Source organism: Lolium perenne, chromosome 3 (assembly GCF_019359855.2).
Source record: "Lolium perenne isolate Kyuss_39 chromosome 3, Kyuss_2.0, whole genome shotgun sequence".
Taxonomy (NCBI): Eukaryota; Viridiplantae; Streptophyta; class Magnoliopsida; order Poales; family Poaceae; genus Lolium; species Lolium perenne.
In genome coordinates this window covers 115532522-115604610 of record NC_067246.2, presented here as the reverse complement: position 1 = coordinate 115604610, position 72089 = coordinate 115532522, and the positions used below count along the sequence as shown (strand labels likewise).

At 44.4% G+C, this 72089-nt stretch overlaps 2 long non-coding RNA genes across 2 annotated transcripts; one reads left to right on the top strand and one right to left on the bottom strand.

The window, feature by feature from the left end:
- Positions 1-24536: 24536 nt before the first annotated feature.
- On the top strand, positions 24537-30875 carry LOC127342218 (uncharacterized). Its single transcript, XR_007876352.2, has 3 exons — positions 24537-24748; positions 24861-24920; positions 30631-30875. It is a non-coding gene; the product is annotated as an uncharacterized lncRNA (long non-coding RNA).
- A 7634-nt stretch (positions 30876-38509) lies between these two features.
- Positions 38510-39445, bottom strand: LOC127339571 (uncharacterized). Its single transcript, XR_011754085.1, has 2 exons — positions 39186-39445; positions 38510-39102 (listed from the first exon to the last, which is right to left on the bottom strand). It is a non-coding gene; the product is annotated as an uncharacterized lncRNA (long non-coding RNA).
- Positions 39446-72089: the final 32644 nt, after the last annotated feature.

Sequence of the window (72089 nt, the reverse complement as noted above, 5' to 3'; positions counted from 1 at the left end):
CCTCTAAACCGCCTGGCATAGCATGAAGAAGCCCGGAGTTCGTAGCCTCTTCCAAGATTTTCTGAAGCGGGTCAATGGAAATATCAAACAGGAGAGGCGAGAGGGGGTCTCCTTGCCTGAGGCCGCGTCCATGAGAGATGTTCTTTCCTGGAATCCCATTGAGAAGCACCCTGGAGGAGGCCGTGGAGAATAAAGTCGACATCAGAGCACGCCATCTCTGAGGGAACCCAAGGCGTTGTAGGAGGTCAAGCATATAATCCCATCAAACGGAATCAAAAGCCTTGGCGATGTCCAACTTGATGAGAAGGGATGGCGTTTTGGTGCGGTGAAGCTTGCGGGCCATGTTTCTAACGTACATGAAGTTGTCATGGATAGTTCTACTCTTGATGAAAGCACTTTGGCTGCGGGATATGATCTCATTCATCTTCGGGCTGAGACGACGAGCCATAGCTTTGGCGATAATCTTTGGGATCACATGAATAAGACTAATTGGCAAAAAATCAGTGATGGAATCAGCGCCATCCTTCTTCGGTAGATGCACCAAATTTGCGGTATTGATAACGTGAAAGTTCTACGCCGAAAGCTCAGAGAAGGCATTTATGGTACTCATAAGGTCGTCCTTTATAATATCCCAGCAAGAGCGGAAGAAAGCCATAGAGAAACCATCAGGTCCCGGAGCCTTATCAATTGGCATGTCATCTATGGCTTCTTTTATCTCTATTTCTGAGAAAGGAAGGCCCAAGTCTTCTAGGTGGTGGACCATGGGATTCAAGGCATCCCAGTTAAAATCCAGCTGTCGTGGAGGGGGTCGGCCCAAGGTACTGGAGAAATGATCGAAGATCAACTTGTCCTTTTCCTCATGAGTTGTAGCCCAACCATCATTTAGCGTGAGCCTAAGGATGTGGTTCTTGCGCTTCCTTGCATTGACGCGAAGGTGAAAAAACTTAGTGTTAGCGTCGCCCTCGCGCAGGTATCTGATCCTGGAAGCTTGCCGTTTGCGAGAACATTCTAAATCAGCTAGACCTTTAACCCTTCTTTTGAGGTCAGCGCGTAGGCCTCGTTCTTCTGGGGAGAGGGTTCGGGTCTCCTGGGCAACATCCAATTGCAAGATAACATACAGAGCCATGAGAAGTGGGAGTTCACAATTGGAGAAGAGACCTTTGCTCCAAGATTTTAGCTGAGACGCAGTAGCTTTGAGCTTGTGATTAATGTTGTGAACCGGCTGTGTGTGAGAGGAAGGCGTCGACCATGCGAGTTGAACGGTCTCCTTGAAGCCCGGCATTTTGGTCCAGAAAGATTTGAAACGGAAAGAAGGCGACCTCCGTGGTCCACTTTGATTGGAGAGGAGGAGTGGGCAATGGTCCGAGAGGGACGACGACAAAGCATGAAGCACATGATTCTCGAAGGCCAAGTCCCAGTCGGCGTTACAGAAGGCTCGGTCTACACGCACCAAAGTTGAATAAATCATGATTTATCCATATACTTACTTAGAAGGGGAAAACATCTTTTGCATCTACCAACACACACACAGATATATATATATATATATATATATATATATATATATATATATATATATATTGGTAAACTAATCTGGGCACCATGGTGCCTGGGCACCACGAATTATACACCTATGATGAAATCTGGCACCCACGATGTAATTGTACGGTCATGATGTATGGCACCATACATCATGACCGTACAATTACATCGTGGGTGCCAGATTTCATCATAGGTGTATAAAGGAGAGAAAAAACACTTTCCAAATATCAACAGGAGAGAGAATGCACTTTCCAATTATCAGAAACAGAGACAAATCACTTCCCAGTTTGCTGTGCAGGTTTCCTTTTATGATTCGTGGTGCCCAGGCACCATGGTGCCCCAGTAGCACTATTCTGCAACCAGTTGCAGAATAATATTCTGAGCACCAATTCGTACTTCTCTGGACACGGGCTTGTACTGCCTCAGAACTTTTTTGCAGTGTGCGTTCATACTTCTCTGTGTTCTTCATGGAATCGATGTTTCTGTCCCGAAATTGATCAGTTTGTTGTTTTCTAGTGTTGTATACACCAATCCGCACGCACGCATTACAACTTTTGCAAGATTTAACAAGTTTTCGAATCGGATTGATCCGCCGGCATGTTCGTGGCGTACTTATTGCGCTAATCCAAATTGGCATCTATATCGTTATTTTTAACATGGAATCCGAGTTCCATTCACACCAGTATGCATATATTAATGAATCAGATGCTTAATCTGGTTGCAATTTTGCGAAGATCGTTGATTCGTTAGTTTCCCGTGGAGAGCTCTTCCGCCGTTCTCGGTTCGTCGATTTCTAGTCGATTTCACTTTTGTGTTTGTGTTTCAGTTAACTTGATTTGTTTTTAGCCTTAAAATTCGTACTAGACTACTCATTGAATTACTAAAAATCGATCCGGAATTCGCGATCGAATCCGTTGGCAGGTTTGCGTTCTGTACGGCGTCCGATCATGCGGGTGTGCATGAGTTCATCGCTTTTTTCATGAATTCTTGTTTTGATAGAGTTATAATAGGTGTTATATCGTTATTAGTTCCAGATATACTTATATATAGTTCGTTTGTTTGGATTTTTGTTTCCGACCTGTTCGTCAAATCGACCGATCATCTATGTGACAAGCTGAACTTTTTCAGTATACCGAGGTTGTACTTCTCTTCCCTGTAGCTTTTGTTCTTTCTTTTTCTCCATTGCGATCTTCATGCTTTTTTAGATAAGGTTGATCTTATCCTTCTACTTTTTCTGTAGTTCTATTTGTCAGCCGTGCGGATGGATATTTTTTGTCGGTGGTTTGTATAGTGATCTTCTTCGTATCCACTCCTGTACTTCTCGGCATGTCCAGCTGTACTTTCTGTTAGATCATGTTTATCATCTATGCACGTTTTTCTCTATTCTGTTCACGCCTATATAAGTGTTCTTTTCTCATTGAGCGCAGCCATAATCTTGATTAGATCTTTCTTCTTTCTATCATCTCCCAATGGTCAAAACTCCCTTCTCCCACGAATACAAACTTCCTTGCCATGGCACAACCGAGATGAATGTGTTGTACACCAACACACATCTAGAGTCGAGGCATGGCTGACTTCAATTGAATCTATCCTTGATGCTTCTGAAAGGAAGATTGTGGGGATAGATGTTGAGTATGATAGGCTTAGAGGATCCAGCTCGAATCCGAAGAAGGCCGCTGTTATCCAACTTTGTGTGGGCACTGAAGTTTTGGTGTACCACGTTTGCCATGCTGATGAAAGGAGTGAGAAGTTGTATAATTTCCTATATGGGTATCGGTACACATTCGCTGGATTCTGCACTGCTGAAGATCGTAATGTTCTTGGTCGTTCTCAATTTTATATCCATAATATCAAGGACATCCAGATGATTTGGAGAGACCCAGACAACAAGAAGAGGACTCAAGGTCTAAAGGATGTTGCTGCAGCCATTTTAGATCCATTTTACATGAAGATGAAAGATGGATTTGGTAGGATGGAGCATAGCATGTGGGCTAATGCGCCTCCTCTCCCACCTGAACATATTTAATATGCTGCTAGGGATGCATATGTGACCTACGAGGTGTATAGGCGTTTGGATGTTTTCGAGAGAGGATTTATTTCTCTCTACAAATGTTCCAAGAAGAAAGGTGGCAGGGATTGGTGAATACCTTAAAGGGATTTGTGAATACCTTAAATTTATCTAATTTTTATTCCATTACTTTTATATAGGTTCGTTTTATTTTTATCATGTAATCCGAGTTTATCCTTAATAAAATTCATTTTTATTTTTGTGTGAACAAACATGTACTTCTTTTTTTATTTTCGCTACAGTATATCATGTTTGTTGTCACTTTTCACGCAACTAAAGGTTTATTATTCTTATGGAACTCAAGATTTAGAGCTTGTACTTCTTGTCTTTATGCTGCAGTACTTCCGCTATTCAATAACTGTACTTCCGGTTGTACCTCTGGATTGTTACTGAAGATCAAGATTCATATGTTGTACTTCGTAGTTCATCCTCCTGCACTTCTTTCGCCTGTATTCTTGTACTTCCTCTGGATATATATTTGTTACTGTAGATCAAGATTTATAAGTTGTACTTCGTAGTTCTTTCTTATGTACTTCTTGTGCCTCTACTCTTATACTTCCTGGTGGGGTGGGGGGGTTCCCCCCATACATAAAATTTAATATATATTTGTTACTGTAGATCAAGATTTATAAGTTGTACTTCGTAGTTCTTACTTATATACTTCTTGTGCCTCTACTCTTATAATTTAATATATTTTTGTTACTGTAGATCAAGATTTATAAGTTGTACTTCATAGTTCTTACTTATGTTCTTCGTGCGCCTCTACTCTTGTACTTCCTGTGTAATTTTGTTATTGGAGTTCAAGATTCATAGTTTGTACTTTTTTTGTGAGCTCATACTTCTCTTCTTTGCATTCGGTACTTCCCGCTTCTTTACTATATCCTACATGGGATATCCTATATGATGTATTTCTTTTTATAATTCAATATTTATGAGTTTGTACTTTGCTTTTTTATCATCTTGTACTTCTTTTTTTTCAAGCCTGTACTTCTATTCTTGCAGATTCATTTATGATATATATTTTTTTTTTACTTGTATTCCTGTAAATTAAGCTTGTACTTACTTGTACTTGTACACTGTACTTCCTATCGTGTATGCTTGTACTTCTCTTTTTTGCTGCCTTTTGTTTGTTGAGGCTGTACTTCTTTGACTGACAGGCCAGTTAACGGCCCAGTAAGCAGGCCGGTACGTTTTCAGCATTTTTGCGGGGTTGGACTTTTTCTGGCCCCGAGTGGTAATTACAAAACTGTGGTAATTGTTTTTTGGCCCAGCCCATAATTTTCGGCCCATTTAAATCTGGCCCGGTGGCGTCCGTATGCGTCTCTTACACCATAACTTGCAAGTTGTGTAGCCGTTCCACACGGTCTGCACGGCGTAACTCCACCTTCCCCACTCTCTCGTCGCTTCCTCCTCTATCTCCGTTTACGGTCGCAGGGAGGAACTGATGCGCGGTTGCGGGCGACGGAGCCGCTGCCTTCTGCCGATAGGATGTACTTTTCCGCGCCCCTCCTTATCTCGCGCGGTACTTATCTTCTCTCTATCCTTCTCCGGCCCTCAAATCTTCTCCCGCGAATGCACTCGTGAGGTTGTGTTCCAGATTAGGGGTTACTGTTCATAGCTTAGATTTTTCCCCTTCTAGATCTTGTTTCTTCTTTCTTTTTGTATCGCGCAGCGAGGTTTCTTGTTTGTATGCTGCATTCTCCTCGCACTAATTCGTTTGGATTTTTGTTTTTTGATGTGTGGTTGTTTTTTAGGGTTCGTGTTCATGTGCTTCTGATCTGCGCGTTGACTGGGAGAGGTCGATTTTATTTCTTTTAGTCATGGATCCTGCCCCGAAATCCCCACTGCCTCAGGAAACCCAAGGTAATTTTATGTTTTCGTTCTTGTTTGTGTTACTTAATTCTGGTGAATTTCTTTGCATGCTTAGTTTTAGGGTTCTTCATGCTTGTTGTGCTTCCCTTAGAACTCGAACTTGTTTATACAATGTTAATTCATGCGTTTCTTGTGCACTTATTTTATTATTGTTGTTTTCAACTGCTTGAAGATACAATACTTGTGTTTTTATATTTGTTCATTGGTTGTTTATAGCAGGTTCATGTGATTTGCTCGAATTTGACTTCTAATCTAACAATAAAAATTCTCCTAATTGTTTTTGTTTTTGTATCTACATAGAAATGTACTTATTTGATCTTCATATATGTACTTACTCATTGTTACAAGTTGTACTTCCCTTGTTTAATTGCAGATACTGCAGTTTTGTTTTACTCCTGGATTTGTGTTATTTGACAATAGAAATTCTCCTAATTGTTTTCGTTTTGTTTCTACGTGTACATGTAGTCATCTGATGTTGGTACATGTACTTATTTATTTGTACCAGTTGTACTTCCCTTGTTTAGTTGCAAATACTGCAGTTTATTTTACTTTCCTTTCGTTTTGTGTTATTTGACATTGGAAATTCTCCTAATTTACTTCTTTCCAGATTCATGTTTATGTTCTTCTTTGTAATTTTATTTTAGTACTGCTCTCTCCCTACTTTGTTGTATTTGCTTGTTACGATTGTTTGTATTCTATTTTTCATTTTTCATTGTTCATTTTTCTATGTCTGAAACCATTACTTTTTTAGGTGAAAAAGTTACAGTTGTTAAGAGAGCGAGATTGGTTGCCGCCGATGGCAAACTAAGTCTCGTTGTCGGTATTCCTATTGTTTACCCTGATGTTCATGTGTCCATTAGAACTGAGTCTGCGGCTAAAAAAAGCTCTTCCACATCTGGTAATCCATTTTTTTATGATCTGTTTTGTGCTCAATGTCTTTTTTGTGAATTTTGTATTGCCATGGTTTTCTCTTTTGATAGGTGAATCATAAGACAACGAAAAAATATGCTCTTTAGAGTACGAAGACTGTGTATTTTATTTTGTACCAGTTGTACTTCCCTTGTTTTTAGTTGCAAATAATGCAGTTAATAGCTTTGTACTTATCTGATATGTATTGTTGGACTTCTTTTACCTTTTTCTGTAGATCTACTTCTTTTTATATGTTGTTGTATAAGTTCTCTCTATTTTTTATTTGAATTTTTGCTTGACTTAGTTATGTTTTGTTGTTGATGTTCAGATGGTTCTTCTAAAGAAGAAGTTGAAGGTACGAATATTAGGAATGTTGAACCAGTTCCTTTCAATATTGACGATGCTCCACTAGATCAATCAAATGATCATTCCGTGGATACGCTGGTGAATGGTAATTCATCTGTTGGGGATTGCAATCCCCTTTTGTTGTTATATGTTTTTCAATTATCTTTTGTATATAGACTTATCTGTTTGTATATAGACTTATATGTTTATATATAGACTTATATATTTGTATTCTTAATGCATATTTGCAAACTGAAACTACTGACAAGGATATCACTGATGTACTTGCTTCTGTAGAAGAGACTTATGGAGATGGAGATCGAATGTCTGCTGATGATGGTTCTGAGCAAGGTGAAGGTGATATAGGTTCTTTGGAGTTGTCGTTGACTCCTTCTCAGGAAGTTGACGGCACTAAGCCAGTGACCCAGATAGAGGATGTTCCAGCCCAACTTGCTGCTGAGGATGAAAGGGTTGCACAGAAAATTGTGCGTGCTAAGGAACGAAAGAGCAAGGCGATTCATGATGCAGGAGCATCTAATGTTGATACCATAGCTTATTATCGTAGGGAACAGAGGAGCAAGGCGGCTAATGATGCAGAAGCATCTGATGTTGTTCCCGAAGCAAGTCATATGGAACGAAGGAGCAAGGCGGCTCATGATGATAGCAAGGCTGCTAGTGATGATAGTGATGCGACTCTTGATGATGGTGAGGCGGCTCACGTTGATAGTGAGGCTGCTCCTACGTCTGATGTAGATGCTTATGAGGCGTCTCATGATGATAACGCAGATGTTGTTCCTGCGTCTGATGTTGTTTGGTCTATTGCTGTTTCCAGCAGTCCTGTTATCACGCATAAGGAAAGGGTTGTTGTCCGAAAGAAGAGGATGATTGATGCTGGTATATCTGGTAGCCCCCGCAGAAGTCCACGTGTCTCTGCAGTTTCTAGTGTGGATGGTAGCCCACGGAAAAGCCCACGTATTCGAAATATGCAGAAAGCTAGCCCTCTTGGTGGTCGTTCTAAGGGAAAGCAAGCTAAATCTAAGGTGGAAGCAGGCTCATCTCGCTTCATTTTAAGTTTTATCAACGGACCCGATATCTCTTTTTTTTATCTTATGATTACTTGATAATTTTGTATCTGTAGCTTTTTGCTTCTAAGAAGAAAAAGCCTGCTGTTGCGACTGTTGGTAAGAGTGTTGTCGATAAGCCGAAGGTGAATCCGAAGACGGTGAAAAAATCTGCCCCTAAGAGAAAGAAGACTGTGTGTTTTAAAGAAGATGCGGATTTTGTGGCTGAGGATCATCAGGCTTCTGATGATGACATTCCTAAGGTTATCGCTTGTTCTTTCATATTTATTAGATTCTTTTTTCTAGTATTTTTAGATGTATGTTGGTTTTTTTTTTGTTCTAGTACTTCTCATTTGTATTACTTGTACTTCAAGTGTTCCTTCTCTCGTACTTCATTTGTATTATTAGTACTTCCCTATTTTTATTGTACTGATGTAATTATCTGTTTGTGCTTCTCTCTCATGCATAGTAGTGCTTCCATTGTTTCTTTTCCTTTTATTTCCAGTTTTGTTTTCCAATTTCCTATTTTAATTATTCCTTAAGCTTTCGTCGAATGCATACTTTGAGCTTCTATGATTGCTTGTTCGTACTTCCTGCATAGTTTTTTAGTTTTAGTTGTTACTTATCATTTGTACTTCCTTACATGTTTCCTTTTGTTTAATATATATGAATTTTGTATTTGATGTGTTAATATGTAATGTTCTTTTTAATTTTTTGTACAAGGTTGTTAAGAGGAGGAGAGGATAGACAGAACCTTCGGCTGTGGATGATGGCGAAAAGGAGTGCTTTAATACTGTTGCCAGGTGCTCTTTGAAGGAATTAACTTTGTGCTTTGGGTTGCTTGAGGATAGGCACAAGCTGTTGGTTCGTGATGCTGGATTGGGACATATAGAGGATTTCAAGATAAGATCAAACATCAACCGACGTCTTATGTCCTTTCTGATGTACCATATTGATGCTGTCACGATGAATTTAGATCTTGGAGATGGTGCCAAGATTATTCAGATTAATGATGATGCAATTCACAAGTTGTTTGCGCTTCCTTTTGGCGAAAATTCACCTCCTAGGCCTTCAGATAGTATCCATGATGATGCTTTGATGAAGTTAAAGGCTGAGTTAGGTTATTCCAGGAATAAGCAAATTGAGGCGAAGGATCTTATGAAGTTGCTTGCAAATCTTGTCAAAGATCCAGCCAATGATGCTTTGGCTTTGAAGGTTTTTGGTCTAGTCCTTTATAACAAATTTATCTGCCCCGGCTCTTCTACTCGCGTTTCAAGGGAAGCCGCAATGGTCGAAGATTTTGATATTCTCAAGCTTAAGGATTTTAACTTGTGCCAGCTTGTAGTTGATGAGCTTAGGAAAGCTGTTTTGGACTGGCAGGGAGCAAAATCAGATTGGACTGCTATTCCTGGTTGTGCCATTGCTCCTCTTCTCATGTATCTTGACTGCATTGACCACAGGAAGCTAAATCCTAGGGATAAACGCACACCTCGTGCATTTTTCATGAATCCTTCAAATCTTTTGAAGCTTTCTGATCTTGACTGTATTCAGGAAGGTGACTGGAAGCCTTCTTCATGGATTTATGGCAAGTTACCGGTGAGTCCACTTGTTAGTTTAATGTGTTTTTCTATATTTTTGTGTGGATTATTGTTCATCTAACTTTGATTTAACATTTTGTATCTTCATTTGTGTTTGCAGTGGAAATCACATGGTGATATTGTGTTCTTTGATGATGTATCTAGAATGACTGGTGGGCGTTTGACTCCTTAAAAAGAGGAGTAGCTCTTCTCTTGCAGCTTTTCAGTCGTCTAGACGTTTGTTGGCAGGCAGTAGCAGTGGATCTGCTCTGGATGCGCAATGTGCCACTGAGTCTTTGACTGCTAATGTTTGTGGGGATATCGAAGCTATCCTTTCAAAGGCATACGATATGTTTCTTCAAATACCTACAACTGTTAAGCGACTGAGCTACACCGCTGGCTTCTTACCTCCTGAACTTTGCTTTAATGAAGTTGCAGCAAAGGATACCCTTGATTTGGAGGCTGCAAACATTATGCACTTTCAGACTAGCATTTTGCACATGCGTCAGAGTTTTTGCATGTTCAAGGCATCGCAGGATGCTCGTTGCAAACCATATGAGGAAAAAGCTGAGGCATTTTTGAAGGCCATGGATGATGCTAATTCAGCTGCTGCAGCTACTTCTTCCGCTGCAGCTGCTTCTTCCGCTGCAGCTGCAGCTGGTTTTCCCCCTGTGCCTGATTGTGCTCCTGTGCGTCCCCGTACTCCTCCTGTTGCCGAGGATTCCGTTTTATCCCATGGAGATGTGAGATTTCTGCATTTTATTTGTTTCTTCTTTTAGATGCAAAGTTGGACTTCTTTCTTATGTTGTCTTATGCTTTCGTTTCAATTTTTTTGTAATGACTTTATTTTTTTTTATTTTTTATGCAGGATACTAATAATGAAGATTTGCCTACTGCTGATACTCCTCCATGTGATGATTCAGAGACTGAGAATACTGTTACGGATGTACGTCAGGACGACAAGGAAAATTTTGTGGATGCCATGGATGATCTCTGGTCTAGCAAGGATGGTGCTGAAACTTTTGATGAGCAGGAAGCTCCTGATGGTGTTAAGTGTCCTCATACTGGTGAAGGTCTTAAAAGTGGTCCTTTCCATGCTCCTGCTACAGCTGATGTTACCACTGCTCCTGTTATTCCTGAAGTTACCAAGAGTGATGTTGTCACTGCTCCTCTGAATGCTGAAGCAGATATTGATAAAGTTGACGCGCCCCCTTCTGATGTTGCTCCTGACCGAGAGCATTCACCTTTGGTTTCGCAACTTGTGCCAACAAGTACTTTATTTGCTGCTGCCCCTTCTAGGCAGGAGGATAATGCTGTTGAACAAATTGAGGATCCAGCTCCGACATCTCAAGATTTAGGCAAGACCTCGTAAAGTTCATGCTTTGGTAGTTTGATTTGCTTGTTTGTTGCTTTTGTGTGGTGTGCTTTGCAAGTGTTGGGGATGTGGGAAATGTAAACTACCTTGAATAAAATATCGTTAGATTATGTATGTTCTTGTTCTCGGACCTAGGTTGTAAAATAAAAATTCAGTTTCTTTTTATATTAAGTTTGTGTTCTGGAAACATAGAAAAGAAGTGTGCAGATTTTCTTGTACTTCCTGTTTCACCTTCTATTTTTACCTTGACGTTATATGTACTTTTCTGTTTACCTTGCTTGTACTTCCTTACATGTACATCCTTTTGCACGAAGAAGAGTGCAGCTTTGCAGCTATATAGTCATGAATTTTCTGCTCTTCTACTTCCCCGGCAATTGTGTTTGTACTTCCCACAACTTAGGTAGTTGAGTACACTTACTTCTACTTTTTTCAGCATGTACTTCTTTGCACATGGACCTGCACTTCTTTGTTGTTCAGTCCTGTACTTCCCAAGTCTGTGCACTTGAACCTGTACTTTTTTATAATGTTTTTTGAATCATATCATTTTATGTTTTATTCTTTAAGGTTCTGATGTTTTTATTTTTATTTGTTTTTGCAGCGTCTCAGTACCGCAATTTCTCTGCAAAACTTCGAGAAAGTATTGACAAGTTTTTCTACAGTGTTACAAGAGTAAGAAGCAGTGATGAAATTGCGTAAGTTGCTATGCAACAGTTCTTATTGCAACTCTTCCTCATATTGACATTTTGTGTTCATTTTTTTGTTTTAATTAAATATTATTTTTATTATTATGTTTTAGGAAAAAGGTGATGATTTGGAATAAATTTTGCCAAGCTACTATTAAGTACGTTTCAGAATCCTTTAACCTGCGTGGGATGCTATCTAGTCCTATAGCAGAACTTGGTATTCATCTAATGAGGGAGAAATACAGGGGTTCCAACAAGCTTATTGTTCCTTTGTGGGTTTGTGTAAGTTGCAGACATTTCTGATGTATTTTTGTTACTTACTATCTTTTTTACCTAGTATTTTGAAGTTTGTTACTTACATTTCAGCGTAAGATATGGGATGGACTTTTTGACAAAAATGTGAGGTCTTGGTTTAATCTAAGTGGACTTGAGCGTATGGACAGGCATGATCTTGTGAGTAAAACTTTAAACTTGCTTGTATAAATTTTTCTACCCTCTATATATATATATAAATTTTACTGCCTGCTGCCTTTCTTATATATTATTTGTCCTTTTTACAGGTCGTTTTTCCAACTTTTGATCCTCCAAAAGCTAGAGACGAGGTTGGACATTACGCTGTGGTTACGCTGAATCTGAGGGATAGATCTTTCAAGTATATTGATTCTTTGTATACATGCAAAGATCCTACTGGATGGTTCATGTTCAACAAGATGACGATGAATATAAAGCAGCTTTGGGCAGATGCTTCCCAGGACATGCAAGACCTCTTAGTCCACTTACTATTGATGACTTGAAGACAGAGTACTTGTGATCATCCCAATTGGAACATTGTTTCAAAGAAGCCTAACTACCTGGAAGTCCCCAAGCAGGGTTTCAACCAGTGCGGCTACTACTGTATGAAGTTTGCATCTTCCTTTGACGGTGATCAAGTCGTTCTGGACATTGCAAATGATGATGTATGTTTATTTTTCATAGAAGAAGTAACTTTTTCTTATATTTTTGTAGCTTCTTTTTTCATAATTCTTTGCTTTCTGTTTTTTGTTGCAGCCTCGTGTTGATGATTGGAAGGCAGAGTACTTGTACTCAACTGTGTTCCATGTCAACAACATGATTCCTCTACATGATCTGCCAGTGGAAATTCAATGCCTTTCTCCTCATTCTGTGTTGTCTACCCAAGAAGAAGAGCTTATTATGATGCTTAGCCACATGTCATAGGAACCTCATTTTCATATTCTTATATAATTTGAATTTGATATTCATATTTGTAATTTAATATAGCTTGACCTATTGGAACATCAGTTTTTTTTCATTTTTGTATTGGAACATCAGTGTACTTCATACTAATTAATCATGATTAAGCTTGTACTTTTGATCTGAAGTTATCCTGTACTTCTTGCAATATATCTTTTTGTTCTTCTTTTTTCAATTAGCCTTTTGTTCTACTTTTTTTGAGAGAAGTGTTGTACTTCCGGTTGTACTTCTTCTATAGTTCAAGATTCGAAGATAGTACTTTTGTACTTCGTCCAGTTGTACTTCTTTTGTTTTTACTCCTGTACTTCCTGGCCATCTTCTATATTTTTTAATCCTCCTCTGTATCCCCTACAAATGAAAGCTATGATATAAACTTCTTACTGGAGTTCAAGAATGTAACAGTTGTACTCACTTGTATTACTGGAGATTCATCTATGATATATATTTTTTTTACTTGTATTCCTGTAAATTAAGCTTGTACTTACTTGTACTTGAAGCCTGTACTTCCTATCGTGTATGCTTGTACTTCTATTTTTTGCTGCCCTTTGTTTTCTTGAGGCTGTACTTCTTTGACTGACAGACCAGTTAACGGCCCAGTCGTGCTTTCTGGCCCAGTAAGTGATACGTCTCCGACGTATCGATAATTTCTTATGTTCCATGCCACATTATTGATGTTATCTACATGTTTTATGCACACTTTATGTCATATTCATGCATTTTCTGGAACTAACCTATTAACAAGATGCCGAAGTGCCGATTCTTTGTCATTGTTTTTGGTTTCAGAAATCCTAGTAAGGAAATATTCTCGGAATTGGACGAAATCAATGCCCAGGGGCCTATTTTTCCACGAAGCTTCCAGAAGTCCGAAGGAGAGACGAAGAGGGGCCACGAGGGGGCCACACCCTAGGGCGGCGCGGCCCCCCCCTTGGCCGCGCGGCCCTGTGGTGTGGGGCCCCCGTGCCGCCTCTTGACCTGCCCTTCCGCCTACAAATAGCCTCCGTGACGAAACCCCCAGTACCGAGAGCCACGATACGGAAAACCTTCCAGAGACGCCGCCAACGCCGATCCCATCTCGGGGGATCCAGGAGATCGCCTCCGGCACCCTGCCGGAGAGGGGAATCATCTCCCGGAGGACTCTACGCCGCCATGGTCGCCTCCGGTGTGATGTGTGAGTAGTCTACCCCTGGACTATGGGTCCATAGCAGTAGCTAGATGGTTGTCTTCTCCCCATTGTGCTATCATTGTCGGATCTTGTGAGCTGCCTAACATGATCAAGATCATCTATCTGTAATTCTATATGTTGCGTTTGTTGGGATCCGATGAATAGAGAATACTTGTTATGTTGATTATCAAAGTTATATCTATGTGTTGTTTATGATCTTGCATGCTCTCCGTTATTAGTAGATGCTCTGGCCAAGTTGATGCTAGTAACTCCAGGAGGGAGTATTTATGCTCGATAGTGGGTTCATGTCTCCGTGAATCTGGAGGGGTGACAAGAACCTCTAGGGTTATGGATGTGCTGTTGCCACTAGGGATAAAACATTAGTGCTATGTTCAAGGATGTAGTCACTAGTTACATTACGCGCAATACTTAATGCAATTGTCTGTTGTTAGCAACTTAATACTGGAGGGGGTTCGGATGATAACCTGAAGGTGGACTTTTTAGGCATAGATGCAGTTGGATGGCGGTCTATGTACTTTGTCGTAATGCCCAATTAAATCTCACTATACTCATCATGATATGTATGTGCATGGTCATGCTCTCTTTATTTGTCAATTGACCAACTTTAATTTGTTCACCCAACATGCTGTTTATCTTATGGGAGAGACACCTCTAGTGAACTGTGGACCCCGGCCCAATTCTCTTTACTGAAATACAACCTACTGCAATACTTGTTCTACTGTTTTCTGCAAACAATCATCTTCCACACAATACGGTTAATCCTTTGTTACAGCAAGCCGGTGAGATTGACAACCTCACTGTTTCGTTGGGGCAAAGTATTTTGGTTGTGTTGTGCAGGTTCCACGTTGGCGCCGGAATCCCTGGTGTTGCGCCGCACTACATCCCGCCGCCATCAACCTTCAACGTGCTTCTTGACTCCTACTGGTCCGATTAAACCTTGGTTTCTTACTGAGGGAAACTTGCCGCTGTGCGCATCACACCTTCCTCTTGGGGTTCCCAACGGACGTGCCAACCACACGCATCAGTAAGCAGGCCGATACGTGTGCAGTGTTTTGCGGGTGGGACTTTTTTAGTCCCACCTCGCTAGTTGATGAGCGTGGGGAGTGGTTTATAAGGCCGCGTCCCATGTGGTTGCCAACAGTCTGAAATAACATGCATATGCGCTTACACACGGCGCACTCTTTCTCTGACCTGTGGACCTGGGTGGGCCTATTGATGCCTTGTTCCTATAGTGTCAAGCGTAGTCTCTGGCCTACCCAGGTGGTCATTTTTTTTTTGTATTTTTTGCAGACATTTGTACTTCGTACTGAGTTAACTTGTACTTCCTAGTAGTATATATCGTACTTTCTACTTATTTTTTATCTTACTGTTTTGCTGATGTACTTGAATTTAACTTAATGGTAGTTTTGTACTTCTTTGCGCTTCCTCCTTGTACTTCTTTGTAGTTTCACTCCTGAACTTCCTTTGTTTGTTGCCTGTAAGACAAATAAGTTGTGTATTCATATATCAAAATCGTGTTGTACTGCCATTCGATGTTAGATTTTGTACTTCTTTCTAATTCATGCTAGAACTTGACCACCCAGGTCGTCATTTTTTCTATATTTTTTTTTAATTTTTAACAGATTATGTACTTCCTATTTGAGTAACGTCGTACTTCCTAGTAATATATATTGTACTTCCACTTTTTTTTTCTTTTTACTGCTTTTTGCTGATGCTGCTGATGTACAGTCTTGGAATTGTGTTTAATGGTAGTAAACTAATTACCGAATGGAGTAAACCAAGATCATTTTTCCATTTACAGATACTGAATGTGAATTAAACTAATTTATAATATCGTAACTTATTTTCTATGTTTTTTATGCTAACTTATTTCTGGTGCTCCTTCTTAGTGTTGGTGGCGTTGGTTCATTTCCTTTATCCTCGTCTTCATCAGCCTCATCTTCCTCTCCTTCTCCCTCTCCCTCGACATCTTCTTCTTCTTCTTCCTCTCCCTCTCCCTCGTCATCCTCTTCTTCTTCATCTTGTTCCTTTTCCTCTTCCTCGTCCTCTTCTTCTTCATCCTCTTCTTCCTTCTTATTTGTTTTTCTTCTTGTTAGCATTTTCTTCTTCAATTTTCCTTTTAGCTTCAAGCCATTTGTCACAGGACAAGTAAGAGAGTCACTACTAGGAAAAAGGCATTCAGTGGCGCACCACTTTCAGCCTTCAGTGGCGCACCACTAGTGCGCCACTGTTATCGCGCCACTGCTAACTCCTAGTAGTGGCGCACTAGGGGTGCGCCACTACTAGCCTGGATACCTGTGGCGCACTGCCCGGTGCGCCATTGACATGCCCTGCAGTGCGCCACTATTACTCCAAAGTGGTGCGCCACTGTTGGTCAGAGGCAGTGCGCCACCACTGTGTAGACGAGGTGCGCCACTGTTACCGTCTTGCGTGCGCCACTGTTCCAGCGAGGAGGTGCGCCACTGCCGCGTGTGGACGTGCGCCACTGCCATCTCCAGGACGTGCGCCACTGCTGCTTATCCTGGTGCGCCACTGCTAGTCTCGGAGAGGATCACAGGGCAGTGCGCCACTGGATCCAGAGCAGTGCGCCACTGCTACTGAGTGGCAGTGCGCCACAGATGGTCCACCAGTGCGCCACTGCTATGATTTCGATTTTTTTTGTATCCTGGCAGGTATTTATACAGGTTGTATATGACAGTACAATAGCACAATACAGGATATATAACAGCATATAAACAACAGCACAGCTTATCCATACATAGTTCTTCACATTAGCCCCACATGATTCACAAGCATTCACATTAGAGAAGTTACGAGAGGTTACAATGCAAGTTACGGGGTTACAAGTCACAAATGAGCTAGTGGTTACACAAGGTCGATCATCTAATCTAGCATCACATAGAAGAGAGCTAGAGTCACTACTAGCACCGTCCCGATGAAAGTGGTCTTCATCCGGTTCCTCCTCCGCTCCGTCCTCTCTCCCGCCAGATAGCGTGCGTATCTGTCTTCGGCCTCCGCTCTAGTGGTGTACCCTTTGTAGCTGTTACCGCTAAAACGGTGAACCTGTCTCCGACACTCCTCCCAGTCGTTGTAGACTCCGGGAACCTTGCCCTTGTACACGACATACCACGTCATATCTGCACATATATGAACAAGCCAAAGAAACATTAGTGCACACTCATAGATGTTTGCAACGAATAAGAGCAAACTAAAAAATGATCCAAGTAGTATGAACTAAATGGAATGCCTCATACATTGTTGGTCGAAACAAATATGAACATCCCGGGATGGCGTCAGTGAGGCCAGGTAGGATGCACAAGAGATTGATATTTGTGCCATCACACCAGGCTCACTGGCGTCACCCCGGAGTGTACAGTTGACCAAACATTCTAATCATCGGCATTTTGAGATACCAAAGCAAATGGAATGACAAGGGCCTCATACATTGTTGGTCCAAACAAATATTAACATTTAGGGAAGGTGTTAGCGAGACCAAGTAGGATGCACAAGAGATTGATACTTGTGTCATCGCACCAGGCTCGCTAACGCCTCCCCCAAGTGTAGTGACCACAAAATTTAATCATCGGCCAATGCAATTAAGAAGTGCCAACTCAAATAAGAGACAAGTAGCTAGTATGAACTAAATGGAATGCCTCATACATTGTTGGTCGAAACAAATATGAACATCCCGGGATGGCGTCAGTGAGGCCAGGTAGGATGCACAAGAGATTGATATTTGTGCCATCACACCAGGCTCACTGGCGTCACCCCGGAGTGTACAGTTGACCAAACATTCTCAATTGCATCCTCGCGCTCATACTCTTCCTTTTTCTCAATAAGTTTTATGCTCTCAACGGCAAAATCAAAGATTTTCATGAAGCTAGAGCGAGCAAGTTTCTTCTTAGGAAGAGCATGATAAACCGATTCTCCCAACTTGTTTAAGGAAGCAACATTAAGTCTTTCCATATCATCATCCTCATCATCACTAGATAGATAGGGTTCCAAGGAAGGAGATACCTTAGAAGCCTTAGCCATAAGGCAAGTGTAGGGACCGTGCGATGATGAAGAAGATGAACTACTTGAAGCTCCATCCAAGATCTTGTCTTGGCCCATAGTATCTTTTGTTTCCTCTACATTGTTAGTCACACAAATACTAGAGGAAAGCAAAGTATCTTCATTATGGCAACAAGACAAGAGAAGCATATCATCATGGGATGAAGATATGCAAGGACTATCAACACTAGCATGCAAATCATTTATAGTGCTACAAGTGTTAAAGTCCAAAGATGAGACATTGCAATGGGATAGAGATGAAGAATCATCAAGAGAGCGCTCACCATCAACAATGCAATGTTCATCACCACTCACCATACCATTACCTTGTGTCTTCCACACGTTGGTGAAGTGGAAGGAGTGTGATGATCCTCAATGGTCTTGGATCCACCATATGTATCTCGAAGCTTTGTCCAAACATCATGAGCACTCCGGAAAGGCGCAATGGAGGAAATCACTACATGACTCACAACACGGCAAAGGACTTTAGTAGCTTGAGCATCTAGATAAGAGTTTTTCTTCTCCTCAAGGATCCTTAGGAGGAGAAAAACCCATATCAAGAATTCGCTCCACATGTGGGTGCATGTCCCTAAAATAATCAAGCATGTAGAATTTCCAAGCATCATAATTAGTGCCATCAAATGTATAGGAAGAAATGTGCACTAATCATCTAGCCGACGTCATACTCTCTAGGCGGTGAAGCCCAACAAGATAAGAGAGCCCTAGCTCTGATACCAATTGAATGTTTGAGGACGTCGCCTAGGGGGGTGAATAGGCGGTGTGGCAAGTTTTAGCCTTTTCCAATTTTAGCGCAACGGAAGGTAAATGTGATAGCTTTAGCAAAGGTGATGTTCCTACAATGATACTAGGACAAGTGCAACAAGTAAAGTAATCAACAAGATAGTAAGAGTAAGGTGCGAGATAACCGGAGGACGCGGAGCCGAGGCGAGGTTTGTTTACCGCAGTTCCTTCCACAATAGGAAGTACGTCTGCGTTGAGGAGGTGCTAGTCTCACACAAGAGACTAGACAGCCACACCACGAAGGAAGGCCTCACCTTCTTCCTCGAGAGAGCTCCACGAAGGTGCTCTCCCTCTTCCACTAAGGCACCGGTCGAGGCGGTGATTCCTTCACAAGGTTGGGGCGAGCTCCACACACACAAGGATGCTCCCAACACCCTATGGAGCTAGTACATCACCAAGCTAGCTTCCATAGGTGCACATCTCCAATGTCCCACTATAGGAACTCATCCAATGCTCCACAAAAGGAACCCTTCCAATGCTCCACCAAAGGAACCCTTCCAATGCCCCACGAAGGAACCCGTCCAATGCCCCACGAAGGAACCCTTCCAATGCCCCACGAAGGAACCCTTTCAATGCCCCACCAAGGAACCCTTCCAATGCCCCACAAGAGGAACTCTTCCAATGCTCCACTAAAGGAACCCTATCACCAAGATCCACTAAGGAAGAATACACACACCCTACGAGATTGAAACCCCGGAGAGAGCACAACCGATGCACCTAATGCAATGGCTAAGAACACCACTAGGATGCCCAAGTTCTTCTCTCCCAAATTCCAACAAAGCTAGAAGAAGCTATTGGGGGAATAAGGGAGGAAGAACAAAGTGAGGAGAAACACCAAGAAACTCCAAGATCTAGATCTAGCAAGATCCTCTCACTTAGAGAAGGATTCAATTGGTGAAGCTCTAGATCTAGATCTCCTCTCTCCTTTCCCCCAAAAATATGCAACAAATAGTGGGGGGATCAAGAGGAGGAAGAAAGAACCCAAGGTCAACAATGGAGGAGAGAGAGTGGAGGTGCAGGGTTGGTTTGGTCGGAGGTGGAAGAGAGGTATAAATAGGGGCTGCAAAATATAGCTGTTGGGGCTGAGAAAACGGTCAGATCCACGCCGAAAGCGGTACTACCGCTTGTCGAACCGGTACTACCGCTTGCGCGCGAACTGTGCAGAAAACAGATCTGAATCGGGCCAAACCGGTAGTACCGCTCTGTGGAGCGGTACTACCGCTTGTGCAAAATACAGAGCAACTGAAGTCAGAGAGAGAAGGAATAGCAGCAGCAGCGGCGCGGCAGTGCATGTGTGCAGCGGCAGGGCGCGTAGCGTGGCAGGCAGCGAAGCAGCAGCAGCAGCTGCATGCGGTATGGCAGGGAGAAGCAGCAGCGCAGTGGGGCCAGCACGCGGTAGCAGCGCGCACGCCAGCAGGCAAGCAGCAGCGGCAGCAGCGTGGGGATCGAGCGCACGCTCCCCCGCGGGTCAACGCCCTGGCGCGAGCGGGTGGGAAAGAGGCGAGCGGGGCCTGGCGCGGCAAGCGAGGCACGGCCGCGCGTGAGTCGAGCGGAGGCATGCGTGGCGGGCCAAGGCGCGGGGCGGCCCAGGCGGAAACGAAGTTGTGCGGGCTGAGGAAGGAAGAAGAAGAGCTGGGCCGGTACTACCGGGCCCGGTACCGGTCCTTGTACCGTAATTGGGTTACGGTACTACCGGGCCGGTACCGACCTGGTACCTCTTGCGATCCAGTAAGCAAAAACGCGCGTGCGGTACTTTGGCCGGTACCGCCCGACCCAATAAGACTTTTCTTTTTCTTTTTAAATATGCAGCAACAGTAAAATCCATAACTTGAGCTAGACAACTCCGAATGACATGAAATCAATTTTATTTGAAAGAGGGAGACAAGAGCTACATCTTTACAAGGTAAAATCATGCAAATGAGTGAGTGATGATTTTCTCATGGTCATAGAGGTGTAACCTCTCAATACAATATATCGAGAAAATCATCACTCTCTCGCGTGCAACATGCGATGCAACCGAAAACTGTTTCATGCATAAGAACCAAGAAGAACCAAGAACACGATGCAATGCATGCAAGGTTTGAGCTCTCTCCGATGATACGACCCACTATCCTATCAAGCACAAACCTAGTTCTTGCGCGTTCTTCTCGAGTCGGCAAGCTCCGTCTTCATACTCTTCATGATTGTACATGCCACCGTCTTCCTTCAACATACACGCCTCCGTATTCTTCCATCTTGTACGCACGCCACCGTCATCATCCATCTTCAACGCCGTCTTCTCTCTTCATCTTCTACGCCGTCTTCTCTCTTCATCTTCAACACCGTCTTCATCATTGTACTCCGTCTTCTCCATCTTACAACCTTGAGTCCAACATGACTATGGACTTGACCTAAGATTGATTCTAAATGCAACCTTTAGTCCATAGGGATTGTCATCAATTACCAAAACCGCACATGGGGTAAAAGACACGTTCTTACAAATGGATCTGACGGGTCACGACGAGGCAATCTAGAGGATGAAGGTCGTACAAGTGCACGAGGAGGCAATCCAGAGGATGAGGGATGTACAGGTGCACGCGGAGAAGGAAATCTAGAGGATGAGGGATGTACAGGTGCACGTGGAGGTGGAAATCCAGATGATGAGCGATGTACAGGTGCACGTGGAGGAGGAATACCAGAGGATGAGGGACGTACAGGTGCACGTGGAGGAGGAATTCCAGAGGATGAAGGTGCTGCTGGTTCAGGTGCTTCTGCTTCCTTACTAGGCATTTTGTAGGCACTAGTATTACGCTGATTTGAATGCGCATATCCATTATATGGAATATGATTTGGAGGATGCGTAGCACCAACCTCAGCAACCTTTCTAGCAGGTCGTCTAGTTGATAGGACATGTGCAATATTCAGGATATGTGGTGGCACAGGAGGACCTGGATTGTAAGGAATTTGTGACGTTGTTCCTGTTTCAGCACTTCTGTTCGTATCACAATTTGTTTCTGGACTATACATGTCTGAGTCCAATCCCGTTATAAAAGGTGAGTAGCCGGTGACAAAGAAGTTGCGTGGAATTTCAGGTGTCACCCACTGCAGAGGTTTTGGATCAAGCACAACTTCACTTCTTTTATTTCGTCTAGCCATTGATTCATTCTGTGATAGTAGAATATCAGAGATTTATTCGAATAAATAAGGGCAGTACACATAACACAACTATAACTTGGATCAAATAACAAGTTCAAGATAAAAAAGAGAAGTACGAACATGGAGATATAAACAACATTAGCAGTACAAGATAACTAAATACAGCACTCAGGGATTACTAAGTTCAACTGCAAAAACATAAAAGTACAGGGCACAAGCATTACTAAGTTCAACTAGAAAAACAGAGAAGTACATGGCACTGGTACTTCTAAGTTCAACTAGCAAAACAGAGAAGTACATGACAAAAGGATTAATAAGTTCAAGTGATAAGTTCAAGTGTTGAAAACAGAGAAGTACAGGTCACATGCATTTACTATGTTCAACTAGCAAAACAGAGAAGTACAGGTCACAGGTACTACTAAGTTCAACTAGCAAAACAGATAAGTACAGGACAAAAGGATTAATAAGTTCAAGTGCTAAGTTCAAGTGTTGAAAACAGAGAAGTACATGTCACATGAATTTACTAAGTTCAACTAGCAATATAGAGAAGTACAGGACAAAAGGATTAATAAGTTCAAGTGCTAAGTTCAAGTGTTGAAAACAGAGGAGTACAGAGAAGTACAGGTCACAGGCATTTGCTAAGTTCAACTAGCAAAACAGAGAAGTACAGGTCACAGGCATTGCTAAGTTCAACTAGCAAAAGCATTACTAAGTTCAAGTGTTGAAACAGAGAAGTACATGACACATGCAATACTAAGTTGAAAGATAAGTACAAGAGTTGCAGTAGAAGCAGAGAAGTACAACAAGCATACATAATAAGTACACTTTCAATATTCGAGAAGTATAAGGTCATCACTTTTTTAGAATTACAACATGACAAGTTCAGGTTTTAACACTGAGAAGTACAAGATTCTAGGTTCTAGCTGTACAACATTATCTCACCTCATTTAGTTCAGATGTACTTCGTTTCAAAGGAGTAAGTGTAGCAGATATACAAGTTTCCCTTATTTTATCTGAGAGCAAAGTAGATTTGTGAGCAAATCGAGGTGAAGATCTTGTAGGAACGACATCTTCAACTCTTTTCCGTCGAATCTGCATCTTCTTAGATCTTGGAGGATCCATTTGCTTGGATTTCTTGAATTTAGACAATTTATTTAGAAAAATCCAAGATTTCCAACTATGATTTGGCACTGCAGCATTTGCAGAGAAGGATCACAGAGCTGAAGAATTTGCAGAGATCCCTGAAGAGACTCGCCGGAGAAGAGGGGCCGCGCCAGAGAAGAATTAGGCCGGGATCTAGCGCCGGAGAAGAAGTTGCCACGCGAGCTCGGTCGCACCGCGACGGCGCCGGGGATGCGGGTCGGAGGTGGGGGGCGGGCGCACGGTGGAGGCGGACGTGGGGAGGTGGCGGGGGTGGCGGCGGGGTGGAGGCGGACGCGGGGTGGCGGCGTGGGCGAGATGGTGGCGGGGACGGGGTGGAAGCGGGGCGGGATCGAGGCAGGTGGAGTTTGGTCGGGGGGGTCTCGGTCGGAGCGGGCGTTCCGCCCAGAATCCCTTATATAGGGGCCGGAGATGCTCAGAATAAGTAATTCTGCACCCGGGTCGGTTCACCGAGCCAGCCCAACTCTGCTTCGGGTGCGGCTCACACCGTGGCAGGCTCCGCTCGATGTATTTTTTGGGGGTTTATTAGGTCGTCGGTTTTTCATATCGCGCGGATCGGGACGTGCGTTGCCCAGTCGACCGTGTTTCCAGAAACTGCCGGCACACGCTCCTCCAGCTCGACAAATCCGGCGACCGCCGGCGACCCGCCGCTGCCGCCCGGAGAATCCGTGCCCCATCCTAGGCCTGTAGGTGGTCACGGGCCGTCCACGGCGCCGCCAGCCCAGCCCAATTAAAACCTCTAAGCGAACACCCACGATTAGGGGAAAACACGATGGGCTTCCGCTATGAGTTCGCTACCACCGCCACGCCGCCTCGACAGGATAAGGTCTTCGAGATCGAGACTTCTCCGCTCTCCCTCGCCCCGGTCACCTTCGACGGGCGACACGCTTCCGGCTGGCTCCTTGACGTGCGCGAAGTGGTTGTTGCCGAGGTCGAGGTGGCGGATGGTGCCGCCGCAGGACCCCGCGACGGCGGCGAGGGATTCGGCGCCCGAGAGGCGGTTGTCGGGGCCAGGAGGCAGCGGAGGGCCGGGAGGCGGGGCAGGCCCGCGAGCGAGGAGAGGCGGGCGCCGGCCACCGAGAGCTCCTCCAGGGACGGGAAGCGGTCGAAGAGCGCCGGCGAGGGCAGGCGGCCCGTGGAGGACTTGACGGCGCCGTCGAGAGTTAGGGTCTTGGGCGCGGAGAAGTGGAAGTTGGGCGCGTTCTTCACGGACGCGTTGATGGCGCGCTCCCATGCCGTGTCATCCTCTCCGGCGGCGGTGGGACGGCGCCGGCCATGTCTGCGGTGGAGCCGGAAGTTCGGAGGCGGAGCGGACAAGTACGGAAAAGGAAGGAAGCATGGTTGCTCTCCCCACGCTGGCTTTTTCTGGCAGGACGCTGGCGGGTTTAATCGGGCTGGCCGGACGTCGGTAAAGATGAGCGTATTGTACGGTCATGTAGCGGCAGCCCGTTCAGTTTGTATGGACACAAAAGGGCACTTGGTGGGCCGCCGCTAGCCTGCCCACTTACAGCCTGACCCCAGCCCACCCCCACCCCCCGCCCCTTTGAATGACCCCAGTTCCGCCCCTCCCTCGCCGGCGGTCCTGAATTCCAGGCGGCGCTGCTCGTGGGAAGTCCCGACGGGAGCTGCGCGTGGGGCGCTTCCCGGTGGACTACGACGCGTCCACGAGCTACTGCGCGGCGTTTTCCATGGTGAGCCTGCCGTCGCCGCGGTTCCTCTCCCCATCCGGCAGGTACTCTTCCGCACTGCCGCCCCTGTTAGAGATGCAAGTACTCATCCCCCTCTCCCTCCCTGTCAGCTCCGGCCAAAATAATTTTGGAGGTGGCTCACGTATTCTCTTGCAGGGAACGAGCGGGTGGCGTACCAGGCCGCGCGAACACTCTCCGGCTTGGTGGATCCTTTAGGTGCGTTCCCGATCTGCAACACTAGCCTATGCAGCACCACGTTTCCTTCCCTTGTTTGTTGGATATAGTTAGCAGCCATGATTTTTTCTTCCAGATCAAATAAAGTGGTAACCTGCAAGTGGCATGATTAGTACTAGATTGACAATTCGGTCTTTGCGTTTGGCTCTTATCTGATAGTCACGGGCCGCATGCCAGATTCTTTTGGGGGAATATAATTTATTGTTGAAGTGGTAGAAACTAGGGTTCTACCGGGGCGAGGGCGTAGGTTGTAGGGGTGGAAGTGCTGAGAGCGAGAGGGAGGAAGGCGGCGCCGGCGGCAGGGCACCGTCGCGAGCGTGCGGAAAGGCGGCGGCTAGGGTTTGGGCGGCGCGGACGGGGGAAGGCCGACTCCTCTGGGAGTCGGCAATAATGATATTTGATTATTGCTTGATTGATTTAGTCTATTACAACCTGTATATATAAGAGAACTTGCGAAACCCTAATCTGCTAACTGGGCTAAGCCCCTAACTAAGCCTGGCCGGTTGGGCCGGTGGGCCCCCTCCGGCGGTAGACCAGGCCGGTCATAACATCTCTCCCCGCCTGCGCAAACAGCTCGTCCTCGAGCTGGTAGTTTGGGTAATGCTGCTGGAACTCCTCGCTGGGCTCCCAAGTCGCCTCCTCCTCGGAAAGGCCCTCCCACTGCACCAACAAGTGCCAAACATCACGACGTAGTTGAGCGCGGAGCACCTTGGCCGGACTGGGCAGCAGACGTCCCTCAGCCGTCGGCGGAAGTGGTGGAGTGGCCACCGGCGGGGCACCGCGATAGGGCTTCAGCAGGCCCACGTGGAAGACGTCGTGAATGCGGGCCCCCTCCGGCAACTGAAGCCTGTACGCCATGGTCCCAATCCGCTCGACGATGATGAAGGGCCCCGCATAGCGCGGACCAAGTTTACGCTTGACACGCGGGTCGAGGGACTGATGAGAGCGGTGCAACAGGCGAAGCCACACCCAGTCACCCACCGCGTACTCAACCTCACGATGTCTCCCGTCATAGTAGTACGACCTGCTGAGCTTGGACAAGACGCTGCCGCACCTCGGCCAGCATCTCGTCGCGGGCGCGGATGAGCTCGCCAGCTGCCTCCGTCCGCGCCGTCGCTGGATCCACCGGTAGGATAGGTGGTGGTGGCCGACCGTAGACCACCTCGAATGGCGTAGCACGCAGGGCGGAGTGGTAGGAGGTGTTGTAGCAGTACTCCGCCCATGCAAGCCAATCCACCCAAGCGCGAGGACGATCACCTGTAACACAGCGCAAATACATGGCGATCACCTTATTGACCACCTCGGACTGGCCGTCCGTCTGAGGATGGAATGCCGTGCTGAACCGGAGTTGGACCCCAGCCATGCGGAAGAGGTCCCGCCACACGTGCCCCGTGAACACCGGATCTCGATCACAGACGATGGACGAGGGAAACCCGTGTAGGCGGACTATACCGTCGAAGAAGGCGCGGGCCATAGACGATGCCGTGTAGGGATGGCCAAGCGCGATGAAGTGGGCGTACTTGGAGAAGCGGTCAACCACCGTGAGGATGACAGACTTGCCGCCCACCCTCGGAAGGCCCTCGATGAAGTCCATGGAGATGTCGGCCCACACCTGCGAAGGAACGTCAAGCGGCTGCAAGACACCAGCTGGGCGCAAAGTCTCCGTCTTGTTGCGCTGGCACGTCTCACACGAACGCACCCAATCCTGGACCATGGCCCGATCGCCAGGGATGTAGAAGTCCGCGCGAAGACGGTGGAGGGTCTTCTGGACACCCTCATGACCGGCGGAATGCGCCAAGAGCAGCACCTGGTGGCGGAGGTCATCATGGTCGGGAACGAACACGCGGCGCCCGTGGAGGAGAGGGCCGTTGATGACGCGCCAAGGGTCGTCCAGCTCACCCGCGTCGAGCTGCTGCCGCAGACGCTGGGCATCCGGAGCGGACACCGTCGCCTGGCGGATGCGGTCGAAGAGGACGAAGGAGGGCCCCGAGCGGATGCAGAGCAGGCGTCCGTCCGAGGCTCCCTTAGTGGCGTCGGGATCGGCGTCGTGGCGGGACAAGGCGTCGGCCACCGTGTTGAGGCGCCCCGGACGATACTCCACCGTGAAGTCGAAGCCAAACAGCTTGCTGATCCACTGGTGCTGGGGCACCGTCGACAACCGCTGGTCCAAGAGGAACTTAAGGCTGTAGTGGTCCGTATGTACGCGGAACGAGCGCCCCCATAGGTAGGGACGCCAGTGGCGGACGGCCTGAACCAAGCCAATGAGTTCCTGCTCGTACGCCGCAAGCTTGAGGTGGCGTGCAGCAAACGGCCGGCTGAAGTAGGCGAGCGGCCCGTCACCCTGGTGAAGGACGGCACCGAACCCCGCCCCGGAGGCGTCGCAGTCGACGATGAACGCCTTGTCGAAGTCCGGCATCTGGAGGACGGGGCCCGTCGTCAGGGCCCCCTTGAGGGCCTCGAAAGCAGCAGTAGCCTCGTCGTCCCAAGCGAAGGCCTCGTGCCGCAGCAGGCGCGTGAGTGGCGAGGCGATGAGGCCAAAATCCCGGATGAACTTCCGGTAGTAGCCGGCGAGGCCCAGGAACCCGCGGAGGGCGCGTGGTGAACGCGGCGTCGGCCAGGCGGCGACCGCCGCCACCTTGTCCGCATCCATTGCCACCCCGTCGGCGGGAACTGGACCCGCTGGATGGGCACACCCTGGGGCAGCGAGGCGAGGCCCGTCTTGGGGCCGGCGGCAGACGCCCACGGCGACGGCGGCGGTGAGGCCGAGGCGGAAGCAGGCGCGCCCGGCCGGGTAGGGCTATCGGCGCCGGCGGGTATGCGGCGAGGGTGGCGACGGGGCCGGCGTAGTCATCCCTGCGTGCATCGATGAGGTACGGCGGATGCCCTGGACGGCGGTGGCGAGGTCGCGGATGGCCGTCGGCGGCTCTTGCTTTGCGAGAGGAGGGCGGCGCCGGCGACATCTGCCGGGGGCACCGTGGCGCCCGTGGAGGGCGGCGGCGATTGCGCGGCGGCGGAGGAGGCCAGCGGCGTCTCGGAGGCGGCGGCGGTGGCGGCGGTGGGCTGGCTCGAAGACATGATCGTAGAGGTCTTTGATACCAAATTGGTAGAAACTAGGGTTCTACCGGGGCGAGGGCGTAGGTTGTAGGGGTGGAAGTGCTGAGAGCGAGAGGGAGGAAGGCGGCGCCGGCGGCAGGGCGCCGTCGCGAGCGCGCGGAAAGGCGGCGGCTAGGGTTTGGGCGGCGCGGACGGGGGAAGGCCGACTCCTTTGGGAGTCGGCAATAATGATATTTGATTATTGCTTGATTGATTTAGTCTATTACAACTTGTATATATAAGAGAACTTGCGAAACCCTAATCTGCTAACTGGGCTAAGCCCCTAACTAAGTCTGGCCGGTTGGGCCAGTGGGCCCCCTCCGGCGGTAGACCAGGCCGGTCATAACACTACTAGGGAATAGCTTATAGCCGCACTCCTTACCGCCGGCAAATACGAGTTGAAGATGCCAGCGGTAATAGCTTCCAGGGGGGCCTAACACTACCGCCGGCGCAGGAGGTAGGATGGTGCCGGGGGTGCCACCAATACCGCCGGCAAGTCCAGTTAAAAGATGCCGGCGGTAACCTGTTTTTAGGCCACCTCGTATTACCGCCGGCGGATTGGTCTAGGGTTGCCAGGGGTAGTGTCGTTATCGCCGGCGGTTACGGAACGAATCCGCCTGGGGTAAGTAGAACTGGGCCGGGCCTTTTTTGGACGAATTTAGCGCTGGCCTCCCTATTCCTTCTCGCCGGCGGTAGTTTCAGCTCTTTGGCCCACCATCCCCTTCCCCGTCCCCTTCGGTCCCCAACACACGCACTCCCTTCCCCGTCCCCAACACAGCATCACTCCCATCCCCAACCAAATCCAATCGATCTAGGGTTTCGCCACCGCCCGACCTCCCCCCATCCACCACCTTCCCGTCCGGAGCACCCGCCATTGGTATGCCCTCGGGCTGCAGGAGCACCGCCTGCAACTAGAAGCAGCACCACCGCATGGCGTCCTCGTCCGGGAGGCGGACGGGCCCGGGCGGCGGCGGCGGGAGTGGGGACGCCTCGGCCTCCATGGCCCCCGGCGGCGGCAGGAGGATCCTGCGCACCCAGATCGCGGGGAACCTCGGCGAGTCCCCAGGCCTCGCGCGTTCACCGAGGGCGGATCCAGATCACACAACCGCGGCGCCCCGTCGAGTTCGCCTGCCCGCGCCCGTCCGCGCGGAAGCCACGACCACGGTTGCCGGGATGTGGCGAGGACGCATGATGTGGCCGGAAGTCCAACCCTTCTCCTCCGTCGGTGACCTCAGCGACCACCTCCCCGAGCTGCTGGTCGCCGGCGACATCCCCGAGCTGCAGCTGCCCACCACGACTTGATCCTGCTACGGCCGACGACCACAACAACCTGCAACAGCCCGGTGATGCCCCTCTCCTCCTCTATCTATTCTTGCTAAGAAAATCTAGTGCTTGATTCTTGATGCTGTGTCCTTACCAAGTATATGAAATGCCATATTGTTTCAGAGATGGTTCCATGATATGTGGAGTCTTATTTTAGTGGATTTCTATGATATGGCTCTGTTGGTCGATGCCTAGCTCTTTTAAATCGCATAACCTGGCAAGTTGGTGTCCCTTAGAGTAGGTTTCTTGTGGATCTACCACTCTGTACACATGCTTCGAATGGTTATTAATTCTTTTTTTATAAGTTGCATAATCAAATCGTCACTACTGTCCTTTATTCAAATGATTCAGTTTGTTCACTCTGTGCTGCTTTTAAGTTGTAGTTCACTACTGTCCTTTTAAGTTGCATAAGCTAATCACCCTCTACCAGGACTAGCATCGTCTCTCATTTACACAATGTTTCAGCTAGTTTTATTTGGTATCTAGCAGATTTACTTGATAACTCCTGTACTTCACTAGTACTACTTGGCATATTATTGTAGGAACACTAGGCAGATTTACCATGCTTACCTTCCATGAAGCCTACCACTAGGCAGATATACCATATGCTTCTTGCTGTAATTTGATGATATCATACACTGCAATCTGCAATCTGTAATCATGTTTCCATCCAATTAACTCTGTTGACAGGAATACTTTGATAAAAATAATTACCATATATATAGTTAGAAGATTTGTTTTGTTGTAGATTTTTTTCTTAACTTGAAAATTCTCGGTACATCCTCTCTTCTCGGTACATCCTCTCTTCTCTCTCTGTAACATAAACTGTTGGAGTACTTGAGCTTGTGTTCTGAATTTGTTTGTGCTGAATTTGTTAGTACTGTCTCTAGGCTAAGCAGCTTAATTATACCCTATACTTTGTTAGTACTGTCTCTCAATATTTTTTTAACTTAAAACAAGCAACCTGAGGTACACATTGTATTCAGAGCTTGTTTGTTAACATTGATGTCTCTGATTATCACTAGATAGTCTTATGCCGCCGCTTCCAAACGATATAGATTAAATCTAATTCAGTTGCTCATTGCCAAGTAGTACTGTCAAACAACATAAAGTTTCTAGGATAGAACGTTGCGGTATGAAGCTCAACAAACAATAATGATACTTCCATGTGTAGGGAGCTAATGATACTTAACACTAGTTCTAACTCATGGAATTCTTTCATGTGATTTTTTCTTCGGTTGAACTAAACAAATAATAATGATACTTCCATGTGTAGGGAGCTCGGCTTCGGAGTCCGAGCACGCAGGAGGAGGAGCTGGCCGGCGGCGTTTCAGCGAGTAGGCTGGCCGGCAGCCAGCGGAGGAGTGAGAAGCATGGTGGGCAGCTAGAAGCCTGTATCTATTTGTGTAATATTTGCTAGTTGGAGACTTTCTATATCTGTTGTGTTATTGATGCATGGACATTATGAACATTTGGATACTTTCTATATCTGTTGTGTTATTGATGTCTATTTTGCTGTTATTCTGGTATTTGCCTGTATATTCTGCGTATATGCTATGAATTCTGGTGTATATACTGTGAAATTCGAGATTTTTTTTTGGCTCCTGTTAATATTACCACTGGCGAAATGTACATGTATCCCTGGAGTTTTGCAAAGCGCCAGCACTACGACCTGATACCCCTGGCGAAATGGGAAGACGCCGGCGGTAAGACTTACCCCCGGCGAATTTTGTAAAACGCCGGCGGTAACGGCACTTACCACCGGCGAATTGGAAGGCGCCGGCGATGAGGCATTACCACCGGCGAGGTGATCGCCGGCGAATGCAAAAAACGCCGGCGGTAAGCCATTTCAGGTCGCCGGCGGTAAGCCATTTCCTAGTAGTGTAAAATGAAGACATAATGCTCTTACTGCAACCAAACGCTGGCACATAGTGTGCCTTGGATTTATTCTTTTGTTGATACCAAATAACTTATGACTAGCTATGCAGTCTTTTGTGTAAAAGTTAAAGAACTGGTTGGCTCACTTTGTTGCATGTCACCAATGTGTAATTTCTGATCCTTCATGAAATAGATTGTTATTTTTCTCTTATTGTAGCATGGCTCTATAATCCAATTATCAACAAGTAAAGTTATTTTCATCCTAATTTAATTTAATTTCAGTTCAGCGGAGTGGCAACCCAATATAATTTTATCGGTCACTGCTACCAGTTCGCAACCCTACAACCATGATTTTTAGAATCTTGCATGGATAATTTTCATCATTACTCGAATGCTAAATGCCATCGTTTCCCATTTGCAGAAACCTTGGCTCCGTTCTTGTGAGCATCGTGGTCTAGTGTTGATTCATGTTGCTGCAATCTTAGCATATTCACTTGTTTGTTTACACAAATCCAAGCTCTGTCATCAGATTTCAGCCGCCAAGCCGAGGTAGATCCTATGGTCTATGTGGTTTTCTTAGAATTACTACCTTTATTTTTGGTGCAATTTAGATCTCTTCTACCGTTTTTTCTTCAAATACATGTGTTTGGGAGGTACAAATTTTTCATGTCCACTCCACTTAAAAACATTTTGGCTAATTTGTTGCAGGTTGATATTATAATGATCTCTTTGATGGCAATACTATCGCGTAATAAGAGTTGGCTTTGTGTCTTCATACATGCCAACTAAGTAATGACTAGCTATTTGGCTTCACATGAAAGTTTTAAAATGTTATGAAAAAGCTACTCACATACAGCAAAAGAAAAATGACATACTTACAAAGGACGTCAATGCCCCTAATGTTATTTCAGTTGTAGCTGGTCTTTGGAAATGGGTATATGTACAAATAAGAAGTATGCGTTTGGGTAAATCCTTCTGCCAATATTTGCAGTTTGTTTCTTTCCCTTGGTGGTATTTTGTATTTTAAGCTCAACACATGGCCAGAGTTGATATATGGTCGTGCATGTGGTTTACTAGCTGCTTGCGATACCTTTTGTTAGTAAATCTTTTACCTCTTTCTGTTTAGCCTGCTTCTCAGTTATTCTGCTTTTCCTGTCATTATACATAACTTTTCTTATGCATAAATACCTCTCAACTTTTTAGGTGCCTAATTATGCTACTGTCATTTGCATGAAAATTAATGATAGTGTGAATGGAAAATTCACGGAAGTTTGTGTGATATGTTAGTTGCTTTGCTTCGAGCTTTGACCATGTTCCTAGCCTAGTAGATTTTGCCTTGAAGACAGATATAGACCAAGTATGCCTAATGTATTGTAAATATGGCAAAATCGTGTAGAGCTTATTTTCAGTTTGCTGGCCTAGCATAGATGACATTCTAGGATTTTTAAGGGGTAATTTCTTTGACTCCAATCTTAAACATGACATAATCCTAAATGGTCGCATAATACATTCTTCTTCCACCTGATGCTACATGGGTCATATATTTCTGCTATTTTATTAGCCCCGAGTCAATTTCTAGTTCAATTCATGAGAGCAAGCTTGCTGGTGATACCTTTTGTTATTCAGAAATATACGTTTATCAGATTGGCTGTTGCTTCTCGTTTTGTATGCTATCAGTGATTATCACCTTTTCAGCTTCCTAGCTGTAATATTTTTGTGTGCTTGAAAATAGATTAGTGTGCCTGTTAGTTTCTTTACGTCCACCTTTGATCGTGTCATTACATATTAGCCTATCAGATTTTGCATTTACGGACCGAGACAGCTTCAGTATCACAAATGTATTTTCGATCTGGCAAAATGACCGTGGAGAATATTCCAGTAGCTGTCCTCTGAGCATAGATGACATTGTTAGTTTATTAATCAATTATTTTCCATCCTCCATCCTCCAATATGGCGGAATTCTGAATGGTTGCAGGATATTGGCAGAGCTGATTCTTTAGCTCAATTTTGTTTGTGTAGAGATCCAGGTGAGGCTGCACCATATCACCTCTCTCCAGTTTCCATGCATCCTTACAAGTCTATCAATTCATTTATTTAGCATTAGAAGCTTATGAATTAGTTAGATTCTGGTCTGACTAGCTTCTAAATCTTGTTATATATACTGGTGATGGTGTGACAATGGACATTCCTTTTCTCTTCAGTGATTCAATTTTTTCCAAAGGAATTCTATGGTTGCAAATTATGTCCAGGTTCTTGATTCCTATGGTAAATTGTCTGCCCATTTTTCAGGATGGACGGCGATGTTCAAAAAATTAAGTGGAACTAAAGATGTGTCTTACTCCTGGGTACACAATGAACTGTAGAGCTACATCGCATGTTGTGGTCTTCAGCGTCGGGCTGCCTAGTACGATAGAAATACAAACATCAACGCGTTGTCTAGTCGAGCTGATCTAGCTAAATAATTTGCACCGACTAATGTAATTTTTATTACATGTTCACATATTGATTTCTTAATTTTTGATATGCACGGGATGCCTGAAATATGTAAACACATGTGTGCATGGACACATATATATGTTTATTCAAATGGAGATCTTACTCTAGCCGTACTTGTAAAACTTGCATTGTGTAATCAGGCCATCCTTGCTATTCGTATGGGCATTAAACTTTTACATCACCTCTGAAATATCTTAGCTTTATTATGTTGTAATCGTTCTTAGCTTTATTTGTTTTATGTAAGTATGTCTTTTACTAGCACAATGCCCGCGCGTTGCTGCGAAAGAGCAAGATTACTGACCTAGTAATTATAGGTTCTATTTTATGAACAAGTCCACTAAAAGTGATGCATTTTTTGCGGAACTGCCACAAAATCCTAAGTTTCTCCGCTTTCACTTGCTACATGTTGTTGATGCATAAAGAAATAATTTAAACAAAAATTTGCAACCTTTGTGTGCGTGCCAGCGAACCATTTTTGACTAATAAAAGAATGAATCAACAAGAAACTCTTTTGCTTTTACTATTATTAGGTAGAGAGGTATAGATATAGATAGCACAAATACCGACCTCTGTGAAAAAAACGCGAAACACTCTTGCGACCTGTGTCGTCCCCCACGGGCGGTCGGGCCACGCCGCCACCTACCTCGTCCCGCGCCCCCTCCTCCTTCCCCGCCCCCATCGTCGCTGGGAGCGGCCCGGACGGCGCTGGAGGTGGTGGTCCCTTGACTTCCCCTCTCGGCGCGGCGCCTGCGCGGGGTAGGTGCAGCCGGGTGGTGCTCCTCGGCCGGCAGTCGTTCTGCGTGGTGTAGTGATTCCCGCACGTCGGGTGGGAGGAGGAGCGGCGGCGCCGTCGTTGGCGGCGGGGCGGCGCAGGTGGAGGCGCTTGGGCGGCGCTCGGTCGGCCCAGATCTGGGCCTAGATTGGGGCCTATCTAGGCTGGGCGGGCCGTCTGCCTATGGGCGCGCCGGTAGTGCTCCATAGATGCGGAGTAGGCGCAGCGGTGGTGGCTAGGTGGTGGCGGTACTCTGGTCGGCCTGCTGCAGTGTGGCGGTGAGGACTTTGCGGGCTTGTGAGGGCCCAGCCGGGCCAGGTGGGTCTGGTTTGCCCCCGATGTCACATCCGGATGGCTACCGCGAAGGCGGTGGAGGTAGTTCCCTCCTGCGCGGCTGAGGTGCTGCTATCCCCGACCCTGCTGCCTTTCTTCTCTCCTTCCAGGCCCTGTCCGGTGACCACAACGAGATGGCGAGGATGGCTTCAAGACCGTGGTGGCGTGTGCTGGTGAGCGGCAAGTTAGGTGGAGCACGTCGGATCGTCTGGGTTGCGGGTCTGGTGGGCGGGAGAAATCCTTGTGGACATGCATGACACCGACGCGGTGACGCCTTTCGGGTGTCACCGTGCCTTCTTGAAGGGCGTCGGCTGTCCCTCCCCCAATCTCTTCCGCGTATCAGGGGAAACCCTAGGATTAGTCCGGGCAGCAACGGCGTCGTCGTCGCTTTCCTTGTTGAAGGTTTTGCTTGATATGCGGCGCTTCGATGGGCTAGGAGTGTGTGGTATTCTCCGGAGGGCGTAGCGGTTGCGAGTAATCTTCGTTTTTGTCGAGCTGCCGGTGTTGGCATTTCTTTCCTTTTTTTGCTTTCTCTTTTGTTCCTTTTGGGCTTGGTTGTGCTGCAGTCGGTTGGTTGCTGTATTAATATAGCGGGGCGAAAGCTTATTTTGAGGAGGATAGCACAAATACATGTGAGTTGCAATAGATTTTTTTTTATTACAATGACACATATTAAAGTGTGTAAACATATTTGGTAATTGAACTTGGTATAATTTATCCATTAAAAACTAACAAATACAACCCAATATGTAGAACAGTAAAGCTGAAATATGTACATGACGCAACTTATTCATGTCTCGGCGTGCATAATTCGACTTTTCGTTCTCGGCATGTCTTTGTACATCACACAACTGTCTCGGCATGCTGAATTCTACTTTTCGTTCGCGAGGCCTCGGCATGCCTTCTTTAGACTCTCTTACGTTATTTTTGCTTCCTGGGGCAGAATTAGAGGTCAACCCTGTGATCCCGTCTCCGTTTAATTTCATGCTCTTGTTGTGCTCCTGTCAATTAGGCACCATGCAAAGCCGCGATGCCTTTCCGTTTTTCTGCGATTTTTAATTCCTTTCCGTTCTGCTACGATTCGCAAGTCGATCGGCGCTCTTGGATTCACATCAACCCCGAATTTTTTACTAACCCCGCTTCTCAAGCTCTACATGAAGGACCAAATACTACATGAATGACTCCCAGTACCTATCCGTGCAGCATGATGCAAGGACGTGGCTTCCATATATTTGATGCGATGGAAGGGTCTGCTCTGCGGCATGAATGAGCAGAATCTCAGCGGGACAAACGTTCCAGATCCTACAGCACATGTTCTCCCTCATGGCTGTTATGCACTGCAACTAAATTATCGATGATCAAGGACCAAAAGCATGTAGAAGTAAACCGATCAATCGCTGCAGACTTTAATTGAGGTAAGCCGATCGAGGCTATGATTAACCCTTGTCCATGCATGTCTTTTTGAGTGCCTGCTCTTCGAACCTCCTGACCACCTCCGATGTCAGGCATGAGAGAGGCCAGCCCACACAAATTTCTTCTCTGTCTCCCGTTTCTGTCGGTTGATCAGACTCTCTCGCTAAGCATGTTCATCTCTATAGATGTAGAACCTGGCCGGCGAGAAGACGCGACAGGTGTCTAGGGCTCTAGGCCGTAGCACGCCGCCTACTCCATGCCTCCACCCCTGCGGGCTTGTAAAACCAGGCCACATGCAGAGCTGCCACGAACCACGACGCCTCCGTGCCATCCTCAATCGCCGCCGAGGCGACCTGCTCGACCAGGATGATCCACTTGGGCTGCCGATGATCGCCGCGCCTCATGTCGAGCCAGGTCTACTGCGAGGCCCTTGCTGCACTATGCCTCGAGCCGGACGAAGCTTCCTCGCGCGCACCAACATGAAGATACGATAACGAATCAGCCTCACGCGCAAACGACGGCAGCCAGAGTGCGAGAAGACGGTTGCGCAGTTCCTTGGGTGGGGGGCCATCGACCGGACGGCGGCGCGGAAGTATTCAGCTAGGTAGTGCAGATCTATGAGGGCTCTAGCCACGTCGCCAACGACGTCCGCGATGGTGGTGACGGCTAGGGTTACGCGAGTGCCCTACGGAGACTGCCACAGGCGTTCCTCCTTACATATCCGGTCGCGTTGCTCGCTGGTCTCATGGACCATGTCAGCGCTCTTGTTGCGAGGCTGGAGATCGACCAGATCCTGGGAGGAGCAGCGCGGGGGCTGGGGTCTGCGCGCGAGGCGGACGAAGAAAATAGGAGCTCAGTCTAGCGATGATGTAGAAAACGATGGACACGGAAAAAAAATCAAACCGGTATAACTTACTGGTGGCATGGTGGGTAATTTTGATCAACTTTAAGGGCAGTTTTATGTTTGACGGACGACCGAGGGAGAAACCCTTTTGCTTTTATTATTAGGTATAGACTAGGACAATGCCCGCGCTTTGCTGCGGAAGAGCAAAATGCGGGACTTTAAATCATAAAAAAGTGTCTAGCAACATAGCAGAATAAGTTGTTACAATATTGCATGAATAAGAAAGTTTACAAGATGACTGAAAAAGAATAAAGAATGCATAGATACACATGAAGATATAAGTCAAATCCGTGGCATGGACGAGGAACAATGTTTATTAAGTTTAGGAAAGCTCCAATCATAAAGATCAAAATATTTTCGTATAGCAGTCATCATAAATAATTGAAGTGTTAGAAAAGCCAAAGTTGAGCAAAAATACGTTAGCGTCGGAGAGGTGATTAAACCAGTATGAAGTGGCCTAAACCAACCAGATTCAGCCCATCTATGATGGTGCTCCTCATCTAATTAGTCTTTCAGTATAATTTATACGGAAAATAAAGTATACATACCACCTGTGTCTATAGAGAGCAGCCTTTTCTTCTCGCCGGAGTCCTACGTGTCGCCAATCGTCACCGACCATGGCCTTCATGATGCGATGAGCTAGCCAGGATTTAGTCCATGTCTACACTGATACGTGAAGTAAAATCATAAATTGTTGAGTAGGACTTGTTTCGTGGTGAAGCAAAATTAGAAGTAATCTAGGCACAGATTAGCAACAAGTGCACGGTCACAACTCACAACATGGATTGAGGAGTTGCCCATCCAAAGAGACGATAAGGCGTTGCTACGGATTTTTAGACCACGGATGTTCACTACTGAAAACTACTTTTTTAACTAAACGAAGCGTACATGACAGAAAAGTTCCTACCCTCAAGAGTTAGGGTTGCTCAATTTGTATGTACACTTATTTCATGGTAGAGACCTCCAGTTTTGACCGGTTTGCTGGTTATTAAATTGTAATTCTGTACCTTAATATTTCGTACTGAAAAAGACATCTGTTAATACATATTAAATATTCATTAAATCAGGTAGGAAAAAGGAAATGATTACCAACGCTTCAATCAAATCATATAATCTACGTAACTCTACCTGTTGCGCACCCAAGGAAGTGTTAGCATGGAGAAACAATAAAGGCAATATCGCTGGTAAATTAGTAACAGCAGAAAGAACTCTTCTTTCCTGCATTCTTTCTGATTACCAACACTTCAATCAAATCATATAATATACGTAACTCTACCTGTTGTGCACCCAAGGAAGTGTTAGCATGGAGAAACAATAAAGGCAATATCGCTGGTAAATTAGTAACAGCAGAAAGAACTCTTCTTTCCTGCATTCTTTCTAAATTATTTTACGATCTGCTTGCTGAATATTCAGCCCATAAACAGAGCAATCACCCTTTTGTTTGCAGTAAAAGGTTCCGAGATTACAGAAGAAGAAAAAACACATATGAAAGCCTTATACTCCCGTGACAGAGATTTACCTGTTACTACCCGAGTGACACAGATTTACATGTGAAATCAACAATTTTGATTCTCCAACGAAAACATCACACTGAACACGAAAGTAGATAAAGAATTAAATCCCATCATAAGCATCTGATCTGTAATAACCCAAAAAAACGGGAACACACTTTGTATGAAGAAATTTGCAAGGAGCAGTCTGATATTGGCTCCACCATCTCCAGGCGCAGGTCGAGAGCGTCTGGGCATCAGGGCCAAGCAGGCAGCGTTGAACTCGGGGGCGACCGTGGGCAGGTCTTCGCGTCTGGGAGTCAAGGCGAAGCAGGCGGCCGCGGAGTTGGGCTCGGGGGCGAGTGCGGGCGGTGCCAGCGCGGGCATCCGTTTCCGCGGCGGCCTGGTCGGAGGACGACTGGAAGAGGCGCTGTAGTTTGCCTCACTTCTCTCTGTGCGGGACTGGGAGGAAGCGGAGGACTCAGGTCAATTGGCGTTGAATACCACCAGTAGCTGCATGCACGAATCGGGGCAAGGTAAAATACCTTGGCGCCAGGGGCCTGGTCTACGGATCGGAGGGGAGCGGAGCAGCGTCGGCCGCGCAAGGACAGCAGCGGCAACGACGGCCCGGTCCGGCGACGCCTGTGATACTCCGCGAGAAGCGGAGGATAGGGAACAGAGGCTGCCTCTTGGCACACCACCGGCCTCGCGTCTGCCTCTGGCGCCGCGATGTTGTGCGGGCTATTCCTGGCGGCGGAGGGATCTGCGCCTGGAGGGGAACGGGTAGCCTGGGGAAAGATGGGCAGTTCGCTTGGCTTTTTTTTTTGTTACAAGCTAACCGAATCGTTATTTAACTCGGCGGTGGCAGACCATGTAATTTGGATGAAACTTAAGGGTAAATAAAAACGGACCAACAAGAAGCCTTATTTTCTTTATTATTAGGTATAGATAAGTTTTTAAATCGCCTCTGATATTTCCCACGTGAGTGGTTGGCCCAGACTTTCTTGCCATGGAGTGCAAATTGAATTAGTGGCGCATGCTCGTTACCAGATTTTCTTAATAGGTTCATTGCATAGATGCTTTCTAATCAGTCAGCGAGACACATGGGTTGCCTTGGTCATTATATTAGGTCAATCTGCCAAATTAAAACAGCAGAGGCCGGGAATGCTCGGGGCTTGGAACGGACACTGACTGAGCATGTAACGTAATTTTACGTCGCCTGACATGTGGACAGGGATCGTGGTACAGGGCCTGGAACGGACGCGGATTGAGAATGCAACGGGGATCGCAGTGCGGGGCGAGCGGACAAAGTAATTTTACGTCGCCTTGCGCGTGGATGGCGAACGTGGTGCGCACGGGACTCGTACCGACGTGCGGGCAGGCGCGCCTGGTGCGGTGCGAAATCGTTAAAAAAGGGCCGATCTTCTCGCTTCGCACGCGACAAGTGGCGGGCTGTGGTGTCAGCCGCGAAGTGGTCTCCCTGCTCGCCATGTGTCGCAAAGGGAAGCAATGTGGGGATGGGGGAGGAGAGAGAAGACTGGGTTGTGTCAGTTTTTTCTTTTTTCTTCTAGATTCGTTTTTTCAAAATGAAATATCTTGAGAACCGTTTTCACTTTTGAGATCCTTGCGTCGAGATCTTCAAAACTAGATCCCATGTTGATAGGTTGGAGATATTTTTTTCGTACTTCCAATAATATTATGATTGTACCTGTGGTGTGTACCTAACTGTACTCATGTTTCAACTGATAAAATACTTCTGTTTTTAGTGTATTTGGTGTAATTTTTCCCTTTACTCGCTGACTGTACTCGCCCGTGTACGGGATTGTACCTGTACTTACGCGCGACTGTACCTTCTCGTGTGCGCCACTGTACTTCTGTACGTGTACTTGCTCATGTTCACGATGTACTCGTCGTATGCGCGTTTGTATCTGCTCGTGTGCGTGATTTATCTTGTACTCGCTCGCGTGTTCAATCAGACTTGCGTGTTGTGAGTGGTATGCACTGCTCGTGTGCATTTGTACTGCTCGTGTGCGTGATTGTATCTTGTACTACTTTGTGTGTTCAATGCACTGCTTTCGTGTGCACGATCACTCGTGTGTGTAACTGTACTTGTACTCGTGTGTTGTGCGTGACTGTACCTATACTGCTATAACATAAAGGTGTACGTATTTTTGATTTGCATGCATGTGCTAAAGCAACTAGCTAGCCATAGCGATGGGTTCATACGGTGGTGTGAGTCGCGTGCATTGGAAGATGTACTCGCGACGTTGGGCGTACGTGCGTGGGCGTGGGTGTACTCGTCCGCGTTGCGCGGGAGGGCTCTCGTCCGTGTCGCGCGGGATTGGCCGCGTACTCGTCTACCTCGCTCGTACTCGTCCGCGTCGCCGAAGGCACTCGTCCGCGTCGCCGAAGGCACTCGTCCGCGCTGACACGTGTCAATAGCTGGTGCGTTTCACAGGAGGATATTTCCCTTCGCGAAGGTCGGTCTATAGGTAGTGGTACCCGATGCGGTGGGGTGCAAAATAATATTCTGCCCCAGGGAGCCAAATAGCGCGTCTAGCCCATTGCAAATGTGGAAACAACACAGTCTGTACACTGCTTTTAGACTGCTTGTGGTCAGATTTAAAAATAGTGATGCAGTACACAAATTCAAACCATGTTTGCAAAAGACAACGTAAACATTATTTGTGGCTGACAGAGTCCGGTCCTGGGCTTTCTGCCCGTTTCTGCCACTGCAGGTCATGGGCCTGGGCACACAAAGGATTCAAATTTTGAATCCATTAGGTACCCACCCGGGGCTTTGGGCTGGGTGGTAGTGGAGAGGTACCTAACAGCCCATCGCCTGTATGGGCTTCATTGTACTCCATTTGGTACCAGCAAAGCCCGTTCCAGCCATATGGCCATTCAGAACCTGATAGAATTACATTAGGTACCATACTTCTGAATGTAGTAAAACGGCTTGCATCATCCAGGTATATGACACCTATACCTGCAAAACAATAAATCTCAGATTCAGTTTCCATGAAATACTAAACATAGAAGTAGACTATCGACATGATGTGGAAAGCTCGAAAAGGACCAAGAACTAAGCAGGTACCTACAGAACTAGACCCAGGTACTTAAAGATGGCAATTCACAGCCACAATCATACATGGCCATGCCTTTTTGCGCAATCATACATATAAAAAGCGTCTGAATTCATGGCAGTGTATTTCTCAGCATCACTGGGACAAAAAATCGATGTATACTTTCATTAAACAGAAACACACCATGGTTTGGGAAAACTGCATGTACTGAATGGTACCTTAAGTCGTTCGATTCATCAGGAACTGACAAGCATTTCCCAGCCATGAAGCCAAGAGAAAACACCATCGTCTGGGATAAGGCATACACTGTTCGGCACCATAAGTCATATGATTCGGTAGCTGTGTTCCATGGAGATATTGTATGGCATTCAGCACCCTAGTTCAATATATTAAGTACCTGTGGGAGACGCCGGCCAAAATTAACACAGAGTACTACTGGTTCAGCGCCCCACAGAATTTTGTAAAGCACCCATACGATTCATTATCTTAGAGCAACTAGTTAAGCACGTCACGAGTATTAGTTAGAACTTGGATTGCTTGTGAGACCTGAGACCTACCTATGAAAAACATCTGAGGATGAGATAGATAACTTAGGGCAAGGTGATCAAGTACATATGAGATCTCAAAACCAACCTAACTGTTAGTAGTGATGACCAATTCTCCAAAAGAATCAATTATAATTCTAGCAAGAACTAGCATAAACATTTCTATATCAAGCACTTTAGATTCCAACTAGAAGTTAGGCAGCATGAGGTGCAAATTCTAGCTAAGTGGCATAGAGAGAGCATCAGCATTTGTTTAGCCATGACTTGTTCAGATGTACCTCAAGAATTTTAAATTGCCAAGAAAAAATAGCATCAGGAAAAATAAGCAAGCTACTTCACAGGGAAGAATATAACCACTAACAAATGTCAGTATATACGGCCATCAACAAATGACGTCTCTATATTTTTTTTTAGCTGAGTTACGCAAACCCCAAAACAGATTTTGATACCAAGGCAGAAGTGCAAGAATCAACTATAAACCCACTACTACAAGATCCTTCTACTAGTACAACAATACCAAAGTGCTCCTTCTACCAGAACATTCAATCCTAGTTAGATACCAGCAAGATAATTGTCAAGCATATCTATAATTACACAGTTCTAAAATTACTTAGACCATATTATTGTTGAAAGTAAAACATGTCCAAACACTAAACTGAAATTTCCATCGATAAAAAACACCAGAGAAATAACATATGCTTTTACATAATCAGAGTACTACTGATTCAGCACTTCCAACAAACTTGTTAAGTACTACAAGTACTGATTCAGTACCTCAAATGATTCAGCACCCGGACTCTGTTATTAAGTACCCCATTTGTCTTGTACAGGAAACTAAGTACTACAAGATCAATGATTCAGCACCTCACATCATCATGTTAAGCACCCATATGATTCAGCATATCGAAGCAACTTGTTAATTAAGATCCCCGAAAGCTTGAATAAGAACAAGGGATGCACAAATGATTCAGCACCCCAGAGGCACTTGTTAAGCACGCGTATGAGTACATATTTGTAGGTATATGTACGTACAGCAAAGGCACTTGACAAATCAAGAATAATCTTGTAATAAAATGATACTGTCAAATAAACCATGATAAGCTTTCAAGCATAATTAATTCAGCACCCCACCCTGTCATCATATGCACCATACACACGGAATGCGATTCAGCACCCCTCACTTGCTAAGCACCCATGATATCGACTGATTCAACACCCTCACTCCATCGAAGTATATTCTTATGTAATTATGCATAAGGACGAATATCCAGCAGCTCGCACATGCAACTGAAATGAAAAATGCCATAGATGGGACACGATCTCATACCTAATCTTCCTTCCATATCCCGATACAACACTGCACAGCCAAAATAGCAAGATGAGCACAGGGAGATCAATGGTGGAGAAAATAGATTTTTAGAAAGATGTTTGAATGCAAATCTTGGTTATTTCGAGAGTGGTACTGAATAACAATCATCACTCATGAATGATTCAGCAACCCATAGAATCTTGTTAAGAACCCATAGGATTCAGCACCTGAGAGCAACTTGTTAAGCACCATGCCAATTCAGTACTAGAAGATCAATGACTCAGCACCAACCTGAGGTAAAACCCAAGACCAATGATTCAGCACTATCAAACAAATGATTCAGCACCCGGGTACCTACGCAAAAATGTCACATACGATCATAAAAATAGATTTTCCAGAAACCAAGTTCTTCGATAACCTTGCTGTCAATAGATTAGGGAACAAGTTGAAGTGTCAAAGCTAGCTTGCATGGGTAGAAAAAATTCTCAAGCAGAAGTCAAATTACGGAATAGTGCACACATACAGGAATGCGCAATAACACTAGAAGAAACATGTGTTTCAATATAAGAATCTCACTGTCATTTTAGGATATGTAGTGCTTGACCACGGACTAAAATAGTGGAAAAAACTGAGAACAAGCCATTCATCTAGGCAAAAAATGATGAACATCTGCTCTTATGCAACACAACACACAACTTGTCAAACATCCACGGAAAAATACAATCCACAGCGAACAAATCACCCAAGACATTTCAACACATGCAAAAATTTAAGCCAACTAGTGGCATATTCAGGCCACATGTATATGAAGAAAAGGGAAGAAGCCAGTGAAATTATGTCAACGTCTGAACAAAGTTCAGTTTTATTCCAAGGAACTCAGCATATTTTGATGCAGAAGATTAACCAGATTTAAAGGATTTAAAAAATCTTCAGAGCACCATAAGACAGAATAGTAAATGTATCATAAGAAGATGAAAAAATTCCTTATTTCTAAAAAAAGAAGTGGTCCCAATCCTTCATCACAGCAAGAAATTAAGTGCATGGACACAATGTGCATTGAGACACATGCTGGCAGTTGCTTGCGCGTAGTTGACGTGTGTCTCTCCGTTCAGCACGCGACCGTTGGGAACCCCAAGTTGAAGGTGTGATGCGTACAGCAGTAAGTTTCCCTCAGTAAGAAACCAAGGTTTATCGAACCAGTAGGAGCCAAGAAGCACGTTGAAGGTTGATGGCGGCGGAGTGTAGTGCGGCGCAACACCAGGGATTCCGGCGCCAACGTGGAACCTGCACAACACAACCAAATTACTTTGCCCCAACGTGACAGTGAGGTTGTCAATCTCACCGGCTTGCTGTAACAAAGGATTAGATGTATAGTGTGGATGATGATGTTTGCAGAGAACAGTAGAACGAGTATTACAGTAGATTGTATTCGATGTAAAAGAATGGACCGGGGTCCACAGTTCACTGGTGGTGTCTCTCCCATAAGATAAATAGCATGTTGGGTGAACAAATTACAGTTGGGCAATTGACAAACAAAGAGGGCATGACCATGCACATACATGTTATGATGAGTAGTGTGAAATTCAATTGGGCATTACGAAAAAGTACATAGACCGCTATCCAGCATGCATCTATGCCTAAAAAGTCCACCTTCAGGTTATCATCCGAACCCCCTTCCAGTATTAAATTGCAAACAACAGACAATTGCATTAAGTATGGTGCGTAATGTAATCAACAAATACATCCTTAGACATAGCATTGATGTTTTATCCCTAGTGGCAACAGCACATCCACAACCTTAGAACTTTCTGTCACTGTCCAGCATTCATTATTCATCGGATCCCAACAAACGCAACATGTAGCATTACAAATAGATGATCTTGATCATGTTATGCAGCTCACAAGATCCAACAATGATAGCACAATTAGGAGAAGATGACCATCTAGCTACTGCTATGGACCCATAGTCCAGGGGTGAACTACTCACACATCACTCCGGAGGCGACCATGGCGGTGAAGAGTCCTCCGGGAGACGATTCCCCTCTCCGGCAGGGTGCCGGAGGTGATCTCCTGAATCCCCCGAGATGGGAATGGCGGCGGCGGCGTCTCTGGAAGGTTTTCCGTATCATGGCTCTCGGTACAGGAACTATTATCGACGAAGGCTTCTTACAGGCGAAGAGTAGGTCAGGGGGCGCCACGAGGGGCCCACACAACAGGGCCGCGCGGCCAGCACCTGGGCCGCGCCGCCCTAGTGTGGCGTCGCCTCGTCGCCCCACTTCGTTTCCCTTTCGGACTTCTGGAAGCTTCGTGAAAAAATAAGATCCTGGGCGTTGATTTCGTCCAATTCCGAGAATATTTCCTTACTAGGATTCCTGAAACCAAAAACAGCAGAAAACAGCAACTGGCTCTTCGGCATCTCATTAATAGGTTAGTGCCGGAAAATGCATAAATATGACATAAAGTATGTATAAAACATGTAGGTATCATCAATAAAGTAGCATGGAACATAAGAAATTATAGATACGTTTGAGACGTATCAAGCATCCCCAAGCTTAGTTCCTACTTGTCCCGAGTAGGTAAACGATAACATAGATAATTTCTGAAGTGACATACCATCATAATCTTGATCAATACTATTGTAAGCACATGTAATGAATGCAGCGATTCGAAGCAATGGTAAAGACAATGAGTAAACAACTGAATCATATAGCAAAGACTTTTCATGAATAGCACTTTCAAGACAAGCATCAATAAGTCTTGCATAAGAGTTAACTCATAAAGCAATAAATTCAAAGTAAAGGCATTGAAGCAACACAAAGGAAGATTAAGTTTCAGCGGTTGCTTTCAACTTGTAACATGCATATTGTCAACATAAAGTAATATAATAAGTGCAATAAGCAAGTATGTAAGAATCAATGCACAGTTAACACAAGTGTTTCTTCTGAGATAGAAGGAAGTGGGTAAACTGACTCAACATGAAAGTAGAAGAAAGGCCCTTCGAAGAGGGAAGCATCGATTGCTATATTTGTGCTAGAGCTTTTATTTTGAAAACAAGAAACAATTTTGTCAACGGTAGTAATAAAGCATATGTATCATGTAAATTATATCCTACAAGTTGCAAGCCTCATGCATAGTATACCAATAGTTCCTGCACCTTGTCCTAATTAGCTCGGATTAACATGGATTATCATCGCAATACATATGTTTTAACCAAGTATCACAAAGGGGTACCTCTATGCCGCCTGTACAAAGGTCTAAGGAGAAAGCTCGCATTGGATTTCTCGCTTTTGATTATTCTCAACTTAGACATCCATACCGGGACAACATAGACAACAGATAATGGACTCCTCTTTAATGCATAAGCATTCGGCAACAAATAATATTCTCATAAGAGATTGAGGATTGTTGTCCAAAACTGAAACTTCCACCATGGATCATGGCTTTAGTTAGTGGCCCAATGTTCTTCTCTAACAATATGCATACTCAAACCATTCAACTCATGATAAATCACCCCTACTTCAGACAAGACAAACATGCATAGCAACTCACATGATATTCAACAAAGGATAGTTGATGGCGTCCCCAGGAACATGGTTATCGCTCAACAAGCAACTTAATAGGAAATAAGATACATAAGTACATATTCAATACCACAATAGTTTTTAGGCTATTCGTCCCATGAGCTATATATTGCAAGATGAAGGATAGAAATTTAAAGGTAGCACTCAAGCAATTTACTTTGGAATGGCGGAGAAATACCATGTAGTAGGTAGGTATGGTGGACACAAATGGCATAGTTTTTGGCTCAAGGATTTGGATGCATGAGAAGTAATCCCTCTCAATACAAGGCTTAGGCTAGCAAGGTTATTTGAAACAAACACAAGTATGAACCGGTACAGCAAAACTCACATAAAAGACATATTGTAAGCATTATAAGACTCTACACCGTCTTCCTTGTTGTTCGACCCTTACTAGAAAATATCTAGACCTTAGAGAGACCAATCATGCAAACCAAATTTTAGCAAGCTCTATGTATTTCTTCATTAATAGGTGCAAAGTATATGATGCAAGAGCTTAAACATGAGCACAACAACTGCCAAGTATCACATTATTCAAGATATTATACCAATTACCACATATAGCACTTCTCGTTTCCAACAATATAACAATTTAACGAAGCAGTTCAACCTTCGCCATGAACATTATGAGTAAAGCCTAAGGACATATTTGTCCATATGCAACAGCGGAGCGTGTCTCTCTCCCACACTATGAATGCTAGGATCCAACTTTATTCAAACAAAACAAAAAACAAAAACATACAGACGCTCCAAGTAAAGCGCATAAGATGTGATGGAATAAAAATATAGTTTCATTAGAGGAACCTGATAATGTTGTCGATGAAGAAGGGGATGCCTTGGGCATCCCCAAGCTTAGATGCTTGAGTCTTCTTGAAATATGCAGGGATGAACCACCGGGGCATCCCCAAGCTTAGAGCTTTCACTCTCCTTGATCATATTGTATCATCCTCCTCTCTTGATCCTTGAAAACTTCCTCCACACCAAACTCAAAACAACTCATTAGAGGGTTAGTGCATAATCAATTCATATGTTCAGAGGTGACATAATAATTCTTAACACTTCTGGACATTGCACAAAGCTACTGAAAGTTAATGGAATAAAGAAATCCATCAAGCATAGCAAAACAGGCAATACGAAATAAAAGGCAGAATCTGTCAAAACAGAACAGTCCGTAAAGATGAATTTTTTAGGTGCACCAGACTTGCTCAAATGAAAATGCTCAAATTGAATGAAAGTTGCGTACATATCTTTGGATTACTCACGTAAATTGGCAGATTTTTCTGAGTTACCTACAGAGACTACTGCTCAAATTCGTGACAGCAAGAAATCTGTTTCTGCGCTGTAATCCAAACCTAGTATGAACCTTACTATCAAAGACTCTACTTGGCACAACAATGCAACAAAATTAAGATAAGGAGAGGTTGCTACAGTAGTAACAACTTCCAAGACTCAAATATAAAACAAAAGTGCTGTACTAAAATCATGGGTTATCTCTCATAAGCGCTTTTCTTTAACGCCTTTGAGCTAGGCGCAGAAAGTGTGTATCAAGTATTATCAAGAGATGAAGCATCAACATCATAATTTGTTCTAATGATAGAATCAAAAGGTAACTTCATTCTCTTTCTAGGGAAGTGTTCCATACCTTTCTTGAGAGGAAATTGATATTTAATATTACCTGATGCGTGTGGTTGGCACGTCCGTTGGGAACCCCAAGAGGAAGGTGTGATGCGCACAGCGGCAAGTTTCCCTCAGTAAGAAACCAAGGTTTAATCGGACCAGTAGGAGTCAAGAAGCACGTTGAAGGTTGATGGCAGCGAGATGTAGTGCGGCGCAACACCAGGGATTCCGGCGCCAACGTGGAACCTGCACAACACAACCAAAGTACTTTGCCCCAACGAAACAGTGAGGTTGTCAATCTCACCGGCTTGCTGTAACAAAGGATTAACCGTATTGTGTGGAAGATGATTGTTTGCAGAAAACAGTAGAACAAGTATTGCAATAGATTGTATTTCAGTAAAGATAATTGGACCGGGGTCCACAGTTCACTAGAGGTGTCTCTCCCATAAGACGAACAGCATGTTGGGTGAACAAATTACAGTTGGGCAATTGACAAATAAAGAGAGCATGACCATGCACATACATATCATGATGAGTATAGTGAGATTTAATTGGGCATTACGACAAAGTACATAGACCGCCATCCAACTGCATCTATGCCTAAAAAGTCCACCTTCAGGTTATCATCCGAACCCCCTCCAGTATTAAGTTGCAAAGCAACAGACAATTGCATTAAGTATGGTGCGTAATGTAATCAACAACTACATCCTTAGACATAGCATCAATGTTTTATCCCTAGTGGCAACAGCACAACACAACCTTAGAATTTTCTGTCACTGTCCCAGGTGTCAATGCAGGCATGAACCCACTATCGAGCATAAGTACTCCCTCTTGGAGTTACAAGCATCTACTTGGCCAGAGCATCTACTAGTAACGGAGAGCATGCAAGATCATAAACTACACATAAGCATAACTTTGATAATCAACATAACAAGTATTCTCTATTCATCGGATCCCAACAAACGCAACATATAGAATTACAGATAGATGATCTTGATCATGTTAGGCAGCTCACAAGATCCGACAATGATAGCACAATGGGGAGAAGACAACCATCTAGCTACTGCTATGGACCCATAGTCCAGGGGTAGACTACTCACACATCACACCGGAGGCGACCATGGCGGCGTAGAGTCCTCCGGGAGATGATTCCCCTCTCCGGCAGGGTGCCGGAGGCGATCTCCTGGATCCCCCGAGATGGGATCGGCGGCGGCGGCATCTCTGGAAGGTTTTCCGTACCGTGGCTCTCGGTACTGGGGGTTTCGTCACGGAGACTATCTGTAGGCGGAAGGGCAGGTCAAGAGGCGGCACGGGGGCCCCACACCACAGGGCCGCGCGGCCAAGGGGGGGGGGCCGCGCCGCCCTAGGGTGTGGCCCCCTCGTCGCCCCTCTTCGTCTCTCCTTCGGACTTCTGGAAGCTTCGTGGAAAAATGGCGCGGCCCCCTCGTCGCCCCTCTTCGTCTCTCCTTCGGACTTCTGGAAGCTTCGTGGAAAAATAGGCCCCTGGGCTTTGATTTCGTCCAATTCCGAGAATATTTCCTTACTAGGATTTCTGAAACCAAAAACAGCAGAAAAAAAAAAATGGCACTTCGGCATCTTGTTAATAGGTTAGTTCCAGAAAATGCACGAATATGACATAAAGTGTGCATAAAACATGTAGATAACATCAATAATGTGGCATGGAACATAAGAAATTATCGATACGTCGGAGACGTATCAGCATCCCCAAGCTTAGTTCTGCTCGTCCCGAGCAGGTAAAACGATAACACAGATAATTTCTGGAGTGACATGCCATCATAATCTTGATCATACTATTTGTAAAGCATATGTAGTGAATGCAGCGATCAAAACAATGTATATGACATGAGTAAACAAGTGAATCATAAAGCAAAGACTTTTCATGAATAGCACTTCAAGACAAGCATCAATAAGTCTTGCATAAGAGTTAACTCATAAAGCAATAATTCAAAGTAAAGGCATTGAAGCAACACAAAAGAAGATTAAGTTTCAGCGGTTGCTTTCAACTTGTAACATGTATATCTCATGGATATTGTCAACATAGAGTAATATAATAAGTGCAATAAGCAAGTATGTAGGAATCAATGCACAGTTCACACAAGTGTTTGCTTCTTGAGGTGGAGAGAAATAGGTGAACTGACTCAACATTGAAAGTAAAAGAATGGTCCTCCATAGAGGAAAAGCATCGATTGCTATATTTGTGCTAGAGCTTTGATTTTGAAAACATGAAACAATTTTGTCAACGGTAGTAATAAAGCATATGCATCATGTAAATTATATCTTATAAGTTGCAAGCCTCATGCATAGTGTACCAATAGTGCCCGCACCTTGTCCTAATTAGCTTGGACTACCTGGATTATCACCGCAATACATATGCTTTAACCAAGTATCACAAAGGGGTACCTCTATGCCGCCTGTACAAAGGTCTAAGGAGAAAGCTCGCATTTGGATTTCTCGCTTTTGATTATTCTCAACTTAGACATCCATACCGGGACAACATAGACAACAGATAATGGACTCCTCTTTTAATGCTTTAAGCATTCAACAACAATTAATTCTTTTCTCTTTAGAGATTTGAGGATGTTTGTCCAAAACTGAAACTTCCACCATGGATCATGGCTTTAGTTAGCGGCCCAATGTTCTTCTCTAACAATATGCATGCTCAAACCATTCAACTCAGTGTAGATCGCCCTTACTTCAGACAAGACGAACATGCATAGCAACTCACATGAAATTCAACAATGAAAAGTTGATGGCGTCCCCAGTAAACATGGTTATCGCACAACAAGCAACTTAATAAGAGATAAAGTGCATAATTACATATTCAATATCACAATAGTTTTTAAGCTATTTGTCCCATGAGCTATACATTGCAAAGGTGAATGATGGAATTTTAAAGGTAGCACTCAAGCAATTTACTTTGGAATGGCGGAAAATACCATGTAGTATAGGTAGGTATGGTGGACACAAATGGCATAGTGGTTGGCTCAAGTATTTTGGATGCATGAGAAGTATTCCCTCTCGATACAAGGTTTAGGCTAGCAAGGCTTATTTGAAACAAACACAAGGATGAACCGGTGCAGCAAAACTCACGTAAAAGACATATTGTAAACATTATAAGACTCTACACCGTCTTCCTTGTTGTTCAAACATAATACTAGAAATTATCTAGACCTTAGAGAAACCAAATATGCAAACCAAATTTTAGCATGCTCTATGTATTTCTTCATTAATGGGTGCAAAGCATATGATGCAAGAGCTTAATCATGAGCACAACAATTGCCAAGTATCACATTACCCAAGACATTTATAGCAACTACTACATGTATCATTTTCCAATTCCAACCATATAACTATTTAACGAAGGAGAAACTTCGCCATGAATACTATGAGTAGAAACCAAGGACATACTTGTCCATATGCTACAGCGGAGCGTGTCTCTCTCCCATAAAGTGAATGCTAGGATCCATTTTATTCAAACAAAACAAAAAACAAAAACAAACCGACGCTCCAAGAAAAAGCACATAAGATGTGATGGAATAAAAATATAGTTTCAGGGGAGGAACCTGATAATGTTGTCGATGAAGAAGGGGATGCCTTGGGCATCCCCAAGCTTAGACGCTTGAGTCTTCTTGATATATGCAGGGGTGAACCACCGGGGCATCCCCAAGCTTAGAGCTTTCACTCTCCTTGATCATGTTGCATCATACTCCTCTCTTGATCCTTGAAAACTTCCTCCACACCAAACTCGAAACAACTCATTAGAGGGTTAGTGCACAATATAAATTGACATATTCAGAGGTGACACAATCATTCTTAACACTTCTGGACATTGCATAATGCTACTGGACATTAGTGGATCAAAGAAATTCATCCAACATAGCAAAAGAGGCAATGCGAAATAAAAGGCAGAAGCTGTCAAAACAGAACAGTTCGTATTGACGAATTTTAAAATGGCACCAGACTTGCTCAAATGAAAATGCTCAAATTGAATGAAAGTTGCGTACATATCTGAAGATCGTGCACGTAAATTGGCTTAATTTTCTGAGCTACCTACAGGGAGGTGGACCCAGATTCGTGACAGAAAAGAAATCTGGAACTGTGCAGTAATCCAAATCTAGTACTTACTTTTCTATCAACGGCTTAACTTGGCACAACAAAACACAAAACTAAGATAAGGAGAGGTTGCTACAGTAGTAAACAACTTCCAAGACACAAAATAAAAACAAAGTACTGTAGGTAAAAACATGGGTTGTCTCCCATAAGCGCTTTTCTTTAACGCCTTTCAGCTAGGCGCAGAAAGTATGTATCAAGTATTATCGAAGGATGATGCATCGTTATCATGAGCTCCCCCATCCATAGTGGTACTAAGGGCTTTGTCAATTTTAGGCCTATAATAATACTTCTTTGGTCTAGGCACTTTAGAGACATACATAAACTTTTGCTCCTTACCCACATAAGCTTTCTCCTTATATTTAAGAGAAGAAAATGTTGAACCCAAGGTTCCCATAGCTTTTTCAAGTTCGTCAATCCTATTGATTTGATCATCATGGACAGCATTAGTTCCTAGGACACTAATTCTTTCATCAATTCCTCCTAAGGATTTATCAAGTTCATCAGTTTTATCAAGTAATATTTCCAATTTAGCTTCAATACTTGGAAAATTTTTCTCTATGGTTTCCAATTTTTTCATAACATCTTCAAGAGAGATTTCAGTTTTAACTTTATCAACAGGGGGTATTCCAAATAAACTCTCAATGATGCAACTAGCTTCTAATGCAGGGGTACTTAAGAAGTCACCTTTTGCGAGACTATCAAGAACATATCTATTCCAGCTAGAGATACCAACATAAAAATTCCTGAGTAAAATAATGGTGGAGTGTTTCTTAGTGCATCTATTATGGGCATCACTAATTCTATACCAAGCATCTCTCAAACATTCTCCCCCTCGTTGTTTAAATGTACGAACTTCAACTTCAGGGTTACTCATTTTAGTAGTATTAAATAAAGCAAACTAGATAAAGTAAATGCAAGTAAACTAATTTTTTTGTGTTTTTGATATAGCAAACAAGATAGCAAATAAAGTAAAACTAGCAACTAATTTTTTTGTATTTTGATTTAGTGCAGCAAACAAAGTAGTAAATAAAACTAAGCAAGACAAAATCAAAGTAAAGAGATTGAGAAGTGGAGACTCCCCTTGGGGCGTGTCTTGATCTCCCAGCAATGGCGCCAGAAATTTGCTTGATGCGTGTGGTTGGCACGTCCGTTGGGAACCCCAAGAGGAAGGTGTGATGCGCACAGTGGCAAGTTTCCCTCAGTAAGAAACCAAGGTTTAATCGGACCAGTAGGAGTCAAGAAGCACGTTGAAGGTTGATGGCGGCGAGATGTAGTGCGGCGCAACACCAGGGATTCCGGCGCCAACGTGGAACCTGCACAACACAACCAAAGTACTTTGCCCCAACGAAACAGTGAGGTTGTCAATCTCACCGGCTTGCTGTAACAAAGGATTAACCGTATTGTGTGGAAGATGATTGTTTGCAGAAAACAGTAGAACAAGTATTGCAGTAGATTGTATTTCAGTAAAGAGAATTGGACCGGGGTCCACAGTTCACTAGAGGTGTCTCTCCCATAAGACGAACAGCATGTTGGGTGAACAAATTACAGTTGGGCAATTGACAAATAAAGAGAGCATGACCATGCACATACATATCATGATGAGTATAGTGAGATTTAATTGGGCATTACGACAAAGTACATAGACCGCCATCCAACTGCATCTATGCCTAAAAAGTCCACCTTCGGGTTATCATCCGAACCCCTCCGGTATTAAGTTGCAAAGCAACGGAACAATTGCATTAAGTATGGTGCGTAATGTAATCAACAACTACATCCTTAGACATAGCATCAATGTTTTATCCCTAGTGGCAACAACACAACACAACCTTAGAACTTTTCATCCTTTGTCCCGGTGTCAATGCAGGCATGAACCCACTATCGAGCATAAGTACTCCCTCTTGGAGTTACAAGCATCTACTTGGCCAGAGCATCTACTAGTAACGGAGAGCATGCAAGATCATAAACAATACATAAGCATAACTTTGATAATCAACATAACAAGTATTCTCTATTCATCGGATCCCAACAAACGCAACATATAGAATTACAGATAGATGATCTTGATCATGTTAGGCAGCTCACAAGATCCGACAATGATAGCACAATGGGGAGAAGACAACCATCTAGCTACTGCTATGGACCCATAGTCCAGGGGTAGACTACTCACACATCACACCGGAGGCAACCATGGCGGCGTAGAGTCCTCCGGGAGATGATTCCCCTCTCCGGCAGGGTGCCGGAGGCGATCTCCTGGATCCCCCGAGATGGGATCGGCGGCGGCGGCGTCTCTGGAAGGTTTTCCGTATCGTGGCTCTCGGTACTGGGGGTTTCATCACGGAGGCTATTTGTAGGCGGAAGGGCAGGTCAAGAGGCGGCACGGGGGCCCCACACCACAGGGCCGCGCGGCCAAGGGGGGGGGGGGCCGCGCCGCCCTAGGGTGTGGCCCCCTCGTCGCCCCTCTTCGTCTCTCCTTCGGACTTCTGGAAGCTTCGTGGAAAAATAGGCCCCTGGGCTTTGATTTCGTCCAATTCCGAGAATATTTCCTTACTAGGATTTCTGAAACCAAAAACAGCAGAAAAACAAGAATCGGCACTTCGGCATCTTGTTAATAGGTTAGTTCCAGAAAATGCACGAATATGACATAAAGTGTGCATAAAACATGTAGATAACATCAATAATGTGGCATGGAACATAAGAAATTATCGATACGTCGGAGATGTATCATTACCTTCCTTCATATCAATAATAGCACCAACAGTTCGAAGAAAAGGTCTTCTCAATATAATGGGCAAGATGCATTGCATTCAATATCCAAGACATCAAAATCACCGGGGACAAGGTTATTGTTAACCGTAATGCGAACATTATCAACTCTCCCCAAAGGTTTCTTTGTAGAGTTATCAGCAAGATTAACATCCAAATAACAATTTTTCAATGGTGGCAAGTCAAGCATATTATAGATTTTCCTAGGCATAACGGAAATACTTGCACCAAGATCACATAAAGCATTACAATCAAAGTCATTGACCTTAATCTTAATGATGGGCTCCCAACCATCCTCTAACTTCCTAGGAATATGTAATGTCCCAGGTTTAGAGACGATCGAGGGGTAGATTTTAGAAAGGGATGTGCATTGCATCGTAAATTACGGGGAAATTTCGCGCTTTTAAAACAAAACTGCATCGAAGGGGGACAGGTTTCTCTCTCGACACCTTACAGGGTTAGGGTTTCGAGAGTGCGAAGAACTTGTTCCTATTCAACTACATTAGGGTTTTGAGAAGAGAGAAGAGAAGATGCATCACAATCTTAAGTTGCATGATTGAATTCAAAATTAAACTGTATAATTGAATTCAAAACCAAATTTGAATTTGAATTTCAAATTCAAACATCAAAAGGATATCACATAATTCAAACTTGAGATAATTTAATAAACAATTATAATTAATCAAGAATACAAGTAATACAACAATTATATAAAGCTCATTAAGGAAAATGGGAGCTTTATTGATAATCACACATAATACAATGTCATTTACAATATCCAGAATAGTAATATGAATTATTACAACACATTACACAAATTGGAACAAAATAGAAAAGAAAATAAAAAGAAAGGTACAAGGAAAGATTCTATCCTAAATACTACAAGATCATCTTCACTTGATCTTGGACTTGATGATCTTCAGGATCATCTTGATCAATTGCTTGAAACATGCACACATACAAAACCAACACCACATTATGCCAAGTGGAAATGCCACTTGGCAGATTAGAAAGAAAGATGAAAAGTGAGAGGATATGAACAAGGCTGCCGAGCTGATCCATCTCACCACCAAGTTCCAAGTCCAAGTGCACAGCATCAGGCTATACACACACACAGCCTGCTCACAAGGCTGTGTGCATGCAGCACACACACAGTGAGTCACCAAAGGGAATGGTGGAGCTGTCGACCAGAGAAGCAAGAGCCAAGCATATAAAACCTTTTCCACAGTAAACCCTAGCTCAGTCATCGACCAAGCAGCAGGGTAAGTCACCAGGCACCAAGAACAGCCCAAGAACACCAAGAACAGGTGAACAGCTAGAGCTGTTTCACCTATTCCCAATTACTAGAAATAAACCAAGATCACAAGCTCACAAGGAGGAGCAGGACAAGCACCAGTTCATCACTGAACCAAATCAACCAAACAGAAGCCATCCTCTACACCAACACCCAATTTCTAGGAGCTGGAGAGAGGTATACCACAAATCATGAGCAAGCAGGGTTTTGCTCATACAGATCCATCATTTGCACAAGTCACAGAAAGCAAAGTGGGTAGATACCCTATGTGTGAGTCATCATCTGGCTACTAAGCCATTTGGTGCAAGCAAACATGGTAAAGGCCATTAGGAAATCATCCTATGGGAACATCAGTTATGTAAATTAAGGCATAACTGAAGAAATCTAGCAAGAGATGAAGACACAGCTAGCCTAGCCACATACTTAGCACCTATAGCTATTGATGCCATCAGACTGATAGACAATCTGTGTCTATCCATGTTTGTCAACATCAAAGTCCACTGGGAATCCATCAAGGGATTAACCAGTACTGCATTCACCAAATTACAGCAAGCCAAATGGGTGGGAGCTACCCTACCAGCAAAGATTTGCTGTCAGGGCCACCTCAACCACTTCACCAAATACCACAGAGAAGCCAACACATATATCATTACCCAGAAGGGTTCAAATGGAGCTAGGGTCCCCAATATATGATTGGCATCCCTCTAGCTCTACTAAATCCACTCATATGACCATCACTGCAAAGCAGTTCACATCATTTATCTACTTAATGAATCAAAATACACAGATAAATGAAATAGAGAAGAAAGCTATGCACCAGGCCTTGCAGATGATCCAATGGATCATTGCAGACAGTAGCAGAGGCTTGAGCAAGTATCAACACACACCAGCACATGTGGGTGAGTCACACAGACACCAGGAAGGGCACCAGATAGGCACAGGCAATGAGCAAGCATGCAAGCAACAAGCAAGTGGTGATCAATTGATCACCAGAGCTTGATAGAGCATGCCAAGGCATGCTGGAATCAATCACTGGCATCACATAGGAATTATATGAACTAAACAGCCACAAATAATCAATAAATGCACAAGCAAAGGCATCCAGAGCACATCAAAGGCATGATGAGCCACTGGATCAAGATGCACAAGCAAGGCACACATCATATTCCTAGTTAATAACACTGCTAAGCCACAGTAATGCTCAATTGAGCACAATCATACATCTGAGCACCAGAGTAAGCCACAATGGCTCTGGTACTTGCAAACTTGCAAGAAATGGCACACTGTAAACCAACCAGGGTATCACACATGAATACAATTGAACTCTGGCAAGTGTAGCAACTAGAATAGAGGCACAGAAGAGGAATTCAGTAAGAACAGCAAGCACTAACATGGCCTAGGCAACACTGGCCAAGGCCAGTAGGGACAATAGCAAGACAGTAGGCCATGAGCATCACTGGATGCTCATGAGCAATTACAGGAGGGCCACAGCAGGAGATCACCATGAACAGAAGTAGCTAGGAAGCACAGAAGAACACAGCAGCAGCACCCAGCATAGCGGCATAGGCACAGCAGCAGCATACGCAAAGTATAACAGAGCACAGAGAAGGAGAAGAAGGGGATAGATGGAGGCGCGTACCTGGAGCAAAGCACACGACGTGCCATGGCGGCACGGGCCACCCACGGCAGCGCCAAGCTGCGCCTGGCCTGGCGTCGCCGAGCGCGAGCGCCCCAGCACTGCCACGGCAGCAACACGGCGGCGTCACGACACCAGATGCGCCGGTGAGCAACGCATCACCGTGCGGGCGAACGCGATGGGGGCAAACAAGGAAGAAGGTGAGGTCCAGATCGAGCCGGTGGACCTGACGCGCCGTCGTGAGGCGGTCCAGATCTGCCGCACCTCGTTGCCGGAGTTGGCCGGAGATGGCCGGAGAATCTCGGCGAAGGCGGTGGCGACCACGGAATCGCCAGAGAGACGCGAGGGGAATTAGGGTTTCGACGCGAGGAAAGAGGAGAGAGCGAGTGGTCGACCGAGCCAAAAGAGTGGCTCGGGTGCGACCTAACCCGTTGGGCCACCCTAACAGGTGGGGCCCAAGGGCATTCTTGTCTTTTACAAAATCATTTAAAAATAGAAACTTTGAAATTTCACAAGAAATGTTTAATAACTCTAAAAAAATAATTAAAAATATGAAAATTGATCAGCATAAAATTCTCTATCTAAATAAAATGTCAAAGGGAATTTTTGAAGACAACTAAGAATAAGTCCTAATTTGGTGATTTAAATAATCATTTAAATCACACATATTATTTTCAATAATGAAAATAAGTCCAATAATGCATTTGGACTTTAAAAACACCTTGACAACATTTCAAGGTTATATTTACCCTAAATAGAGTATCTCCAAATCAATCTTAGTATTAACCTCTTACATGAAATAATAATGACATCGGAAGGGGAGAACAAACCCTAAAACTGGAATCATGCATAATTGCTTCTTTAACCATTGCCCTTATCGGACAATGATGCTATTTTTCAGAAACAGAGGACAAGGGTCAGTTCACACCATCCAACTGCAAAACTTTGCAGTGTTCAGGCAAGTTCATCACTTGCTCATGTCATTTGAGTTTTTCTATCAAATTACTTGCAAAGTACTATGGTTATCACTATTGCATAAAAACCAAAACCACTACTTTCATAACTATGAATATGACTATGTGGTGGGCAATGGAACCATGGATTGTGTTGATATGGTGGAGGTTCCATTGCAAGGGTTATATCCATCTAGGATTAAACAACAATTGTCGTCCAGTGATTCTTGTGCCGTAATAACCGTGTTAACCATAAGATCTGAAATGGGACGGACTAGTCAATCGTATTTCCACCTCTTGTACATCAACGGATGCGCTTACCGTAGTAGTTGTATCTTGCGGAGCAACTTGTGGGTGGGGATCCCACTCTAAGTCCCCACGGTTATGCTGTGCATACCGTAGCGGTTGCGGCTTGCGGAACAACTTGAGGGTGGGGATCCCACTCTAATTCCCCACGGTAATGTGGTCTATGATGGGTTGCAGCTACCGGCGAAGGAGTTTGGTTCGATCCCAGACTGTTGATGTGGTCGGGGTCCGTCCTTAAGTGGTGTAAGTGGACCGACGAGGACCCAGGGTCGGGGTTTGCAACAAAGGGTGGGTGTGCGAGGTAGCGGAGGAATATGATTGGCCATGACCTTATACCGGGCCTCACACCATAGGAAGTGTGGACGGGAAAGATGCCCGGTTGGCACCAAGGATAAGATCTCTTATGGGTAAAGCAACACACCTCTGCAGAGTGTAAAGAACCGTGACCTGTCACTCCCTGTTCCAGGATATGGAACTGCGAACGCGGCTGGAAAGGAGCTCCATGAAGTTCTAGTAAACCGGTGAAGGCTGACGGACATAGCTCTTTGAAATAAAAGCAATCTCTTGAAGAAATGATTATCAAAACCTGCATTGGTATTAGACTTTCTGGTCTAATATCGTAGCTAGTGCATTAAACACCTCTTATCTATAATGAACTTGTTGAGTACGCTCGTACTCATCCCACTCTTAAATCCCTTGCTTAGATTGTCTGAACCGTCTTGAGGAGAACTACGACAACCCTGAAGGAGCCGAGATCATCGGCTATGAAGAACCAGACCTCTCTGGGGGTATTGAAGGCGTAGACTACCTCATAGTCTACGGAACCAGGGAGGCTTCCGGAGGAGATCAGGCCTAGAAGCACCGAGTAGTAGTAGTAGCCGAGCAGTGCGAACTCTTAATATTTAGCTGCTCAAGGAGATAAATGTATAACTTAATGAGGCTTCTATATTGTAAGTTAAGTTGGGTTCGCCTCGAACCCAGGAGTATCCCTCTTAGGACCCAAGAGGAGCTCCAAGACGATATGTGTATTATGCTTGTAATAATAAATGAATGAGTTATGGACCTGCTATGTTCTGTTGTACTACTCTGAGGGATGTAATATTTGCGGAATGGTACTTCGTGAATGTTATATCAACGACTGGCATACTACATCATGCAGTGGTATGCAGTGTCACCACAGAATAGAAGCTTCACGATTTAGTTTCTCTTCTCTACCTTTTATGAGAGCATTTGTAATATGTTTCGTAAAGGCCAAATTTATAGCACTAGCATTAGGACTCTTAGCAAGTTTTTGTAAGTACTTTATAACTTCAGAGATGTGACAATCATCAAAATCTAAACCATTATAATCTAAAGCAATGGGATCATTGTCCCCAATGTTGGAAAAAATTTCAGCAGTTTTATCACAAGCAGTTTTAGCAGTTTTAGCAGGTTCCGGCAGTTTTGCAGGTTTTGCATTAGAAGTAGAAACATTGACAACACCAATTATTTTACCATTGATAGTAGGAGTTGTAGCAACATGTGAAGCATTAGCATTACTAGTGGTGGTAATAGTGCAAACTTTAGCTATATTGTCTTCTTTAGCATTTTCTTCTTTTTCCCACCTAGCACGCAATTCAGCCATCAATCTTATATTCTCATTAATTCTAACTTGGATGGCATTTTCTGTAGCAAATGAATTAATATCATTATTTTCATTAGGCATAACTTTCGATTTCAAAAGATCAACATCAGCAGCAAGACTATCGACTTTAGAAGCAAGTATATCAATTTTCCCAAACTTTTCTTCAACAGATTTGTTAAAAGTAGTTTGTGTACTAATAAATTTTTTAAGCATGGCTTCAAGTCCAGGGGGTGTATTCCTATTATTGCTATAAGAATTCCCATAAGAATTACCATAACCGTTACCATTATTATAAGGATATGGCCTATAGTTGTTACTAGAATTCTTCCGATAAGCATTGTTGTTGAAATTATTATTTTTAATGAAATTCACATCAACATGTTCTTCTTGAGCAACTAATGAAGCTAACAGAACATTATTAGGATCAACATTAGTCCTACCATTCACAAGCATAGACATAATAGCATCAATCTTATCACTCAAGGAAGAGGTTTCTTCGACAGAATTTACCTTCTTACCTTGTGGAGCTCTTTCCGTGTGCCATTCAGAGTAATTAACCATCATATTATCAAGAAGCTTTTTTGCGGCGCCTAGAGTGATGGACATAAAAGTACCTCCAGCAGCTGAATCCAATAGGTTCCGTGAAGAAAAATTCAGTCATGCATAAAAGGTTTGGATGTTCATCCAACTAGTCAGTCCATGGGTTGGGCAATTTTTAACCAAAGATTTCATTCTTTCCCAAGCTTGGGCAACATGCTCAGTATCCAATTGCTTAAAATTCATTATACTACTTCTCAAAGATATAATTTTAGCAGGAGGATAATATCTACCAATGAAAGCATCCTTACATTTAGTCCATGAATCAATACTATTCTTAGGTAGAGATAGCAACCAATCTTTAGCTCTTCCTCTTAATGATAAAGGGAACAATTTTATTTTTATAATTTCACCATCTACATCCTTATACTTTTGCATTTCACATAGTTCAACAAAATTATTAAGATGGGCAGCAGCATCATCAGAACTAACACCAGAAAATTGCTCTCTCATAACAAGATTCAGTAAAGCAGGTTTAATTTCAAAGAATTCTGCTGTAGTAGCAGGTGGAGCAATAGGTGTGCATAAGAAATTATTATTATTTGTGTTTGTGAAGTCACACAACTTAGTATTTTCAGGAGTACCCATTTTAGCAATAGTAAATAAAGCAAACTAGATAAAGTAAATGCAAGTAACTAATTATTTTGTGTTTTTAATATGGCAAACAAGATAGCAAATAAAGTAAAGCTAGCAACTAATTTTTTGTGTGTTTTGTTTTAGTGCAGCAAACAAAGTAGTAAATAAAAGTAAAGTAAGACAAAAAGAAAGTAAATAGATTGGAAGTGGAGACTCCCCTTGCAGCGTGTCTTGATCTCCCCGGCAACGGCGCTAGAAATTTACTTGCTTGCGCGTAGTTGACGTGTGTCTCTCCGTTCAGCACACGACCGTTGGGAACCCCAAGTGGAAGGTGTGATGCGTACATCAGTAAGTTTCCCTCAGTAAGAAACCAAGGTTTATCGAACCAGTATGTCGACACCCAGATTTTTACGTCCAGATGCCTGTTATGCCATACATCGCAATCCCAGGAATATTGTTGTTGCGAGACATAACAGTTGAATATCATAGGTCATCATTCATTACATACCATAGTCGTCTTACAAGTAGAGATCACATGATCCAATATTACACCAAGAGTTGATCTATTGATCAATCATACACAAAGTTCATAGTTTCATAGCGGAAGCGTAACGTAGAAGGGACTCGTTAGTCCACAGGCCAACGTCTGACGTCAGAAGGCTCCCTAGTTGTCGTGGGCGTCCTGCTGGTCGTCCTCTTCATACTGCTGTTCTGCTTCACAGCCTGGCCATTTGAATAGCCAGGGACACAGCCGTGAGTACTTTAAAGTACTCGCAAACTAATACTAATGTAAGTGCTAACAATTCTAGAAAGGGGTGCTAAGCTCTTGGTTTATTTTGCATAAAGCCAATTTTAGTTCACAACCCTTTTTGTAAACAACTCTTCATGTGCTAACCAACTCCAGTGGGAACATTAGTGTCATTCCCACAACTCTGTTGTGATTTCCAAAACAAGGTCTCCTTTCAAGTTCAAAAATCATAAGTCACCCTTCACCATTCATAGTTTTCGAAAAGTTATGATGACGGAACAGTATGGCCTTTCCAACTGTCCATAACCGAGGACGCGGCTATTCGAATAGGTTTAACTCTGCAGAGGTTGTACACTTGTGCCACAACAATTGCAATAGCTCGTCAGGGGTAACTGGCCCTGATTTATCGTACGCAGTACGCGAACTACCAATCCTAACCTTTCATTTACATACCCTAGTATAGGCACCTCTCCCCATGAGCTTGGCCTCCCAGTGAAGACAGACAGTCAGCCTGGGAACTGCACAGGGCTTGGGCCGGACATTCACCTCGTTTCGCATCATCTCGTATCGTTTCTATTGTGGTAGAGGCAGCTTTCGGCATAACCCCGATGACGCTTGTTTAGAGGGAACCCATACTAGGACACACAAACTTCCAGTTAAGCCCTACCCAGATTCAGGTATTGTGGGGGTACAGGTAAAATTGGAATGGTATCGCATCCGAACCCAACCATCAGTGTTTTTGTAAAATTCACCAAGTCCTTCACCGGTCATATTCACCTTCAAAATCTCTCAATAGAATGACTCATCATTCCACGGTTTTCAAAGTCATTTCAATTCCCAAGTTCCCAAATGGAGTAGTCACTTTTGAAATCAGCACTAGCATCTAGGTAGGAGGGGTGCTAAGTATTTTGCTTTGCTTCTAGGCTAACTTTGATACTCTTGTCCTACTCCAATACTAACCAAGTGAATCATGAATCAAAAAGTACTTTGATAAAACTAAAGTACATAAAGCTTGTACGGTAAAACTGGGAAATAGGATCATAAGCATAAAGTAGATAAGGTAATGCCTTGCTCATAGTGAGCTTTGCACTTTGCAAGAGTATTATCTTGCTATGCTTGGGGGAGACTAACTTTATTACTCTGGTAACCAACTTGTACTTTGACCAAAGTTAACTGTAAAAGTAACTCATTTAGAAAACGAGTAAAACTTTGTAAGGTAAAAACTTGGGATGGGTTCATATAAGAAAAGGTATGAAACATGGCGCCTTGCCCCAAGGGGCTTTGCACTTTGCAAGAATACTAGCTGGCATGGGTAGTAGCTTGCGATAGGATAGTTTCTATCAGTGTTAGCTTGCAAGAGTAAAGCTTTCATTGGTAATAGCTTGCATAGTATTTTGGCTTGCCTTGGGTTGAAGTGAGGGTCCAAGTTCTCTTCTCCTTTCTCTTTGTAGAAGTCCTCCTCTTCCTGATGGTCTCCGGTACTAGTGTCTAAAATACGAATACGGGGTATACAATCATCATACCAAATTTACATACTACCCTAAGCACACGCAAGTTTTACACAACTTAAACAAGCATCACACACTACTATTAAGTGGGTGGAGGTGTTCTTCTTATTTAAGAAAGATAATTTCCTCTCATACTAACTTAGGTGTTACTTTTAAATACTTAGAGAAATAATTTCCTCTTATTACCTTATTAAGATTTAATTTCTCTCATGAACAAAATATGACCTAGGTTGACCAAAGTCAACCTCTTCATACTTATCATTTAAGAAAATGATTTAAATGAGGTTCCATACCTCATACAATTTAATATTAACATGGTGGTGATTTAATGTCACCAAATAACTCAAAATGAGGTTATATAGATCATGGTCCATACCTCATGTTGAAATACTTGAGAACAAGATTTAAAGGAGAGGGAAACCTCTCATAGGATTTAACACATAGTTGTAACTAGGTTAACAACTATTATTGAGGTGATTTAACATCCTCAACCATTCATTCGTGATTCTAACCTTACTTGTGCTCACACCAATTATTCTATTCCCACAATTACTCTAATTAGGGTGCATTGGTTGGGTTGCTTGAGGAAAATAGTCTTTTCTCCTTTCAAATGTAAGTGATAGTTTCCATCTAGTGTTTGAGAAATACCTTTCTCTCATTGAAATCTTCTTAAGATTTAATTTCTCAAACAATCATACATGAAATCATGTTGACTCAAGTCAACCATTCATTATCATTATTTGAGAAATAGATTTAAATGAGGTAGAGTACCTCACACCATTTAATAACACCACATATGATTTAAATCTCTAAGTAATTCATATAGGTGAGTTTGGCCAGGGGTCCAAACATCACATGAATTCATTTGAGACAAGATTTAAATGAAGCATAAGACTTCATAAGAATTACTTAATAGTTTTGGACAATATCAACTAGTTAAACTAGCCATATTGTACACTACTTAAACTAGGGCATGATCATGCAAAGTGACCACACCATTTTATTGCACAACCAATTAGTGTAAGTCAAATGTGAGCTATTGGAGTTGGAATTGACTCAATATCTATTTTGGTTGATTTTTAAGAATTAATCTCAGGCAGAAAAGTCCCTGTCTTGTTTATTTTGCTACAATAATTCTACAAACAAATTTGAGATGGGACCAGCGGCATTGGATAGATAATTCCACTAGCTTTCCAACGGTATAAAATTCACTAAATTTGGTTTAGCCAATTTGAAACTATTCAATTTCAAAGTGGAGGCAGTATTCAAATTCATTTGCAATTTATTAAACTGGATTTGAATAACAGGGCCGGCGGGAAAACAAACGGGCCCAAAGATTTAAAATGCCCAGGGGAAGAGTTGGGCCGGCCCAGCAGTGCGTCCAGCGTGCAGCGGGCCAGCTGACAGGGGGACCCACACGTCAGCGGGTGAGGCTTACCGAATCGGTACCGAGGAATGTGGGCGGTTGGATTAGATGCAGATCGGGCGGTCGAGGCGCGTCGTCTCCGTCGAGGGGAGGGCTTGCTGGCGCGGCGAGGCACGGGGGTCGACGGCGAGCTGGGGCTCCGGCGACGGTCGGCGATGATGCAGGACGGTGTTGTCGACGACGAGGAAGCAGATGGCGCCAGCGGTGGCTCGAATGGTGGCCTGAATCGACGGCGGCGATCACAGGACCTCTACGGCTCCGGCGATGAAATTGGGGCTACTCCGGCGGAATTGGGAAGGGGGAGGTGGTCGAGGAGATCAAGGATGAGGAGGGAAGGCGACTGGTGTGCAAGAGTTGGCCGCGGGTGTCCTCCTTTTATAGCGACTCGAGGTGGCCAGAGGTCTGCGGCGGAGTCGACATGGTCGCGGCGTTTCTGGCGAGTAATGGGGATAGGCGAGGGCGGCGCTAGGTAGGCGAGATCATGGTGGTGCTAGAGCGCTTGCTAGCTAGGTGGGGGACGGTCGGGTTGGCGCGCATTGCGTCCAGGTCTGTGGCGGCGTCCGCGGGAAATTGGCGAGGGTGTCGACGGCGACAGGCGGCGCGAGGACACGGGACCGTGTCAGGCGGGTTCAGGGTGCGGCGATGATGCTCAACTCGTAGCCAGGGGGTCCGGGGGAGGCGGTGTTCGTCGGTGTTGCACGTGGCCAGGGCATGTCCATGGCGTGCGCGCTGCGACGCGAGCGGCATCCAGGGAGGTTTTGGGCGCGCGTTTTCCGGCGAGTTCACGGCGTCTCCGTCGACGTGGCCGGTGCTAGGCGTTGTAGAGGGGTGAGGTGGTGCTAAGGGATGCCAGGGCCAGGTGAATGGAGGAAGGAGGAGAGGGGGTGCTCGGCATGGCCGGCATGGCCATGCATAAGCATGCTAGTGCTTGTCTCCTTAGGGTTCCTGTGCGTGGTGAGGCAGAGAGGGGGCAAGGGGACAGGGTAGAGTAGTTAGGAGCAGGTTAGGTTTGGGGGAAGCACTATTTCAAATAGTGGCAAATAGTTCCCTATTTGCCTTTCATAAATTTTGTCCAAATTTGGTTTGATTCAAAAAGTTGGCCAACTTGAAAAGGGTGTGTTTGGTTTGGTTCTAAATGACCAGAGGCAAAGAGAGGTGGTGGTGGAATTGAGAAAATCAAAATATTGCAAAGTTCCCTAAGTGGGAGATTGTTCCACTTAATTGAAAGTTGCAACTTTGCATGAGCATAGATATTGATCAAGGAGGATTTTGGCATGGTGGTCTTTACCAAAGTTGTTCACCTTGATGTGTTCTTGGATGACATGCAAAGAGTTGGGAAAGTTTTGTTTGAAAAACTTAACATGGAGAGGCTCAAAATAGTGACCAGAATATAAATGGCAGATTTGACCACTATCACATGTGATCCCCAAATGAGTTTGAAAAACATTTGAATTGTGTTTCTTGGATCCCAAAAGTTGTAATAAGTGTTTAGTAACATTATACAACTAATGGTAAAGGCCAAAATGGTCTAGGGTCAAAATTTATAAAAATGGCATAAGCCCTAGGTGAGGGTTTTGTGAAATTCTAACTTTTATTCTTTTATTCCTCTTTGCTTCCATTTGACCAGAGTGAGGTTTATTTGGTGTTAGATTGAGTTGGGAAAAAGGGTCCAACCATTTTGAGACAAGGTTGGTGCCTAGGTCAAGGTTTGATAACTTGGCCCTATGTGTATGTGAGGGAAATGGAATTATCCCACTATTGGATTTCTCTCCATTTGATTGGACTTGTCTTGACTCTAATGTCATTCTTATTAGTTTAGAAACATTTTCAAACCATTGAAACCATTCCAAAAGGTCTAGCTCAAAGATTTGTAAAATTGGCCAAAACACGTGAGAGGTGACAGGTCAATTCTTCTTATTCTTGTAAGGTGCTCCCCTTGCTTTACTTGAGCAAGGTTGAGGGTCAATTTAGATTGGGTTCAGAGATGGTTTCACACCATTTGGTAAAAGTAGCAGTGCATAGGACAAGAATTTATGAGAATGACTATGTGTCACATATGCCTCTATGCATATGTGGCACTTGATTTTTAATTTGGCTAGGCTTGACCCAATTGATGTTGTTGGGTGTTGAAATGGTATATAGGAGTGATCCAACCATTTACTAGAAGTCTTAGGGTCAAGCTCCTCAATTTCACAAATTTGACATTTTGCTCTCATATGCCTCTACGGCATTATTACTTTCTTTTCAAAATCTTTGGTTCCACTTTGGATTGGGTGGGAAAAGTACTAGATAAGGTTTAAGAAGGTTTTCCAATCTTCTAAATAAAGTAGAAAGGCCTAGGGTAAAGTTTTACCAAACATAGCCATAGGCATATATGCCTCTTTCTTAAATAAGATTTTCCCCTTTTTGTTTATTTCTCAAAGATTGATGACAAGAGGGATGGGGTTTAGGGTTTAATAAGTTTTGCAATGGTTCACCACCATTTAGCAAAATAAGAAAAGGTAGGGTTCAAGATTTATATATTATGGCTATAGGCCCACATACGGCTTTTCCTTTATTTTAGGTTTTCTCAAAATAGAATCCAAAAGATTCTTGAGAAGGTTAGGGTTTAGGTCTTTTTCTTATTTGATTTCTTTCTACTTTAATTTTATCTGGTTTGTGATCTTCACTTGATCACTTTAGGGTTTTAGGGTTCATCACATAAGCATACTACACTCATCAAGGCAAAAACACAAGTAATAGGTAGGAGCACTAAGCATAATACCTGATATAAGAAAAGTTTTTGTTGGCTTTCATTTTTGGAAAAAGGAAATTTATTTTCTCTTTATTTTGAAATTTGGGGTGTTACAAACCCTTCCCCCTTAAACAAATCTCGTCCCGAGATTTTAAGAAGAGTTAGGTTCCTAAGAGAGGTTGGGTGATAGGATTTAGCAGGGAACATACTTGGCATATTCTGAGGTGCTTCTTGCGCTTCGGTGGCCGTCATGTTGTAGTAGCGACCGTTGCGGTTGTTCGGGTAGTTTGGAGCAAACTTTCTTCTAGTTGCGATACGGCATTGCTGCTGTGCAGGTGCAGCGGGGTTGGCGGCGATCTTGGCAAGCTTCTTGGGGCATTCATTGGAGTAATGACCCACAGTTCTACATTCGTAGCAGGTTACCGTTGATTTGTCCTTTTGGGCAATGGGTACAGCATTGCTTCCAGTCCTTGGGGCATTGTTGGCGGCTTTCACCGGGCACTTGTTAGAGTAATGACCAGTAATACCACATTTATAGCAAGTCACATTGGACTTGCCTCTGGGGGCATGGTTGGGTATTGGGATGAGCTGCTCCAGTGATGCTATCTTCACGCGGAGGCGAGCAATGAGGTAGTCCTTCTTGGCTTGCTGATGGCGAAGTGCCTTGCGCTCCATTGCAAGGATGTTGATGGTGTCAGTCATCTTGGTGTGCTCAAAGTGCACCTGGTTGGCCTGGGCACGGAAGTTGTTGCGGGTAGGAGGGGCCATCTGAACAATGGGTAGATGATAAGATAAGAGGGAAACTTCTATGGTTTGTTTGAGTTAAAGTTCAAAAAGTTCACAACTTGAAAACTTGAGTAGTGTTGAGGGGGTAAAACCCAGCAACCATTTTTCATTCATACCAAACATCACACATTACAAATCTAACACACCGTTGGTTTGAAGAACCATTCATTCGCTCTACGATACAAGGGGATCCTGATACAACTCACACCTATTTAAGTGCTGGAGTGATACTACTCTTCCGGGTGGATTCTTCTTCTTCACGGGTGAGGTGCTTGGCGAGAAGCGAGGGCGTTGTCTAAATCCCTGCGGGTTTTGTACTGCTTGAAGTCCTGAGGTGCTTCATAGGGGTTCATCTTTGGTTGTGGTGGAGGCATGGTCATCGGTCTTCCCATGGAGTCATGTCGTGGGTAGTAGATGAAGCGAGTGTTCTTGATCTTGTCCTCATTTTGTCCACACAGACGGGAAATTCCTTCTTGCATAGCTTTGTCTAGTCCTTCCTTCCAAGTGCTTCCCTTTACAGAAATCCAGATGGTTTCCCATACCGGGGCATCAAGCTTCCTTCGTAGATCAGTAGAAACGTCCCACTGAGGCGGTTCTCCTGACTGAGCTTTGAGTGGTATTCCGAAGAACTCGGGGTACGGGTGTCCTAGATAGTCCACGAGTTGCTTCAACTCCTTTTTGAACCCTTGGTCGCTTCTGGAACCAAGCTGATAGGATTCCCATTGGTATGTCATCTGTGAGCAAAGAGGAGGAGTAAATTAGAGAAGTAGTCAAGTGCGCAAAATTTTAGGTAAGTTTGCAAAGAAAGTAGAGATTGCTCATCTTTTTGAAAAAAGATTTCAAGGATAAGAGTAAGAACAAGTTTTCCCAAATATTCACTTCATGGGTTTTTGAAACTAAGTTTTTCAGACGTCCATTCTAACTAGGGTCTCCTAAGGTCAAACAATGGCTCTAATACCAACTTGTCGACACCCGGATTTTTACGTCCAGATGCCTGTTATGCCATACATCGCAATCCCAGGAATATTGTTGTTGCGAGACATAACAGTTGAATATCATAGGTCATCATTCATTACATACCATAGTCGTCTTACAAGTAGAGATCACATGATCCAATATTACACCAAGAGTTGATCTATTGATCAATCATACACAAAGTTCATAGTTTCATAGCGGAAGCGTAACGTAGAAGGGACTCGTTAGTCCACAGGCCAACATCTGACGTCAGAAGGCTCCCTAGTTGTCGTGGGCGTCCTGCTGGTCGTCCTCTTCATCTTCTTTGATACCTTCACAGCCTGGCCATTTGAATAGCCAGGGACACAGCCGTGAGTACTTTAAAGTACTCGCAAACTAATACTAATGTAAGTGCTAACAATTCTAGAAAGGGGTGCTAAGCTCTGGTTTATTTTGCATAAAGCCAATTTTAGTTCACAACCCTTTTTGTAAACAATTCTTCATGTGCTAACCAACTCCAGTGGGAACATTAGTGTCATTCCCACAACTCTGTTGTGATTTCCAAAACAAGGTCTCCTTTCAAGTTCAAAAATCATAAGTCACCCTTCACCATTCATAGTTTTCGAAAAGTTCTGATGACGGAACAGTATGGCCTTTCCAACTGTCCATAACCGAGGACGCGGCTATTCGAATAGGTTTAACTCTGCAGAGGTTGTACACTTGTGCCACAACAATTGCAATAGCTCGTCAGGGGTAACTGGCCCTGATTTATTGTACGCAGTACGCGAACTACCAATCCTAACCTTTCATTTACATACCCTAGTATAGGCACCTCTCCCATGAACTTGGCCTCCCAGTGAAGACAGACAGTCAGCCTGGGAACTGCACAGGGCTTGGGCCGGACATTCACCTCGTTTCGCATCATCTCGTATCGTTTCTATTGTGGTAGAGGCAGCTTTCGGCATAACCCCGATGACGCTTGTTTAGAGGGAACCCATACTAGGACACACAAACTTCCAGTTAAGCCCTACCCAGATTCAGGTATTGTGGGGGTACAGGTAAAATTGGAATGGTATCGCATCCGAACCCAACCATCAGTGTTTTTGTAAAATTCACCAAGTCCTTCACCGGTCATATTCACCTTCAAAATCTCTCAATAGAATGACTCATCATTCCACGGTTTTCAAAGTCATTTCAATTCCCAAGTTCCCAAATGGAGTAGTCACTTTCGAAATCAGCACTAGCATCTAGGTAGGAGGGGTGCTAAGTATTTTG